The sequence below is a fragment of the Zootoca vivipara genome, chromosome 1, assembly GCF_963506605.1.
Source record: "Zootoca vivipara chromosome 1, rZooViv1.1, whole genome shotgun sequence".
Taxonomy (NCBI): domain Eukaryota; kingdom Metazoa; phylum Chordata; class Lepidosauria; order Squamata; family Lacertidae; genus Zootoca; species Zootoca vivipara.
In genome coordinates this window covers 89,373,536-89,445,624 of record NC_083276.1, presented here as the reverse complement: position 1 = coordinate 89,445,624, position 72,089 = coordinate 89,373,536, and the positions used below count along the sequence as shown (strand labels likewise).

Here is a 72,089-nt window from a genome sequence, read left to right as displayed (position 1 = left end):
GCTCATCTTAACTATTTGCTTATTCATTTACTAAGGCTGCAATCTGAACCTCACTTTCCTGTGTGTAAGCAGCAGCACAGAATTCCATAGGACTTCTGAGTATACATGATTAGGATTCCAGCCTTACATCCTTTCTAATGTATCTGTAGAGAGCCAGTGTGATATAGTGGTTAGGGTCCTCGACTGGGACCTGGGAGACCAGGGTTCAAATGCCCACCCAGCCATGCTGTTCACTGGGTATCCTTGGGACAGTCACCATCTCCCAGCCTAAACTACTTCCCAGCATTGTTGTGAGGATAATATGGAGAGGGAGAGAGCCATGTACACTACCCTGAGCTCCTTGGAGGAAAGGTGCGATATAGACAAAAGGTGGGCTATAACAAAAATAAATAAATAAACTTTACTTATGTGCCTGCCTAATAAAGAAGTTCTCCCGGTGCTTCACAAAACAAACAAACAAACATTAAAGTAGATATACGTCATGTCTCCTCCTCCCCAGTTCCTTCCCAAGCTATTGGAGGATCTTTCATCTTGCCTGCCTTTGCTCCACCCTCTTCGTACCTCTTCAGGTTCTGGAAGACCAGGGGGCAGGGGAGCTGGTCACAGCAGGAGCAGGAGACCCCCTGGCTTCTTCAGCAGCCTGACTCACTGCTGCCTCTCGGCCCTGCTCCTCTCCAGCCTCCACTTCTGCTTCTGGACTGCTCTCTGCCACAGTCTCTTCCTGCTCACTAAACCCTGTTACCTCTTCAGTTTCCAACACCTCCTCCTCCCAGTCTGCTCCCTCTGATCACATATCATTGTCCCACCTCCAATCTCCTGGCTCTGAGCCTTCTTCCCTTGGGATTTCCCTTGGGTATTCCTCAGCTGTTGCCTCCCACCACTCCTCTGTATCCAGCCAGTTTCATGAACTCGGTCATGATAGAAAAGGATGAGCAGCTACTCTGCTCAGCAATGGAGTTTCCTCCTTAAGAAAGGTCTACATATAGACGGATGCACTGAGATTTCAGATGGTACAGATAAATTTGGCTAATTTTTTTGTTTGCTAAATGTAACTACCACCCTTCCTCCCAAAGGAGTTCAGGAAGATATATAGTGGGCAACATAATTGTAGAGAAAGATGATGCACAGGTTTATGTGCTTCTGGCATTGGTAATATCCCGGTATTGAATACATAAATTCTCTTTCAGGTTAAATATTAACATTATGCCAGTAAGCTCGCAGGAGACAAACTATCAACTCAGAGAACAGTTATTAAAGGCTGTTGATTGATTCTTTGAGAAAGAAGTATACACATGGTATATTGACAAGACCATCATAAACTACTAGCAAACTCAATTCTCTGAACGCCAATTCTTAGGTAGCCAAACAGGCTGTAGCATTGATGCTGCAATCACTATCATAATGCAAATTTGCCATTATTAGATCCTCCTTCGGCCCTCCAGATGTTTTGGACTACAATTCCCATCATCCCTGACCACTGGTCCTGTTAGCTAGGGATCATGGGAGTTGTAGGCCAAAACATCTGGAGGGCTGCAGTTTGGGGGTGCCTGGTCCAGCTCAAATCCACTTAAAGCACTCCTATCATTTTAACAGTCATCCCCCCCCAGCGGCGGAGCTTCATGCTCCGCCACCGGGGGCGGAGAGCAGGCGCACTGCCCCCAGGGACATGACGCACGTTCTGGGGGTGGGGCGGGGCACGCATTTTGGGGGCGGAGTGGGCAGCTGTGATGGCGCCCCTGGGATTGCACCACCCGGGGTGCCCCGTCCCCACTACCCCTATCTTCCTACACCCCTGTTTCCCCCCCCCCCCCAAGAATCCAAGTATTTTGTTAAGGCTGCTGAGTGTTGTAGCTTCACAATGCTGCAGCTCCCATCACTCAGGAAGATTGTGGACCTTTGCTGTACAATGTTTTAAAGCACCGAATGCTTAATTCAGTTAAACGTATATTCACCCCTGCCCTCTTTTTTCGAAAAATAAAGGCCTAATTTGTTTTTTGAATGTTGAAAAACTGCCAGTCCTATCCAGTCAGCTTTGCACTGGATACAGCAAGGTTCTCCTCTTAGGGATAGGGGCTTACAATAGCGTTGTACTCAACTAACTTTTACTAAGAATACGCCCATTAAAATGAATGAACCTACATTAGTCATGGTAATTACTTTCAATAGGTCCACCCTGAGTAAAAGTTAAATGAATAAAACTAATATTATACTAGGTGGCACTTGACTTAAGATTCATAGAATTGCAGAGTTGGGAGGGGTCTCAAGGGTCATCGCCCCCCCCCCCCCGCGATGCATCTTTAAAGCACTATACATTTAAAGCACATCCAAAGCACACACACCGCTCACTGAGTTTTGGAAACTGCAGTTTGATAAGGATGTGAATATCTAGAGCCCCCTGAGGGGTAAACTACAGTTCCCATTATTCTTGGGGTGTGTTTGGAAATGTACCTGTGTGAGTTTCATGTTGCTATTCTGTTCTTGAGATAATAAAGTTCCTGTCTAACTTTTTGGCAGAGGTGTCCTCTAAGTCTTGAAAGGACAAAGGGAAGATTTGTCATTTGAACAAAATGGAGGAGGTATGCTTTCCATTGCTGAAATTATGTACATCTGTATGCATAACAAATATGGGCTTTAAACTGCTTCTTTTTCTTCATCTCCTTGCGTTCTCCCACTTGTGTTCTGGCAGCTACTCATGTGCCTAGCAAACTCAGAGAATTTAGAAAAGAGGATGCCTTCTATTCCTCCCTCTCCAGACCCCACCATTTATCTGTTTTCCTTTACTTAAACTCCCTTTTCTGTCAAGCAAAAGAATACTGCTACCTTCCCATCTGCCAACTCTTACTAAAGACGATCGGCTGCTACGCATTCCCTCTATCTGAGCACAGCGTTGTCGCTGCAAATGTGAGCCCAGAAGGCAGTTTCTGAAATGAAAGGAAATATGTATTTAAGGAGGGTGGGGGAAGAGAAAAGCTTTCAAGTTAAGCAATGCTCCCACTTCACAGAGACCCAGGGGCACAGTGGCAGCTGGTACAAACACTCCTGCTTGAAGTGAAATACTACCTGAGGCAGTTTCATGCACTAGATTTTCCTGACTTTCTTTAAAGTAGCCTGAATAAAACTTGGTGTCTTTGGAAAACATGCTTGAGATGCATCTGTGACAACTGAGAGCTTTGCTATTTTTGTTTTTTTTGTTTTGTTTATTCATACATACATATATACATACTTACAGCCTATCCACATCCTTCTACTGTGATATGAAGAGCCCATTTTAGACTCAGTTCTGCTTTTGAACATCTATATGAAAGCAGCGGGAGAGATCATCAGGGGGTTTGGGTTGGGTGTTCGCCAATATGCAGATGATACCCAGCTTTAGCTCTTGTTTAAATCAGATCCAGTGAAGGTGGTGAACGTCCTGTGTCTGGAAGTGGTGGTGGTGGGGAATGGCAGTCAATGGATTGAGGTTGAATCCTGACAAGACAATAGTAGTATTTCTGGGGGACAAGTGGTAGGCAGGTGTGAGGGATTATCTGGTCCTGAATGGGGTAACTGCGCCCCTGAAGGACCAGGTATGCAGCCTGACAGTCATTTTGGACTCACAGCTGACTATGGAGGTGCAGGTCAATTCTGTGTCCAAGGCAGCTGTCTATCTGCTCCATCTGGTACAATGGCTGAGACCCTACGAGCCTGCACATGGTTGCGTCAGGGTGGTACATGCTTTGGTTACCTCCCGCTTAGACTACTGCAATGTGCTCTACATGGGGCTAACTTTAAAGGTGACTTGGAAACTACAACTAATCCAGAATGCAGCTGTCAGACTGGTGACTGGGAGGGGCTGCTGAGATCATATACTGTAACACCGGTCCTAAGAGATCTACATTGGCTCCCAGTACGTTTCTGAGCATAATTCAAAGTGTTGAAGCAGACCTTTAAAAACAAACCATGACATATGTTTTGTCAAAACTGCACGGCTTCCTTAGATCCTGCAACTATCTGTATAAGGGCACCAGTAAACAACCCAAACAGATAGACATATAGATCTCTAACTTGCACATTTCCACATAGATCAACTTTTGTAAATTTAAACTGAACAATGTATTCCTTTAAGAAAAAGACAATGTGTAAGAAGGAGGTGGAGGAGAGTGGGTGGTTAGTTATTACTTTACTGCAGATTGACAGGCTGGCAGATTCAGAAAGAGAAAAAGGGCCTTTGTTCAGTTTCATATATAGTACAATACAGGCAGCTGACATTTTTTTCCCCTCTGACACCCACAACCTAGATAATCACACTGCATATTTTAGTTACTGTATGCAATGCAGCAAGAGAAACTTTAGGAGAAAGCATAAACACATGAGAAAAGCTGTATACTTGATACTGATTAGCCAAGTAGTCAAACTATTAAATGATGAAACCAGCATTCATAAAAGACCAGTGGATCTTCTCTAAGGGTTCCAAAGAAGATACCCATCTAGAATGAGTATGAAAAAGTGCTCCTGTGCATATAACATTACCTTTAATTATTATTGTTATTTTCAAAAATATTATGGCAGCTTAAAAACAGGCAGATTTCTTGTGACATAAACCTCTGTAGGCTAGAGGACACTTTGTCAATACACATCTTGTGTTTTCTTCAGTTGGCAGATGCATATATTAGAACATAAATATATACAGCGCCTGCTGTTGGAATGCCCTACACATTAATATTAGGCAGGTACCTTTACTATACTGTTTTCGGCTTCAGCTAATTTTTTTTTTCGTTATGGCAAGCCTACCCAGGCATGGAATTTTTAGTATATAATTTGATGATGTGGAATTGTTTTGAAATTGCTGGTTTTACTTACATTTAAAAGATTTGCATTAACTTGCTTTTTATGTTTCCCTTTAACAGTAATTTTTAACTTCTGTTTTAGATTGCTCTAAAGAAGGAAATGAAACAAGTTCTTTGTAAAGCAGAGGAAGGCCTTTTGTCAGGTCATTTCAGAGAAGAATCCCTGTTATCTCCTGGTAGGGCTGGGGAAGTCCCTTGTCTGAAACCCTGGACAGCTCCCGTCAGTCAGTGTTGACAACCCTCAGCTTGAAGAGCTAATAATGTCTCAGATTGTTTCTGAGGCTCCTGCAGCACAGCAAACACCATCAAGTTCAAAGATAGGGTCTTATATCGTAGATTAGTATATATCTACCAGTTTTCAGGTGGAAAGTTATAACTTTCCTTTACTGCTGCTCTGTGTTTTATTTGCAGTTTTGCCTTCTGGAATTTCGTGTTTGCTTACATTTTCATTTAAAGAGCAAGGAGTACTCCAGATAGCTCTTTTACATTGCTAATAAGCCATGAACACACTCGAGAAAGAAATGAGAGGGCTTTGTATACTTATTTGGAATACAAGTTGTAATTTAAGGGAATGCCTATTACTGGAAAATAATTAGGCTGGCCCCGTTGAAGCACTAGACACCCCCCTCCAGTGTGTGTTTACACTTCTTTAATGTCAGCTTTAGTCATCACCCTCTTGCTTGGCTGCTGCAGAAAATCAAGCAGAGCAAGGCTGACTCTGGGCCTGCAGATTGTCTGAGTCTCAGCTCTGTGCTTACTTAAAGAACAATTCTCCCTCTCTCCTTGCTTCCATAGGGAGGCCTGGCTTCAATATGATACTCTGCAGATGGATCTTTGGACTCCAGCTCATCACTCATAACCACTGTAAATAGATGTCACTGTGCAGAGCTCATTTATAAAGGCGGATCTATGGCTTTGCTCCTAAAATCTGTACGTCAGGTTTATCCTGAGTAATGCTTTAGTTACTGGGGAATATCTTTAAGAATTACCCAGTGCTGTCAAGGGACCTACTTTTCTTTGGCCCTTATCTTTCTCTCAAAATCAGGGGACCACTTAATCACGATGAGATATACGTTGCCTGTAATGGCCTCTTTGATTTACGTCCCGGTCCCTGCTCTTTATTTTGAACCCTCCAGCATTATTAGCTGGCAGAAGCAGGAAAAGACCCCATGAAATGAGGAGACTTTGTGCTGAATTAGCTCTATAGCGGTGTGAATTATTCATGGCTCTGGGATGGCTCTACAGCTAAAGGACTGGTGAACCCCATGACAATTGACAGTGATCGATCAGGAAGATGGGTAGCCACAATTTATCGGCCAAAGGTAGGTGATGCACCCCTGGCTACTAGAAGTGGGTCCTGGAGGCAATGCAGGGCAGGAAGCTGGTGGAATGATGACTTCTAGGTAAAGGAGATGAATTGGCAAGCAGACATTGAGTGAGAACAAAAACCAGCAACAATCTTGGCGTGTTCATTTAGTAATAAACCAATTAAAACCACTGAGAGGTTCCCCCTCCCTTTTAGTGATTTGTGTACGCTTGGGCATTACACAGATCTTTTTGTGCACATATGCAGATTTGTATTCTATCTTGTTCTGCTCAGCCCAGAGTGGCTAATGGTACTATTGAATGGCATATACAAATCCATGACTCTTACAGAGATGTCTGATGGGATTTACTTGTCCTCCAGGTGTTGTCTTGGTAATTTGAGGCTGCAATTTCCTTGGTCAGTGTGTCCATGCAGCTTGAGAGTACATGACTGAAAGGTGAGGCTGCCAAATCCAATGTTCCAGCAAAAAGATCCAGTTGTACAAAAACGTCTGGCAGGAACAGAAAAACTCCCAGTTTGACCTTATCATTCTAGTTATCTGTAGCTTGACTCTGCCAGAATGCAGTCCACTTTTTTCTCTTTCCATATTTGCACATGGATAACACAAAGTCCTCTTGAGGGTTTTTTTTTGGGTGTGTGTTTGTGTTTATGTATGATACCTTTAATTTCTAAAATGAAAACTGCTGAGTGTGGGTTTTTGTGGGGTGTGTATATAAACAAGGACTGATAAAAAAGACAGCTGTAATTTGCACATTGGTCCAGAAGACTCAAGCCTTCCTGCCTGCTAATAGTCTCGTGTGACTTTAGGGGATTCCCTGCATTACCCTTTACTTAACATGGTTACTTAGTGTCTCATAGAAAGGAATCTCTCTGAATTATAAACCACAGTGAAGTTCCACCTGGAAGTCCTTCTCTGACAGTGGCTCCCACTGTTGGCTGATGGCCACTGGGACTGGGAGGATGGAAGACAAGGAGACAGACAGTAAGCAGAGCCAATGACAGCCAGAGCTAATTCTAGTTTTGCCCTATCCTCTTCCTTGGCAGAGTTCTATGCAAGAGCAGCAGTAAGGAAGCTGCCAGGCAATTCCACCCATTGGACTGGTTGTCAATATGAAAGCAGACACAGAGGCTGGCTAAGGGCAGGTTGATGTTGGTGGGGTCTTAACCAACTATTGCCCAGTGGCAAATATCACTTTTTTTAATGTGCAAGATGCTTGAGAAATTGGTGGCGGACTCGCTTTAGGTACGCTTAGAGGAACTGATTATGTACTTGCATCCATTTCAGTCCAGCTTCAGGTCTGGCCATGACATTGAAAATGCCTTGGTTATTGTCCTGGTTGATAACATTTGCCAGAAGAGATAGGGGGAGCGTGAGCCTGCTCGTTCTCCTTGATACCTCAGCAGCTTTCAATACTGGTGAGAACAATATCATTCTGGAGCATCTCAGAGAGGCGGGAAGCCTGTGCTTCTGTGCTTCCACGTCTATCGCTGGGGCCTTTTCCAGTAAGCAGTTGTGCGAGGCTACGGTTTGGCACCATGGGACTTGTCGCAGGGTTCTGTCTTGTTCCCCTTGCTGTATGAAGCCTCTGGAGCTGTCGATCTGGAGTAAAGTGTCACCAATAGGCAGAGAATACCCAGCTCTGTCCCTCTGTTTCATCGGACCTGGGAGAGGTAATTGAGGTTCGGGTGCTTGGAGGTGGTGAAAAGAAGAGGTGTTATAACACATAACTTGTGTGCCTCAGTCTCACATCCAGGAGGTGGGGAGGTGGCTTCTCAAGGTGGGTTTGCACTCCTCTGGAAGGAGAAGGCTCACAGCTTGGGGGCTGCTTCTGGATCCAGCACCGTCAGGTGGTCTCAGCGGCTAGGAATGCCTTTCTCTAGCTAGAGCTGGTTCACTAGCTATGCCCCTTTTTGGACAGAGATGAGCAGGCTCTGGTAACTTCCAGTTTGGATCATTACAATGTGCCATGCTTAGGGCCAGTGCTTTTTTCCTAGAAAAACAGGTGCCTGTACTCACCAAGAAGTTGTTACAGTAAGTGTAACACCTTCTAACAACAACAAAAAAAGGTGCTGGTACTACGTACCCTGGAAAAAAAAGCTCTACCTTGGGATGCTCTTGAATATGACTCAAAAACATCAGTTGTTCCAAAGTGCAGCAACCAGATTGCTGGTCAGGGTTCCATTTAGCCCCTGTTTTAAAACAGCTGTATTGTCAGTTCATTTCTGGGCCTGATTCAAAGTCTGCACATTAGTGTTTAAATATATACAAGTGACTCAGGCCCCATATATCTGAGACTCCTTCTTGGCAGCCCCCACCAGATATCATGAGACTCTAATTCCCACATGCCCCAGCCAGCATGGCCAGACGTTACGGATGATGGGATTTGTAGTCCAGCAACACCTGAAGGTTCACAGGTTTCCCCATCCTTGCTTCCCATGGAGAAAATGGGGAATAAATGCAGAATGTCCCTGTTGCGTTTCAGCAGGAGGCAAATGGCATATAGGAACCTTCCCCTGCCTCCCCCATGCTTTTAATGACACAAAGTTATCCCACTTGGCCTTTTCATTGCCATTGCAGCCTTTGTTTCCAGTGGAAAAATACGATTACGCCATCACAGGCTGTCATTAGGGCTGAGCATGTGTCAGGTTGCACTTAACCTTGATGCCCTCTTGAGTATACTTTTTTTTTTTAATCACTTTCAAGCATATGCTAATGGAAACGGCTCCTGGAGCTGAGTACAGTGAAGTTCCTCCTGCTCACGAGTTCATAAAACCTAACTGAAATATTATTTGTATATATTTCTTCTGCTAATTTTGCTGCTAATGTCAAGCTGATGCATGCTTAACATTTCATGTACTGTATTGGGTGTTCATGACGAGTTATTTATTTAATGCCAGCAACTAATCCTCTTAAGTACAAATGAATGCACACTTAACTGCATGTGGAGGATGTGCCTGCGTATATAGTGGTTTTATTATGGCATGAGGTCAAGCCGATAATCTTCTGTTTTCCTCCCTGTATTAAAGCAGAACGGAATTTTCTTGTGCCCTTTGGGCAAACTGGGGGTGGGACTGTGCTGTTTCTGGAGTCTTAAAAAGCAGACTAGGGAGGGAAAATAGATGAGCTGGAGGAGGCAGTACAAAGCAGAAGGAAACATTTAGAAAAAAAACAACAGCAGAGGTGGGCTTTTCGTGCATGAAAGCCAAAGCAAGAAGACTCATGCACCTCGGCGCTCTCAATCAACCTACAAGAATGTTAATGTGACCTTTGCAACCTTTCCATTAGGTCATTTTTGCCTTCATGCAACAGCAGCCCAGCACTGCAATAGATAGCCTGCAAAACACGCACGCAGCACAAAGAAAACCATAGATGCTGGCTTTGGTACATGTCATAGCCCTCATTATAGAGCCTTTTCATCTGGGTGGGTGCAGAGGAGAGATGAGAAGGACACCCTCATTGCCTCAGGGACCATCTCTCCCTGTATGAACCAACCCAGACTCTGCATCCATAATCTGAGGCCCTTCCTCATGTGCTTCCTATGCGAGAGGTTCGGAGGGTAGCAACAGGAGAGCGGGCCTTTTATGGCTCCCCATTTGTGGAATGCTCTCTTACCAGGGAGACACTTGGCACCTCCATTACATATCTTTAGGTTCCAAGCAAAAACATTGCTCTTCTCCCAGGCCTTTGGCTAATTAAACAATCTATGGCCTTTTAAACTGGGGGCAGGGGTGGGTTGTTGTCATTTTTGGCTTGCTGCTATGTTATGTATTTCTGTGCTTTTACATTGCAAATTGCCCTGTGCTCTTTGGATGAAGGGTGCTCTAGAAATTTAATTAATTAATAAATAATTGCAGTTGGAGCGGGCGAAGAAGAGCAGGCACAAAGAGAGAGAGAGAGAGAGAGATGGCAAAAAGCTGAAGAGGACTATGTAGGTCAACAATGTGTGCATAATGTTCTTGTAGGAGGCATTTCTTTATGGCTGCAGCAGGATTTGTCACGTGCCACAACCGCTCTTGATAATACACCCACTCTTTCAGCAGGGCTGCTGTGAAAAAGCACATCCAGCAATATTTTCCTCTCCAGACAAAAATTAAAAGAAAATGTTAGCATCTTCTTATTTGAAATTCCAGAGTGTGTCAATGCTTCCTGCATCCAGATCATGTTCAGCGCAGACTGGGGCATGTGATAAAAGGAACTTCATTTTCTGACATGATGTTTGGCTCAAGCAGCCCAAAAGACATTCTCTCTTTCGCTCGCTGTCTCCAATTTATAATTCGAACTCAATTTAGGCAGAAGACAAGTCATTCTTTTGCAGCAGGCTTCTTCAAACTTGGCCGTCAGATGTTTTTGGCCTACAACTCCCACGATCCCTAGGTAGCAGGACCAGTGGGCAGGGATGATGGGAATTGTAGTCTCAAAACATCTGGAGGGCCGAGTTTGAGGAAGCCTGTTTTACAGGGACACGCAGCCCAACTACTTTAGTAACTTTGAGCCAGCACAACTTTGCCCTTGCATTTGTGGAGCTTATGGATCCCAAAGGCTTGTGCCATACCATGCCAGGGCACATTCATGCGGCTCCTAGTGGAGGAATGGATCATGCTGTTAGAGCACTTGTCCATCCGACCACAAAAGGAAACATGGGCATTCCAACATGCTCTGCTGCATATGGGAATGAGAGAGGGACAATCCAGGCATATTAGTGGATACTCACCCAGTTTCACTGTAGACACCACACATGCACTGTTTCAGAGTCCAGTCCTAATCCACTGAGATCCAAACTTCATGCTAGGTGGAGACACAAGGATGCTGCTGACCTGGATTTGCTCTGCCATGAAGTTGTGGAGTTTATGGGCAGGGAGAAGCAGTGGCATAGCGTGGGTTGCCAGTGCCCGGGGCCGTGTGGAGGGGGTGGGAGGGTAATGGGCAGAGCACGCATGCACATTCAACTGCCTAATGGTGTCTGCAGAACAAATCATTCCATTGTTTGGAGAGGTCACCTCCTGGTTTGCATGAAGAAGCCGTTTTAAACAGAGCCCAGCGATGGAAGCACGCAGCACTGGGTGTTGAAATTCTGCACCCAGGACAACTGCCCCGTGGTCTCCCCTTGCTATGCCACTGCGGGGGAAGCAAGATGTGACATCCTCACATTTCCCCAAACTCTGCAAGCGGCAACCAATAAAGTGAAGCAGAGGAATACTCTGGATTGAGACCTGACATCTTTATACAGCTGTTGTGTAGGCCACAGACTCTGGCAGCTGCTCTGTGGCAACCAAGTCCCTAAATGTGCCAACAGATTCTGATTTATTCTGGAATCGGTCAACAATAGGGCTGCTTTTCTGTATTGTCAATATGCATGGACGGTACAATATAAATAATAATACAAGTTTCCCATCCTTAGTGTGCAAACATACTGAGAATCACTTTCCAGCAAGAAAACCTGGGAATGGAGAAATAGCCAGTTCTACCTGGGATGCTGCACAAACTACTTTCCCCATTATAAATGTCAGCAGTAAAAAAATTGCTGCTACAGACACACCCTTTCAGGAACGGGCAACCTGTGGCTCTATACATGCTGTTTGATACAATTTTCATTATCCCTGACTCTGGGCTGGGCTGGCTGGGCTGGGTTTGGTGCCAGCTGAAGTCCAGCCCATCTGAAGGATTACAGGCTCTCTGCCTATTAGGTTATTAAATGCCTGCCTATATTTTATTCTAGAAAGAGTCCAATTGTTACAGATCTATCTATCTCTCAACAAAGCATCTTTGCACAGGACTCAGGATTCTTTTAACTGAACAAGAGGATGGTCAGAAATGAAAATACCCTCCACCAGGAATTTTTGTTGGCATCCGTCTGTCTCAAAAGACAATGGAGTGTGCCTCTAGGGCCAAAGTCAAACCAGGAATTGTGGGTGCATATATATGAGAGCATCAACCTTGAATGCATAGCAGTGAGGAGCATTCAGCTCAGAAACTAGGTCTTGGAAGTCAACAGTGATGGAAGGCAGGAAGTTCAGAAAGGAAAGGGAGGATCCTGCTGGGTGCCCAATTCACACCATTGTGTTTTCTTCCCTCTTCACAATGGTGTGAGCTGGAACAGGGTGCAGTGGCCCTCATTTTGGATTTCCTGCTCTTTTTTTTTTTTTTTTGCTGCTGGTGTTGTGTTGCATCCTTAACGCTGTCTTTGTTTGGAAAAAGTCAGTTTTCAGCCTAAAGTAGGCAAGGAAAGAGTGTGTGCTGTGCCAGAAGCGTATGCCCAGACTCTTTGGCTGGTTCCCACAGCTCAGGCACTGGGGCTACCGAGAGCAGAAAAGGCACTCATGCTATTAAGATGCAAAATGTGCACAGAAGACCCTCACTCTGTCTTAGAAATGCCTTGCCCTAATTGTCAAAGGCCAAAAACGGTGGCTTCCATACAGCCACTGCATGTTAATTGCTCTTTCGGCTGGAGGATTAGCGGTTTTAACTGGGCAGCAAGAAAAGAAAACCCGGAATGGGTAACATCCACACCGTATATTCTGCACACCCTTAAAGCACATGGTTTCCCTCTTGGGAACTGTAGTTTTTTCTCCCACTGAGCTACAATTCCCAGTACCTACCCTGAACAAACAACAGTTCCCAGAATTCTTCGAGTCATGTTAACCCGCTACAATTCCACCTAAGAATGGATCATGGGGGACTTTGTCAAAAGTCTTACTGAAATTAAGATACACTATGTCCACAGCATTCCCCTGATCCACCAAGCATGCTACTCTATAAAATAAGAAATGAGCTTAATCAGGCATGAATTGTTTTTGAGAAACCCATGCTGGGTCTTAGTTATCACAGCATCCTTTTCTAGGTGCTCATTGACTGTTTAATTATCTGTTCTAGGACCTTTCCTAGTACTGATGTCAAGCTGACTAGCTAGTAGCTACTTGGGTCTCTCCCCTCGCCCACCATTTTTGAAGATAGGGACAACATTTGCCCACCTCCAATCCCCAGGGACCTCACCTGTTCTCCAAGAATTCTTAAAGATTATAGACAGAGGTTCTAAGTTCCCTTGGGTGTAGCTCATCAGGCCCTGGAGATTTAAATTTATTTAATGCAGCTACCCTGTTTCTCCGAAAATAAGACGTAGCCATAAAATAAGCCGTAGCAGGATTTTTAAGCATTCAAGGAATATAAGCCATACCCCAAAAATAAGACATAGTGATAGGCGCAGCAGCAATGCCGGCCGTGGCAGGAGGAAAAAAATAAGACATCCTCTGAAAATAAGCCATAGTGTTGTTGTTGTTTTTTGAGGAAAAAGAAATATAAGACGGTGTCTTATTTTTGGAGAAACACGGGGTAGGTACTACATTCCCGTACTATCTCTTTTCCTATATTGGGCAGCAGCTCCCTCCTTGCATCATTTATTTTGTTATCACCAGTTGGACATTGCTTTCCCTTTGGGTGAAGACAGAGGCAAAGTAGGAATTGAGCAGTTTCACCTTTTTTCCTGCCACCCAACAGCATTTCTCTGTCTTCTCCACACGAAGGACCTACCACTTGCTTGTTCCTCCTCTGATCTGTGATCTGAACATAGCCAAACAAACCTATATATTTCTAATCTCTATTGCAAGCCTGAGCACTTTCACTCCTCGCTTGTTCACACGAGCAGGGCTTCATTATTCTCAGATTTGTCCCTGCTCATTTCTGCACTTTGGGGGTTGACAAGACAGGGATGTCTCTATCCTATGCAAAGCCTTGGCTGAAGACAAAATAGGAACTGCTCAAAGGACTCCAGTTGGTGTGAAGTCGGAATGAGAAACAATGCGCAAAACAGCAGTATTTTGTACCAAAATACATCTGCATTTGGGATAGCATTGTGTGATCACAGATTAAAAACCCAGCATTGGAAATGTAGTTAATGGGAGCACAAACAAAGCCACCGTCTCTCAATCTTACCTTACAGGGTTCTTGGGAAGATAAAAATAGGAAGGAGAAGAACCTTGTGTGTTACTTGGACCTCCTTGGAGGAACGCTGGTAGGTAAACATTCATTCATTAATAAAACTCAAAACTATTTGACTTCATAAATGAAAGGCAAGGCAAAGGAATTAATAATCTGAACCGAGCCTCACCCCTCACCTTTCAACACCAAAATGCATAGGCACACAACTGTATTCAATTTGCATCAGTATAAAGTTTCTCTCTTAAAAGCAATCATACTCCTATTATTTTGTAAATAACGTTTTAATTTAAATATTTTCAGGATTAGCAAAACGGCTGCTTCTCTCCTTTCTTCCCTCATGGCAGCTTGCTAACAGAAATACAGTCCCCCCCCTCCCCAAACTGGGATTAACAAGGACAATGACAACAAACAAACAAACCCCTCCACCCCTCTGTCCTCTTTCGCTGGCATTTTGCAGACGGAGAGCTGGCTGACCTCCAGGATCTGACACAATGTCTGGAGTCCCCAGAGCAGCTGGAATTCATTTTCTCCCTTCAAATCTATGCAATTTCATATGAAACTGCAGTTTGGCTGCATAGCCAAGTACTTCTGGGAGTGTACAGTGCAAGAAAACACACACACACACACACACACACACACACACACACACACACACACACCCCTACCCCTGCTGTTTCTTCCTCGATCCACACTTGCTGAGCAAGGAAGTTCGGATTGCCTGTCACCTCCCCCCCCACCCCAAACAACTGTACAAAATGGAATCATTCATGACTGTATAGAAACGGGCTGTGCCCAGAAATGTGTGCAAGTATAACCAAGAACAGTGTGTCTTCATTACAAAACAAAAGACTGCCGAGATGGTGAATGTTCACAAATACTCCCAGTCCCTGCTTTGGGGGCGCTTCCTTTTTTCCCCTTTTCCTTTAAAAAATAAAATAAAACCACCCTGTGCCGTTTGTCAAGCAGCCTTTTGGCCGAGCTTCAAAAATGCCTTTGAGGCTCTGCTCCCTGTCGAGTCCTTCCGTGCAAGGATTGCCGTTCTCGAAACATTACGTTGCAAGTTAGGTGGCACAGGGCTTCAAGGCTGGATTCTTCCCCCCTGCTTCCTCCTTTTGAGTTTCAAATTAGGTTCAAGTTGGAATGGATTGCGAGAAAGATGGGAGAGACAGTCACAAAATCACACACTGCAGTTTGTGGGAAGTGGTTGCTCGGTCCCCACGCCACTTAGTCTTCCTCTTCTTCTTCTGACTTTTCTCTGGGACCTGTTGCCTGAACAGAAAAGAAAAGAAACAGGCTTTCAGGACATAAGGATTTCTTTCACAAAAAGTAACATGTGTTTGGATCTGCGCCATTGGCATAGCAATTGCCTGTGGGTTTTGATCGGTGAATTGTAAGTTTATTTGAGTTTACAGTTCATCAAAAAGACGCATTGGTTCTAATGATGATGATGATTAGAAGAAGTGGTGAATGTAGAAATGTAGAATGTAGAAAAGGATAAACAACTCACACATCCCTCCTGCTTCCCTGATCTCTCTTGAAGGCGGCTACATACAGATCATATATTTAAAGAATATTTCCCCACCCTAAGAATCCTGGGAATGGTAGTTTGCTAAAGATGCTGGACGCTGTAGTTCTGTGAGATGTAAACTACAGCTCCCAGGGATTCTTTGCTGGGGGGGGGGGCAGAATGTGCCTTGAATGACTTTAGATGTATGGTGTGGTCACAGCTGAAGCTTTCCCCCCTCTTTTTAAAAAAGTGGTTGACAGGGTTTCACTACGCATACCTGTATGTGTGTGTACATTGAGTTAGGTCTTGCGCTTTCTGGGCTGAAGTCAATTAACAGGGTTTGCAAGCAGAAGGGCTCCCACTAGTCCAATAGCACTTTTCTCCTCCTCCAAATCCACTCTGGAGGGTCAGGAGTGTGGGTAATTGCAGTCAAACATAACTATGCGTAAGTGCTATTTTGTGCATGAAGCGGTTAACATAGAAGCCTCTTCCTAGACACAACTAGGTAGTGCCCCCTTACCTCCATGAAGGAGGAAGTAAAGCTGCTTCTCTTCCTTTATTCTCTTTCTCTCTCTGTGCCATGTAACCAATCAAAGTTCAGACCTCATGTTTGAAACTATATTGTGTATTTTGCACCCAAGAGCAATCTTCTTGCTGCAGCATGGAATAATGCTTGAACCAGACCTTTAAGTAAGTAAGTAAAACTTTTAAAAGGAAGTAAAACTTTTAAACTTACTTAACAGGGTGTGGTGGGTTCGTTGCTAGAGTGGTAGAGAGAGGGGGCTAGCATTTTAAGGAAGACCAAAATTAATTATGCAAAAGGATTTAACGACCTATATTCCACACTATGCTGCGGGTTAATTCTAATAGTGTTTTTAACTATGCTGGGGCCTCTCTCCCACTGGAGAGTGTGCAAAGCCCTGTGTTTTGAATCTAGATGCTCAGCCGATTCTTTTTGTTAATTACCCACACGTGGGTCAGATCTGTTTTCCACCACCACGAGGAGAACCCCCAGAACTGCACAGCGGGGGAGATCTTTCCATCTGGCAAGCAGAAATGCTGGAGCTGATGGAATGACCATAAGAGTGTGAGGCTGAATTCTTCCCTCTGTCTCCAGCATTCCAAGGCCCTTGGAGCGAAGCAAACTTCCCTCCCTAACAGCTGGTACAGAGTTGTGCCCTGAAGGGAGAGCAGATTTTAATCATTATGCTAAGTACCTTACTAATTAGAGCCTGACCGAACTGGGGACCTTGCTGTGGCTAAATTCGCTCAGTGTAAAGAGTGGGCACGGCTTGCTCTGTGCACTTGGTCTCTTGAAAAATAAAAACTGTCATAGCATCTGCTTAATCCTTTGTATCTGAGCACCACCTTCTGACCCCTGCTATTTCGCTCTCCCTCTCCCAAGGAGCAGAGATGGATTTCCTGGTGTGAAAAAAGAAGAGGATGGTGGATCAATCCCTTCTTCCCCTTCACTGTTTCTCCACTAGATCTCACAACTTTCTGAAGTGGCTTTGGATTTTTTATTTTTTAAAAAAAGTTGGCAGAAAGAGGCACATGACCTGTACGCAATAGTGACTGATGTCCAACGGAGGAGCTACCCTCCCAACAGCTTAGTTGAACAGGAGGCAGAGCAGTGGTTTGGATGGGGCTTCATGGACCTACCAACAGAGCTAATTTGGCACTCGTGCCCTGCAACTCTCCATTCAGGTAAGCTGCAGCTACGCTGGGGTCAGGAGGGTGTCGCCATAGTTATGCTGCACCACCCTTCCTGCTACTCTTTCCAAACCTGTTGTGATCAGAGGTGTAAGAAACATGCAAGAAGCCAAGGAGAAGAGCAGCTCACTCACACTACTTTCATTTCCCTCAAAAACTATTTTCTGTCTCTAGTCTTGGAACTTTGACAGCCGAGAAAATTCATGTCATAGAGAAGACGTCTTCTTATAATAAAGGAGCTGCTGGTTTCATCTAGTGGCTGCAAGCCCACAGCATCTAATGTGGTGAGTTGAGAGATGGGCTCCTCTACACAGCCCTAGTCTCAAGAATAAGAGACTTTGGGCCCAAGGATAGGGAACCTGCGGGCTACTGAAGGTTGCTCCCGTCATCCCTGCACACTGGGCTGGGGCTGGCAGGAGTTCAACAGCCTCTGGAGGGCCACAGGTTTCCCTTCTTTGCCTCACCCATTCCAAGGATGCCCTCTGTCGCTGATCTATAGCCCCCTCCATTTCCAGCTCAAGGTGGACCTTTGCCATTTCCTCCCATGGGACTTGGTACAAATCAGTGAATGCAGAAAGGTGCCAACGTAAGAATTTCCTGTATAGAATTTTGTCGAAAGGGCAGAACAAAATGTCACTATGATGTGGCATGGCTACGGCTCTGGTTCTGAAGTGTGTGTCATGTCGTTTAGGTGCCACCCCAAGAGGAGCAGCATTTCTCAAGCTTTCCCCCTCCACTGAATCCTCCTTCTATCTCACATCCCTTCTCTGCCAGCCAGAAAAAGCCGGAAGAGTCTTGCAACGACTGAAAAGCTTGTATGCTGGAGAAGCAGAGTCTATACTGCCTCCTCTGTGCAAAACTGGGGCTGGCAGGCATACAGAGCCTCCATTCTAGCAGAGCTTCCTAGAGAACACAACTGCAAGGCAAGGTTGGGTTATCTTTCCTGGCTGAATGGGTCAGTGTGGCATAATGGACATATACAAATGCCAGATGTCCCATTCCAGCTAAAGGCCTACAGCTAATGAAGATGGGAAGGCAGCACAGAAATCCATTTTGAGGTGGATTAATCACAGGGATTCCCAACAGGTCGATCAGGATCTACTGGTAGATCCCTGGGAGGTTTGGTGTTGATAGCTGTCGATCGCTGGGTCCCTTTCCTTAGCGTAAAATAGAATCCTGCAGAATGGAAGATTTGTGGGGCCTGCCTGGTGTGCATAGCAATTCGTTCATCCCTTCCCCCCAAATATAGTCTGGCCCCCCACAAGCTTTGAGGGACAGTGGACCAGCCCCCTGCTGAAAAAGTTTGCTGACCCCTAGAAGGCAATTAGCAAATGGAAAACCAGGGCAGCCAGATGCTTTGCCACTGTTATGATGAAGATTCTTTGGGCAGAACCAGCTGTTGCCCAATTTGCCACAGTGTCTTGCGTTCGTCTGTCCTTGACGCAAGATTTAAAAGACGGGGGCTGCACTAGCTCAGCTATGAGGGAGTCTTCTCACTGCCAGCTTCACTAATGAGGAAAATGATTTGAAAACAACATGGCACAATTCCAGCTTGCATCTGTACTCCCCAAGCGACTTCTCACCACCACCCACTCCCCATTTCTACTGCCAAAGGAGATGATCTAGGATGAGTGGGTAGTGCCACCTGCTTTCCCGGGAAACAGGCATAAACCAGCAAAAGATATGACTGCAAGGAAGAAGGAAGCACCATGTTTTCCTCCTTTTCTCTCCACTGCTTGGGAAAATGGCCATGATAATGGTAGCGTTTCTGCAGGCCTATATCCTCAGCTCAATTGAGGCTGGGGGAGGGGAGAGGCATCACACAACATGTTTTCCAACTCTCTTGTACATGAAATCTAGTAAAAGTGACTGTTTCCATTGAAGCACATTTTCCAGGTGGAGTCATTTTTCAGCAGATTCATAGACATGCCAGTTCCGAGGAGCCACTGAGTTCAATGGGGCTTATGCCCGGCTAAGCATTATAGTATTGCAGCTTTAGTAGGCAGGTTGTGTAAAAATTCAGCAAACAACCCCCCCCTGAAGAAAATCTGCAGCCAAACTGGGAATATAATCCCAGTTTAGACAGGACAGATTGATGGTTCATCCATTCCACCACGGTGGGTTCTCAACTTGAACTGGCAGTGCTTTCTCTGCTCGGTAGGCGAGTAAAACAAGTCAGCAGTTAAATCAACGGACAAAGACATCCAGTGCTTTTGGACTTTTGCCAAAATAAGATATAGAGGAAAACCAGGCACTGTGATACAAGTTAGAGTAATGGAAACTGAAGAAGCACCAAGTTAAACTTCCAAGCCAAGTGGCAAAGTTGAGAGGAGAGGCACATTAAGCCCAGATTTTAGACTTTTCTTTACATAAAAGCCAACTGGACTTTCCCTAATTTTGCATGTGGCAGAATATGGGTTAATGCTATACTGGGCCACTGTTGCACATGAGATTCAATGGTTTAAAGCAGGTACTGTATTTCCAGTCCTGAGGAGTCTCTTCTATTCCAGAGAACCTTCTCGGGGGGCTGTACTACCTAGCTGCTTTCTCATTCCCCCAGCTAAGCACCCACACCCAGTCCTTTCATCTTAAATTATGTAGGAGAGCTTTCAGGCTAGATTGGAGCTCAGCACCTCTCATCTTAGAAATGGACAATTACCCTGAGCTAGTGGTTCTAAGCAGGGTTCCGAGAAAACCTGAAGCTTATTTGAAACTTATCTAGGGTTTCAGCATAAGAGAGTCCTCTTCCTTGAAGCCCACCATTACTGATCAGGCTGCAGCTGTAGAAGAATGTTCCAGAAGCACAGTAAGTTTGAATGGAGGGGACAGCAAGGCTTAACACGATACCCAATGAACACGGAGCATGGATCTTAGGATATAAGCCAAAATACCCAGCAGATAATTCTTCCCTCCTAGTTTTCAAAGAGAAGGAAGTTTGAAAGTCACCGCCGTAGACCATCTCAGAAGGCATCAACCTTCAATGATCTGGTGATACAATGGCCTGAGCTGGAAGGGGCATGTTGGGCTGAGATGACATCATGTCATCAGAACTCAAGGCTGACCAAGCTCACATGGGCCATTTGAGTTGATCATGTGGACTATCTGTGATAGAGAAATCAAATGGATAAGTTCCACAACTGATCTGGCATAAGTATTGTGGTACCAAGATGGTCATTTGTGTGCTGAAATATATATGTAAACAGTGCATTATATTAAAAATGGCATTTAGCAGTGAGATATGAACCAAGTTCTTGCTTCTAGCACATGGATGATAGATTCATTAAACCCTTGCAAATTGTGTCAGTATTTGGCTAACTCACTGGATGATGGCTCACCTGATTACTCGAACAAGATCATGGAAGGCTTTGTCAACATTCAGTGGGGGATCCTTTGCACTGGTTTCTATATATGGAATCTGGAAAATAAAGGCCCAGTAACTCTTCAATATGTATATTATTGGGGAAATGGTTTTATGTAATGATTCACGGGAAAGAAAACATTTGATTGCACAGTAGGGATGCCCTTATAACAAAGAAGGAAGGTGTCTTGTACCGAATGTACAGTTTCATTTTTATTTCCCCAATCTGCCTGAAGACAGTTTGAATAACTAAAAGTTCAGAAAGATTAAAGAGCTGTTCACAGATAGAACTTGTCACACTGATACTTGATAATGAGGACAAGAAGAGGATAGGTTACATTTTGTACACTATTCCATGGTAGAAAATGACTTGATGAAGGTGCTCTCTAGTAGCATAGTTGCACTATAACCTTGCAGCAGTTTTATACTAGTTTAACTGACATAGTCTCATGTAAAGAAACTTGGGAATGGGTAGTTTGGAGAGAGCTTTGCCGCCACCCTCAAAATTACAGTTCCCAGAGTTTCCTGGGGAGAAGGAATGGCTGTCTGCAAAATATATATGTACTTACAAGGAAATCCATATTATTATTATTACTTCATTTTTAAAACACACTTCATCCTGTTACATTCCAAGTGTGGGTTACAACATAATCAAATAAAATACAGTAGCTCACAACAGAACAGCAGACCATGGAAAAGGAAATTCAAAAGCATTCATATGAAATATAGAAATTTGCTGCTGATGTAGCCCAAACAATGACAGTATATTTTTAGAATACATACAATGTCTTTATAGTACCTTATTTTTTTTAAGCCACCTTGTGATCAATTTTGGTGAAGGCACCATAGATATTTATGAAATAAATATATTCAAATAGTCAACTTAGTCATACAAAATATAGTGGGGTTTTTTTTTTTGCTGATGGAAGAACAGACCTAGCATCCTATGAACTTCCAATAGGCCATAGGCTCTTACAGGCCATTGAATGGTCAAAGAAAACATCATGGAAAGAAACCAAAATACTTACATTGTGCTTTGCTGCCATTTCCTTTCCTTGCTCCCGGGTGATTTTTCGCAGATGCATTAAGTCTACTTTGTTGGCCACCAGGATCATTGGAAAAGATTCCCTGGAAGAAGAGGATAAAGAGAGAACATCAGTACAAAAACTCCCTGCTTCTTGGGTGTCACATTATTTCTAGTATTTGAAGAAAACAGAAACCACAAACCAAAGGACTTGCTGTTTAATTGAAGAACAGAGCGTGATCAAATCATGAATGAATTCCGTGGAGAAAAGGTGATCTACCAAGGTTTTTCTTATCTTTTGTTTGTGCATTAAACAGCAAATGTTAATAGCAAATGTACTTGCAGTGGACACCTAAAACCAGTCTAGAAATTTGAGCTTTGGCCTGGTTCACACATGCAAAGACACTGCTTAATTTCTCTTCTTGGTTATTGTTGGGAGCTGAATGCATGGACTGACTTCTCCGCTGAAAAGCATTTTGCTTGACATGATATGATCTGTGGTGGTGATATCCAGGATGGCTCATTTGTTTATTTATGACATTTATATACCACTTATTCAAATTTCTAAACGGTACGCATAAACACAATCCACAGAAAATAGGACAACAAGTCAGTGGATTGGATGCGGGGACAGCAATATACATTCAAGGAGGAAACAGTTTCCATTCTTCCTCCCTGCATTTGCAGTCACCTGTAACCCCCTCCCAAAAAAAAGCTTATCTGGAGGTTGAGTAGGCACTCCTGAACAATGTGGGATGAGGCATGTGCCTGCTGGAAGACTGGGGAATTTGGATTCAAAGGCAACTTAAGGAAACTCACTGAAGGGAACTTTTCTCTCCCCTGCTCCCTCCAGCAGCTCCACGCACCCCCCCTCAAAATGTACCAGTGTTCAATGTAACAAGTAAACAAGCATACTTTACACACAGGCTAGCGGCATAAAACTGAGGATGTCACTTTCAAAGATTTTATAACGGGGTATGACATCATATTGTTACAAGAGACCCAGGCTATAGAGAATCTGGCTTTGAATGGCCACATCAGAAACACCAAAGCTGTTCATTTAAAAAATCACGTATAGTAAGTTCTGGCAACGTGCAGATATTTTAAATATAACTAACGGGGTAAAGGATGGGTCAGAAAAATATAAAGTCATAAAAAATGTAGGAGGTACAATTGATTCAATGTTCTCTCAGTCAAGAGCCATACAAAAAAGCTACATCTTTCGAGGGAAGGCTCCAACATATTTATTCCCTAAAACAGGGGTGGCCAACTCCCAAGAGACTGCGATCTACTTTCAGAATTAAAAACTGGTAGTGATCTAACCCTGTTTTTGGGGGGTTCAGCTCAAAGTTGTTGACCCTTTTTTAGGAAGGAGAAAAGCCCTGATTTTGAGGGGTTAGAGAAAAAGCTTGGGGGGGAGTTCCATTTTTGGGGGACAAAAGGGTAAAGATCAATATGGATGAAAACAGCAGCACAGAGAAAGCTCCGTCTTCCCTTTCGGAGATGAAACAACAATGGAAAGCGGGGTGAGGGGCAGGGCGGGAGTCAGTTTTACCAATGCTAAGGAAAGGGAGCCAGAGATCAACTGCGATCTACCAAAACCTCGCAGGGATCTACCTGCAGAATCCATGGGAGAGTACTCACAGCTGAAAGGCACTCACCTGTCTTTGACTCGGAGGATGAGCTGGTGGAACCTGTCTACGTGCTCAAAGCTGGCTTTATCTGTGACTGAGAAGACTATGAGGAATCCGTCCCCCGTCCTCATGTACTGCTCCCTCATTGCGCTGAATTCTTCTTGGCCTGCCGTGTCCAGAACTAGGGATGGCAAGGGGAAAGAGAAAGTAGAAGATGCTCAGTTGGCCTGCACCCAAATTGTGTGCCCATACTGACTCTCCCGCCCTAAACATATCTGCTTGAGAGCTAAGCCTCCTTTGTACACATTTCCAGGGCTATGCTGGAGGAAGGTGGGGCTGTGCATGACTAACCCTGCCCCACTTCCAGCCCTCCCTACATCTGCACACTGACCAAGAAAGATAAACAGAGTTTATAGGTGTCACGACTGCATGCATGTACGGCTATGCCCAGCTCAACATTTGAATGTTGGGAGGGTGCAGCCAGGGCAGCGGGGTCCAGCTCTCCCCTACATGTGTTCAGTGCATGTGTGAAGTCACATGCAAAAAGGGTGGCAGATGTGCTGAGGATGGCAGCCAAAGTCTCCCAGATTATTAGTTTTAGCAATGACGAACACCCCATTGTAACCCAAGAACTAGACTGAAAGCAGGCTTGAGCCTTGCAACAGTAAGATTCCCCTCTGACAATCTTCTCCCTTTGCATTACGGATGTACAGCCGTACCTTGGAAGTTGAACAGAATCTGTTCTGGAAGTCCGTTCTACTTCCAAAACATTCGAAAACCAAATTGCAGCTTCTGATCGGCTGCAGGAAGCTCCTGCAGCCAATCAGAAGCCGTGGAAGCCCCGTCAGACGTTTGGGTTCCAAAAGAACATTTGCAAACCGAAACAATCTCTGACGGGTTTGTGGCGTTCGGGAGCCAAAACGTTGGAGTTCTAGGGTGTTCAACAACCAAGATATGACTGTATATATTGAAACTCAGACCCCAGCATTTGAGGACCAAGCTAGACAGGGCATTTTCTCACATCGTATTTTGTTTAACTGCATTTTGTTAAACATATAGGCAGCAAAGGAGTCCCTGGACCATGGAATAATCCATAGAGTCCAACCCCAGGGCTTCCGGTTCAGCGCCAGTGCCGATCGGCGGGGTTTGTCTCGAGCTGCGAGACACCCGTCTTTGCGAGGGGGGGGTAAGCAGCGAGAGCGACGCTGCGCCCCAAAAGAGCCCTGGGAAGAGCGTCCCGGGGACGAATTTGCTCAGCAGAGCCCCATTTCGGACTCCCCAACTCTCTGGTAAGCTCTAATAAGAGCCCCGGAGCGAGAAGGGTTGAAGTCGCGGGGGCCATCTTTGAGCGCCATCATTGCCCTCGCAAGGAGAAGCTCCGTGCCGGAGGCGGAGAGCGCTGAATACTTCCAAAGAAAGATTCGAAATTTAAGAGACCGTGAGTAAAAAGACTTAATTTTTAATTGGATTGAAAGAATTGGAACGGGATTGAGGTTTAAAGAACGGAAGCCAACCTCTCTCTCTTGATTGAAGGAGGAAGCAGTTAAAGGATTTACCCGACGCCAAGATAATTTTGGATTTGATGTGCTATGCAACTACAAGAGCTGTATTGATCCCCTTTAGTGGCAGGGCTAAGGGGAGACTGTGATATATATTAAAACCCCTGCAAATTTGGATAAGAAAGGAGAACCTATTCCTGCCGCTGGAACCAGCAGCCCTGACAGTTTTAGCAAGACTCGTGAATGGAGGGAGAGTTGAAGTGATGCGGACAATTTAAAGATTCACTTACGAAAATCCCCTCTGGATAATTATAAATTGGAAATAAGTATCTGTTTTTTCGTGTTTAATGGGTGGACATACTGTAACCAGCCTGGGAAAAATGGCGATGGAATGAAGAAATGTAACCACTTCCTGTGCTTTGGAATAACACTGTGTCCTTGAGAGGAGTACAAAATGTCAACATGCGATTATTCAGCTGAATTCAAAGAAAAAACTCTGAAACTCTTATGGGAACTTACAATCGAAATGCATAAGGACAATCTGCAATTAAGAGAGATGAAGCAACTTCACCAAGGGGACAAAGGACAAAAAATATCGGATGAAGGCAATAAAGAAGAACAGGAGGAAGTTGTCAATGAGGAAAAAGTTTCTGAGCAAGGGTACCAGAGAAATAGCCCCCCTATGGAAAGGGGAACACAAACTATGTTTGGATTTCTGAATTCCCATAAGGAACAAAGAAGAGGGGAGGAGATTAAATTTACTGAGTGGAACTTTCAAATGAGAAGAGGGCAACAGGGAGGGAATGGAAAATCGGGACATGTAAAATATTGCAGAAAGGGAGTGGGGTAAATGGAAGGATTTAAGTTTAGGTGGGCTAAAATGGTGTTTGAAACTGGTTACGGATTTTGGAATCTGCTGAACTGAGAAGGGATGTGCTGTGAACAGGGGGGGGGAATAGTTTAAATTAGAAAGAAAAGATATAAAATGGAGTAAGAGAATAAGATATAGAAATTATAAAATTATGAAAGCTCTTGCAGGAAAATTCAGGCAAGGGATGGAAAGTAGATTAGTGAAGTGCAGTGGTTTTTTAGATTAGAAATGAGATTATTAGTATAGCTGGTAAAAAGTGAATTGGAGGATAGCTGGATGTTCTAGCCCTCCCCTGTGGTCGTCTCCGTTCTGGGGTTCCCTGGTGGCAGGGGGGGACTGTTGGAGTGGGGAAGGACAGGGGGAGGGGGAGATCCAGCTGGAAAAGAACCATCCCCTGCTTGTCCTTTGCGCCCTGGAAGCTCTCGGTGGCAGGGAGAGCTCTGGGGTGGGGGGGGAAGGGGGGAATGGAAAGAGATATAGAAATATAAAAATTTATAGGTAATTTGAGTAAATAGCTAATTAGATAAGTATAAGTAAATGAGATTAAAATGATGTGTAAAAAATGAGAACTGTTAAGGTGGATTTGGCAAATGAAAATCAATAAAGGGAGGGGTTTGGAGAAGCCCAAAGGACAATGTCTAGGAAAATAGATAAGGTTTAAATTTTTGATGTTAAATGTCTTGTTTTTGTTTTTATTTTTATTGTTCTTCCTTGGTGTTATTTTTCCTTTTTTCTTTTTTCTTTTTTTGCTGTTGTTACCAGCCTGACCCTCTCCTCGCTTCCCTGGAGTCTCTCAGTGGCAGGGGGAGACACTGGGGGGAAGGGGGGAGAGATTTAATTATAAAAGGAACCATCTTCGACTGCCTACCTCTCAGGGGATTCTCTTGTGGGAGGAGAGGACTCCTGGGAGAGCAGGGGAAGATGGGAAATATGATATGTATCTGTATGTGTTTTTTTTTTCTATCTTTTTTGTATTATGTAAAACCAATAAAATATTTTTTTTAAAAAAAACATAGAGTCCAACCCCAGGGCAGTTTCACATGGTATACTTTTGGCAGATGCACTAGTATATTTCTGAAAAATAAACTACAGGTATGCTCAAACACCTGTAGTGAAGAGCAGAGCAAAGGCCACTCCTACCTATCTCCATCCTGGGAACCAACAGAAGTTTGGCTCTTTCACGTTCTTATAGAAGATCGTTCTTAGCTATTCACTGTTAGAAACAGGATATTGGTCTAGAGAACCCAACAGGGCTGTGGTTGTTGTCGTTGCTTTTTTAAAAAAGCAGTATGTTTGGTGTATGCTTGGTGAAATAAATATTGCTGTTACGATTATGTCTTTATATTCTTTACCCTATCCCTTCTGAAACATTCACTTCTCTCCTTGGCTAGGAGGAAGGAAGGCGAACCCTGCTCCATATATTTGCAGTCTGCGTGGGTCCAATTCTGAGGCACGCTTTGGGGGGGGGGGATGGTTGAGAACATTCTTTCCTTCTTATAAAAGTTATTTTCCATAACTCTTTGTTGCCAGACGGAGAAAGGCATGACCTCAAGGCTGCTCCTGAATGACTGTTCTAAAGCCATTAAGCAAAAGCAAAGCAAAAGCCCAGGAAGGGGGAAAAAAGAGAAGGAATTATGCTATAATTGCTTTCTTTTAATATCGTGCCCTTGTTTCTCCGGCAGACCTTGTGAGTGGATTTCAGTGCCGAGGGATGGCACGTGGTACAGTCTTCTCATGGAACAATGACAATCTCGGAATGCATACAAGTGGAGTTGTTTGAAACTGCCTCATGTCAAGCCAGCGGGCTGCTTGGAAAGCTAGCACACCAGAGAAGGCACCAAGCTTGGCCTTTATCCTGAAGTGCTTTTCATATGCAGGGAGATTTTGACACGGAACCACTTGACCAGCCCCCTGAAGCTTCAGATGGAACAGCTAGAATCACATGACAGTGGACGCTCGGGTTGCGAACGTGATCCGTGCGGGAGGCACGCTCGCAACCTGCGTCTGCACACGTGCGGGTCGCGATTTGGTGCATCTGCGCATGTGTGCACACCGAAACCCGGAAGTAACCCATTCCGGTATTTCCAGGTTCGGCGCAGAGCGCAACCTGAAAGGACACAACCTGAAGCAGCTGTAACCCGAGGTATGACTGTACTGCAGAGCTGGAAGGGGTTCTGAGGGTCATCTAGTCTAACCCCCTGCAATGCAGGAATCTCAACACTTAACCTTTTCTCCTTAATATCTAAAGTGGTTCTAATGCCTCAGAGCATGTGCAGAATGCATTTTCCCTCACCACAAACTATGGAGCCACAGCCAGCCTCTGCATATTTGGGATTAGGGAACACAGAGGCTCCAGGTCAAAGTTAAGCCTTCTGCTCACTTGATATACAGTTCACCAATCATGTTGCTCTATTGTTCTGTCAGTGGAAGCATTTCTGCTTGCCAGACAGAATGACCTCCCTTCTCCTCCCACTGTACACTGTTCTGGGAGTTTTCCCAATTCTCCCAATAGGATTTGGGGAGGATGAGGGGAAGAGCGGGAAAATTCCTGATGTGCTAGTTGAATCCATTGCACTTGCTTCTGCTAGGGCAACTACTTAGCTGAATCTGGTCCATTGTATTCATTGCTTGGTGAAAGGTAAAGGCAGATTCAGGCCGCTAGATATTAGCTCCCCCCCCCCATTAAAAATTAGATAAGCAATATGTAAGGTACATGCTTACACTATCTATTTAGAGCCCCTCAGATATGATTTTTATTGTGCATTCATGATGATTTGTGCTCGTGATGGTATTGGGGTGGTTATACAGCACATGTTCTTGCTTTCAATACTGTCTTGCTTTCAATCCCACATTTTTTTTGTACCACAAATGTCTTGGTTTACTTTTCATCCCTCAAGACAGCAATAATGACACAGCGTTGGGGAAGCATCTTAGAACAAATAATAGAGCAAAATGATGTGTGGAAGGTCCAGTGTAAATCCCTCACTAATGCACTATTATTGTGTCAATGACATGTTATGGAATACACTCTCACACACACAAAAACCAATTTGGAAGGGTTTGCAATTTCTTTATTTATGGAAGAATTCCGTACCGCTGTATCATAAAACATCAGAGCAGCGTACAACACTACTGAATTGCTGCTCTGCTAATTTGTGATCTGTTGCTCTAATCCTGCATTTGCCATGATGTGATGGCATACCACACAATACGAGAAATCCTTAGATTTACAACCAATGTGAGTGGGGGTGAAACAGACTATGCTTTTCCCCCTTCAAAGACAGAGAGAAAGGGTGGAGGGAGTGATTCTAATACAAAAAGCAAACATCAGGATTCAAAACTATCCCTACTCCTTCAGTGTATCTGAAGAAGTGTGCATGCACATGAAAGCTCATACCTATGACAAACTTAGTTGGTCCCTAAGGTGCTACTGGAAGGATTTTTTTTTTAATTTTGTTTTATCCCTCTCCTCTGTAAGGGAAGAAATAATTTCACTTCTGATGAAGCATGGATTTGGAGTGCTAAGAAGAGTTGGCAGAAGCAGGAACCTGTTCACTGACCCTGGTGCAGAATAAAGGCAAAACCTCAACTGTTTAGCTTATTTAGAAGCCAGATTTAAAAACAAAACAAGAAACCCAGGCACCAGCTCCTCAGTGACAGCGTCTATGCAAGCATGAATGCTTTCGGAATGATCGCCGGCCCTTTAACCTTCTGGTTAGATTATTCCCAAGCTGTTTGTATGATCTGTGCAGAAGCGAGGCAGACGAACCAGCGTGATCTTGGTGTGAAGCAAGAGCACATCTGGAGGTGGGCCAAGCCAAACACAGCAAGAAACGCTGACAGAACTTATGGGAAGAATTTAGGCAACCAGCTTACACGTACTTGTTTAGGATGAGGCTAAATTGACCCAAGTGGAATTCACTTCTGAGCCAACAGAGGCATACATACTTGTGCAGTTAGTACCAGAGCATAAATCCATAGGATTGTAATTCTAAATATCCCGGGTGACTTTGGTGTTGTGGGCATAGCGCCACGTCTTAACCAGATTTGCTCAAGTCTCGTGGATTTTGATGGAATTTGTTTCCAATCAAGTAGGCTTACAATGCCAGCCAGAAATCAGAAGACTGTGAAGGTACCTCCCAAGCATAAAAACCACACCTCTTCCTTCCCATTTTTTTTTACCTACCAGTACCAAGGTGCTGACACTTGGTCGGTAGTTTGAAGGAGGGATGCAAGTACAGGCTGCAACTTTAGATTTGCACAGTTGAAGTTGATAAAATGGATTTGTCACTCTGGTGCAAAAAATCCTACCCTGCAGCCCTTTTAAAAAAACCAAAACCAAAACACAAAACAAAACAAAACTCAAAACTTTTTTGCAGTTAGGAAAGTGAAAAGTGTGGAACAAATGAAGGATTAATGGGAAGACATATAGAACACCTTGCAAGCAAGTCAGGATGAATGCTCATTGTCATCTAACATCCTTGCACACAAATCAGAATGAATGCTCAATAAAGACTGGGAGGAGCCTAACCTCTGTTTAAGCTTTGTGTAAGCAAATCAGGATGGAAGCTCAATGGACAGGTTGCCTGCAGGGGGCCGGCGCTCAGGTTCTTGTGAGTCAATATGCTCAGGAGACTTCTGTTCGCCTGCCTTGTTAAAGCATTTTTCTTTGGCTTCAGATTTGGAGCACCAGCACCAGACTGGCCTCTAGCAAAATTAATAATAATAATAATAATAATAAGTAAGCATCAGATTCAGCAAATAGGCAGAAGATGTTGGGTGGTTGCAGCAGTGGTGGGAGAAAACCGGAGACTAAAACAAGTTGCTTGATCCAAACTGCTCAATACAAAGGTGGAATTAATTTAGTGTAGGCAAGATTAATTTTTGGATTCCAGCCGTGTGTGCATAAACATTGCATGTATACAAATGCACTGAGTTCGTGAGCAACTGGGCAAGCAGCCCCAGCAGAGAAATAATGAAAATAGCTACGTGCAGAGAAAGTGGTAGTGGTTATCAAAAAACATCCCTTGCATAATAATTCACAAGTTTATGAATAGCGCCTGCCTTGGTTACCTTTATTTTCCTACATTGTTCTCTGGTAAAAGTAAAAGTTCAAGCGGTGTTCTGATTTCTTTTCAGACCCATAAGAGAGCACTCTTTCAAGTGCACATGTCATCTGAAGCCAAAACAGCAATGACAACAACAATGCAAAATGTGAATCTGTAGCTGAGTCTGTAGCTGGTGCAATGGATTGATAGAGAGGGTGTTTGAGGAGATGTGGGTTCAAATCTTCACTTAGCCACAAAGCTCATGGGAGTAACCTAGAACAAGCCACATTCTCTCTTTCTCTCTTCGCCTCACCTGTTCCATAGCATAGTTGTGAGAATGGAAAGGAATCCCATATATGCCCCTCTCAGGTCCTTGAAGAAAAACCAGGAACTCAGCATGTCAAACAAATAAATACCATCACTCTCACCTTCATACCACTGCTCAGTCCTGGAGCCAGGACTGAGAGAAATACAGTACAGTGCTAATGTACTGAAATTCGCTCCTGGAACAACAGGTAGGAGAGAACTTCTGAGTTTCTTTATTTGAACTAGGGGAGGGTGTAGCACAGAAGTTTCACTGCCTCCAGCCGGGGAGGCAGAGCACAGCCATCATGCCTAGCAGCCATTGATAGCTTTCTCCTCCATGAATTTGTCCAATCCTTATTTAAAGTCATCGAAGTTGGTGGCCACCACTGTGCCCTGCACCAGCGAGTTCCACAGTTTTAACTATGCATTAGACTTTTCTCTAGCAAAATCTACTTCTATCCAAGTGTTTCATTCTTCTTGTGTGTGTTCTTGGCTTGACTTCTGTCAGATGCCTTTTTGTCTGTTGTATTGTTTTTTTCTCTCTCTCTCAGTGGTTTTTATATTTTCTTTGTAGCACACCGCCTAGCAAGATAAACATATTTTTGAATACCTGGGCAAAGCACTCCATTAAAGCACCAAACGCCTGTGTGTTCTGGCCATAATCCCCCAACCAAAACTTCAGCGATTTAAATCATTAGCATTAAAATAACTTTAATTTGGAGAAGAAATACCAAGGCAGGTTGATAAATATACTCTGCATGGAATAAAGGGCAAATTGGAATAGCTCCACTTGATTCTTGCATCTTATTTATCCGCACTGAGATATAACATATGCAATCAATAAGATACATGGAATTTATGCACACACAAAAGTTGAGCAGCATCAGATGAAAGCCCATCAATTCAAAATAGGTGGCTCACCATCTAGAATGGCCCACTGCCCATCTATCTCCGTATGCTTCAGGTAAGAGTCTTCAATAGTTGGATCATAGTCTGGCACAAAGATCTTCTGGAAAAACTGAATGGTGAGCGCACTCTTCCCCACACCCCCATCTCCGACTACCACCAACTTGTACGTGGGGAGGTTTTCACTTGGAACAGCACTTGTAGCCATGGCACCGATAGGTTAGAACTGGAAAAGAGAGAGAATTCTTGTGTCACAACAAAACAGCACGCAAGCTTTCGAGTTCTCCAAAACTCTTCGACAAGAAGATGGTAAACAAAGAAACTTGGGGGTGGGTATTGAAAAAAGGTAGCTGGTAGTAAAGCTATGGACCTGGCTCTCATAAGAGCCTAATATGAAACATAGAAGGAGGTAGCAGTCATGCAGATGAGACTCTGCAGGTACTATGAAGGAATCAAGGAAGCCATATGTTTCCCTAAGGATGGTGTAAAAGTCAGAGATGAGAAAAGGGCCACTGCATGTTTCTCCTTCCCAAAAGGCCATGGTGAAACTCACTACCACAGCCTCATTTACATGTCTGCTACCTCCTCCCATGTCTTAAGACTCTGGCAAGATGATCTTCAGGTCCGAGTAGGTACATGTTGTAGTAAAAGGACCCCTGATAGTTAAGTCCAGTTGCAGACGACTCTGGGGTTGCGGCGCTCATCTTGCTTTACAGGCCAAGGGAGCCAACGTTTGTGCGCAGACAGTTTTTCAGGGTCATGTGGCCAGCGTGACTAAGCCGCTTCTGGCGCAACGGAACACCGAAACCAGAGCAGCGCACGGAAACGCTGTTTACCTTCCTGCCGGAGCGGTCCCTATTTATCTACTTGCACTTTTTGGCATGCTTTCGAACTGCTAGGTTGGCAGGAGCTGGGACCGAGCAACGGGAGCTCACCCCGTCACGGGAATTCAAACTGCTGACGTTCTGATCGGCAAGCCCAAGTGGTTTAGACCACAGCGCCACCCGTGTCCAAACTACATGTTGTAGTAACCTGCCTGATAAAGCACTGGTGTTAATAGGGCTGTATTGTATCATCCAGTCCCAGTTAGGGATCTCACAGCCTTATTCTAGGGCCGGGAGTAGCCCATGTGGTTCCCTCCAGAAGTTCTTAGACCACAACTCCCATAATCCCTGGCCACTGGGCATGTTGACTTCACCTGACTGGAGTTGTCGTCCAAGGACATCTAGAAGAAGGACATTCTAGGCAAACTGATGTTCCCAGATCCTTTTCAAAGCAGCATCATGTACTGTTGTAATCCAACTTGGAGGTACCAGGACTTGGATACACAACTGAAGCCAGGAAAGGTCATAGTTGGCATCCCATCCTAAACTGCTAAGAGAGTTCCCCATTCCAGAGAGGTCACATGTGTCTCATTGTCATCTGCAAACTACAAACCTGGTCCTTATAAGGGAAGTACAACCGCACAATCTCCTTCAGAACAGCTAGGTAGAACCCCACTCACTCGGGGCAGGATGAACCTCCCACAAAAATCTCTGTCTTCTCTGACTTGGACGTCAGCTTACTTGCCTTCACCCATTACCACATCCAGGATTTAGCACTACCCCTAAATTTTCAGCGTCTAACCCAGGTTTGGATTAGCCTGGCTTCATTTGCAAGACAAGCCTGATTCAAGGTCTGTAAGTGGGGGAGACAGGAGACAAAAGATGGCGGGAGACCTCAATTCTCCTTTTCCCTTCTGGTCAAAGTCAACACATAGTCCACGCCATTTAGAAGAGAGCATGAAACTCAGAACCAAAACATCTCATCTTGCCAAAAAAAAGAAAGAAAGAGAAAAAGTTATCTGGAAATAAACTCCTCGGCTGAGAAACTGCTCATAACAATGATTTACAGTAACCATGGCAACGTGTGTGACGTTGAAATTGCCTAATCCTGTTATGAAACCTGCAAAGGGGGGGGGGACACACTTAGATACAACAACAGCAGCTGGAGCTGCCTCGGTGTTCCTCCTTCTCCCTTCCAGATGGTTCTCTCAAAATCTGTAGCTTTCACATTTCACAACAGCTACAGGACGCTATTGCTGTTTAACTGTGGCCATGAAGCTGATAATAAAAAGAGAGAGAAACGTCCAGTGTTACAGACTGGGCACCCAATACCTCAACAATACCACAGTGGCCGGTCTGCATGTGGACATGGAGCTCACCCAATGATTGTGAACCTGTATCGCCCAACCTGCTCTCTGTCCCAGCCCAACTGCACAGCAGATGGAGATGATAAATTACCACCAGTCAGCCATTTAGAGAAACCTTGTTTGTTCATGACGCATGTCCCCAGCTATACTAAGCCTATGAACATTGGGGTTAAACCAATCAGGAGAAGCCATCACCTTCCTGTCCCTGTTTCGGAATTGCCAGGGCCCCTGGGGCTGGTCTCCTTCCTAAATCAGACCTATGTTCGTCTAGTCCGCAATTCTGTCGTCTCCAGCGTATTCTGGTTGGTTCTCACATACCAACCATTGCCTTAGCTCAAGGCAGCTTCGCTTGGAGCCCTAGGAAATCTTGTTGCTTCAGCTCAGGCTGGGAGCTTATACAGGAGCAGGAAGCTCCAGTGGAGATCAGGAGAACTCAGGGATGGAAGTAAAACTGGTGAGGGTCAGTCATGACTTGAGGCCCAGATGGCTGAACAGGTGTTTCTCCCCATAACAGCCTACCCCTTATATAAAGCTAGTATGGAAGAGGGAGGCCTTTCCTGTTATCACACCAACCATTGAGGGAGATTCGCCTGGTGGTGACACAGGGTAGGGTCTTCTCTGTGGTGGTGCCCCATTGTGGATTGTTCTCCTGGAAGCAGTTCTGGTGTCAGAGCTTACAGCATATTGAAACCAGGCAAAGACCTGCCTGTTTGCCTAGGCTTTTATGGGACATTAGTTGCAGCTGCCACTGAGAGCTGTAGGAGCATTTTTATTAGTTGCTGGGCTGAAATCTGCCCTCCAGTTTATCAGAAGATTTATTTCAGTTCAAAAGTGGCTTCTGTTTTTTGGTCTCGTTCTAATGGTACTTTAGAATTCACTGGCTATGAGGATTTTTATTATGCCTTGTTGCACAGTGGCCATAGGTGTGCATGCTCTCCACTTGAGGTTTTTTTATATTTTTGTACTTCAGCAGCCTTCTTGATCTCAAAAATCACCATGGGAGGGGTTACTTTGAGGCATCTTCTCCTGAGCTTTAATGGAAGTGTGGAAAACCAAGGAAGATGGCTACCAAACGCCTAAGATTGGTGCACTCACTAATACTTTTAACGGAAGTCTTTCTTTTTGCATTTTACGTACCAAAAAAATAAATAAAAAAATTTGTTCCACGTGCATTTCTTTAAAAGTAAAAAAAACCCCAACAACTTCATTTTAAAACAACCAACAAAAAGCTGTCAGGTTTACCATCCAGCTGAGCTCTTGGGGGAAGGCAAGCACTTAAGAATGCTGCAGAGTACAGACCCCTGGAGAGATTATTTGCAGAACAAAACAACACTCACAGACCTCCCTCTGCCACCTTGAAAGTAGGGTCAGCTCAGCACAGCTCTGCATCCCACCCATGAGAATGTCACTGGCATTTTCTCTCCACCCTTTGAGAATTTTCATAAAAACACCGCAAGTTTTTATGAATGTTAGTGGTTTTTTTTATATATATAAAAAATATGTTCTTAATTGTTTAGAATGGATTTTTTTTAAAAAAAATGCATTGAAACTCTCCCTGGGATCATGCGACAAAAGTCAGGCTAAACTATACATTTAATAAATAAATAACAACAAATAAAGGAGAGGAGCAAGTTTCCTTGAAAGACTGAGCTTGCTCTCTCTCTCATTGTCAATCTGCCCTTGCAATGTGCATCTGCAACAGACTGGTGGGCAAAGGGGAGGCCAAGTGAAGGACTATCAATATTGGTTTCTGCTTCCCTGGATGTTTCAGCCTTATTAATGGTGGGTTTCAGACCCAGGGATGAATGCTGGAGTGAATGAGAAAGCTGTTCATTAGACCTAGAGGCACAGTCTCTATCTACTTCTATAGTTATTGCCAGCAGTTCAACACATGTCTAGGATAAAGCAATCAGTGTACCGGTAACTACAGGGATAGTATCAGTGATAAATGGGAAATAAGAAAATGGGCACTTTAGAGTTGCCTTTCAGAATAAGAATGGACAATAACACCCGTTTGTTAACTAAGAATGTGTCCTAGAATCTATGGCCAGATGCACCCCAGAACTTGCTGTGTAATCCATAGTGGTTTCAAGGTAAGTACGTAAAGGTACTCATGGTGGACAGATCTATGTGGAAAATGTAGCTGGAGGACAAAAGTTTTGAAAACCATTGCTAAGTATAGTGGAAAACTTTGTTCAGGCTGCATTTAAACGAACCAACCAAATTCAAATGTTTCAGACTAATACATTGGTGGAACGCAACAATCCTTTCGATTCCTTTGAATTTTGAGATGCAGATCTTGGCTCAAAGAGGTGGCAAAGTGCATTAAAACACATATTTTAGGATTACATCTGTTTTGAATTGTTTACATTGAGGGAAAAATAGGTTTTTAAGATTGTGATGAATATACATTTAACTGTAAGCTTTCACATTTTTTTAAAAAAATTAATCACAAATTACTGCAAAAATGGGACAGAATAGACATATGAACATGTGTAAAACTGACATGGTCTATTCAAGTTCGGCTGGTTTATCTTTTTTAAACCTATGGCTTATATCTGAAGCAGTGGCAAGTCTCCCATTCCATTAGTACAAGAATGTACACTTGTGCGCCCAAACTTCCTCCCTCTCCTCTCCCTAAATCTGTTCTTTTGTTTTCCCCAAAGCTCTGGGTGCATATGAGGGAAAGGGGGGGCGACCTCTAATGAGCATGTGTTTATCCTTCCACTTTCGAAAAAAAGGCCAATGACTCCTGCCCCCACTCTCTCACTGCCGCCATTTCTAAAATTCTTACAAGTCAACTTGGTGGCTGAAATGAGAACACTTCTGTACATTTTCCTGTGAAGAGTGAATGACCCTTCAAGGCTGATTCATACGATGCTGGCAATTCTTAACCTCATTTTACGGTTGCCAGCTGTTCTGCGGCCCCCCCCCTCCAAAAAAATCTCACATAAGGGAACCAGAGCTCCTCACCTGATGCCCTTCCCATCTCTGCTGAAAGAGCATCTATGTGGAGTGTGTTTAAGAAGAAACACAGCCCTGCAATTGCACAAAGGAACAGCCAAAGGCCTTTTGCTCCTTGATGAACATTTAACAGTTATTTCGGGAAACACAAAATTATAGCTTCGGCGATAAAACCCACGTCAACGTAAATTACTGTGTAGACAGGATCAGAGTGTCACCATGCTGCAAACTTTCCAAGGAGACAGGCAGCTAAAGGGGCTGAGTGGAGAGTGCAATTTCACACATCCCTCCTGCTTATTGGCTAATTAGCCAAACAAAAGATGTCTTTAGATTTCTCAGGAGACCTGCAGTGTGAGGACAGAAGATGCTCCTGGGAGTGCACTTGCAAAAGCTTGTGGGGTGGCTAGGTGCCATTTTCATGCTCTTTTTTGCCCTTTTCCATGCCATTTCTGGGTTAGCGGTGATGTGTGCAGTCGCATGTTGCTGTTGTTTAGTCGTTTAGTCATGTCCGACTCTTCGTGACCCCATGGACCAGAGCACGCCAGGCACTCCTGTCTTGCACTGCCTCCCGCAGTTCGGTCAAACTCATGTTGGTAGCTTCGAGAACACTGTCCAACCATCTCATCCTCTGTCATCCCCTTCTCCTAGTGCCCTCAATCTTTCCCAACATCAGGGTCTTTTCCAGGGAGTCTTCCAGTCGCATGTACATATGAATAAATGGGTAATTAACTGTAGGCTCCTAAACTTTCCCTCCACACTGCCACCGCGTTTAGATGGCAACCTTCAAAAGCCAGCCCTGCTTTGTTTCAGGGCCCACCTGCTGAGTATGGCCCTAGACCTAAGCCCCAAAGTCCTTTCCTAAGGGCCCCACTGCTCCCTGGGTGCATGTCCAGAACTCAGGCCATTGCAGCACATTGCTTTTCTCATTAAGCGCTTTTAAAAATCTCCTTCCATCTCAATGAGAGGGTGAAATTTGCACTTAGACCTCCCCCAGCAGAAATAAATGACACATAAAAGGGCTTAACTTTGGCTGCACTGTGCCCTATTCTTTCTTCCTTTATTATTATTATTTAAAAAAACATTATTCTCCATTTTGCTCCCGGAGAAAATTATTATTGTTCCTTTTTTAAACAATAAAAAATACCGCCTTCAATGAAAGTGTTTAATGCAAAGGAAGAGATTCTCATTTCAGTAGTAATCACCGACACAGTGGATTTGAATTAACTAGGCAGGAGGAAGAAATCAGATACTCAAAAAGTCCATATGCCTGCCTATGCAGACGCAACAGAAAGAAAGCTAATCCACACAAGGAGGAAATTGCTTGGAATTCCAAAATACCCCTGCCCTTCCTTTTAGCACAATCCCTGGAAATGGGCAAGTTCCCTCTTGGAAATCACAGCTTTCTAATAAATGAATACTGTACTAATCCCTCCTATTCACCACCCTTGGCTGTTCCAGATCAAACTTCCTCAAAACACCAGGAAATCAAGGGGAAACGTCTTAATTGCCTTTGATCACTGTTACAACTGTCACTATTTGGGATATTTCTTTTAGACGCTGCACAAAAAAGAAGAAGTCTCGATACGTGCAGTATTGGACTATTGGACTTTACGTTATAAGGGTGTAAAGCTGCAATATTTTAAAAAGAGCTGGTGTCACAACCCAAATGACAGGCATGCAAAGCAGCAAACTGAGCAGTGGCTAAGCGCTTCTCCCATATAATTCAGGCATCTATTCTTTCATATATATTTTAATGCCACACAAAGGCTTCTCAATTAACTTTCCATGTATTCACCGAATAACACAACTTCCCTTCCCTCATGCAAACTTCTTCCAGGATGGGGAAATTTCTTAATGATGTCACAGACACCAGCCAACCAGTGCCACGCACAGACAACGTATTATTTCACTTTGCTGAACTCATCCTCCGCCCCCCCCCCCAGCTGTACCTGCGAAGGGAAAATGTATTTTTGAATTTATTTTATTTTATTTATTATTGCTGAGTACAGGCCTTTCCCTGGTGTGCTAGCTTTACTGCATGCAGGAAGTTTCTGATGTGAAGGGGTGGGGGAGGTGATTCAGAAATGTAACCCCCCCCCCACCTCCTCCAAGCTACCCTTTCATTCTACAGGAATGGCTCCAGGATCCCAGGGCTAGACTGGTAATTGAACTCAGGCTCTCAAATGTGCCTCTATTAACACTTTCATTAGCCCTTTGTGGTTTGGCAGGGGATCTGCATTATGGATTTTAACATAGTGGGTGAGCACATTTAGACACTACTTTGGGACCAGGCATAATCAAGCTCCTTATGCGCATACACCTAAAGCTCTGAAATTCTGTACTCTGCTTGGAAGGTTTCAAAGCCTAGCAACAGCTCCGGGCTCGATCACTTACATACACTGTTGCTGAGAAAGAGCTTCGAGAGCAGTAATTCTTATTTAAGCTCAAGACTCCCTGCTTCCATCTGTTCTCAGACTCTCAAGGGCATCTCACACTTGTTGCAGAGGAAGTTTCAATCCATTAAGTTTTAGTCGACTACAAGCAAACAAAAACAGCAAATCGCCAAGTTGTCAGAAAGGCCTGTATGGACTTGTCAATATAGTTTTGGAACTATGCAGAAAAGGCCAGTATAGGGTCACAAATCCTGTTGGAAGCTTGTTGGTACATGCTTTAGTGCCACACGGGTGCAAGGCAAGAGTTCTCCATCTCCAAGGTGCAGGTGGAGGAAAAGCAGCTGGAGCTGACAATTTGAGGGCAGGAAAATGGCTGGGGGTGAACGTGTTTCACCGCCACCATTGCCATCTTCCTATGAAATTGCAATCTCAGCAGCTGCATTTCGTAAAACAAAAGGCACCTGTAAACACAGATAGCAGAACTACAGATTGCTTATTGTTCTATCATTAGGTTGTTGGAGCAGTAGCATCTTAAGCTCATCAGGCTCTCTGGTGCAGGGATCCCTCGGCGCCCCCCTCTCTTAAAAAAACCCACCGGGGACGGGCCCGCCATCGCCTCTACGCTGCGTTTCATTGGTAGAGCTGCTGCCATGTGGCGTCACCTCTATCAATGAAACGCAGCGCCGGGGTGAGGGATGACCCCAGCACTGCAGAGCAGAACAGGGTCCTAGTGCCCCTGCTCCACTCGTTTACCTCTCTCCCCCGAGCGGCGCGGCTGGCGGGCGTCCAGGAGGAGGGAAAGGGTGGCCGCCACGCAGCTCCCCCACTTGCTGGGGCGCCCCTCAGCGCCCTGCGCCACTAGGGCCAATGGGCGAGCCGCCCCTGTGTTGGAGCACAGGGCTGCACACACACAACATTATTGTAAGAGAGAGGGCTTGCAGAGAGCAGCCCACTCTGCTTACTTCCATCAGATGGGAGAGCAGCAGCAAGTCTGGGAGTTCAAATCAGGAACAGGAAGGGTTAAGACGGGTCCAGGGCTCTGCAGAGTCCTGGTGGCTCAGCTCCAGGTTGGTAGCAGGGAAGCAGGGGAGGAGCTAGCTTCAGCAGGGGCTGGAAAGGAGGGAGGAGAGGGAACGGCACCTCAGGAGCCTGGTTTGGGACCACGGAGGACCCATAGAGCAAGGAGGAGGGGCGTTTGGAGTCTTAAAAGGGGGGTCAGAGCCCACGAGACGCCATTGTGGGCTTCTGCCCCATGCAGAGCAGACATGATTTGAGACATCTCACCGCTGTATATAGCATGCACAATAAAGCTATGAAAATCCTGAGGATGTGTGGAGTGCTTACTCGGGAGTAGCCAACACCCCATCTGTGACAATTATATTCAACATTCAATGTACACTGCCATCTTGATTTTGCTGCTTTGTGCACACATACAATCTAGACCTACTGCATAGGCCTACTTTAAGTCCCCCATAAAGAGCTTTTTCACAAATTAGTTTCAATCCAGAAATAAAATATCAATGTAGGTTGATTCTACCTTACAATCCATTGTGTCTGAAGGGATGGATATACTTCCAGCAATTGGGGGGGGGGGGTGCACCCCCACACCCATGTTGTGGGGGTGGGTGCAAATACCAAGGGAGAAATTAAACATCATGCTGTTGATTGTTCTGTCTGGGCAAGCATGTTAGCTCGCCAGATCCCCAACTCTAGCAGTTTTCCAGACTCCCAGATAGCCAATTTCAGATGGGCATGGAGGAGGAAAGGTGAAATCGCACCTTGGAGGGCTTCCACTGATGGGACTCATGAGCTGAATCCTGCCTCAAGATCACAATTATCTTCCTCCTTCATTCACCTGGGGGATGTGTAGGGACAAAAAAGCATGGCTAACCTAATTACCATATTTTTTCATGTATAAGACGCCCCCATGAATAAGACCCCCCCCTATTTTGGGGGACTCCAAATTAAGAAAACATCCCTCAGCACTACCTAGGAATAAGATGAACCCCAATTTTAAACCTACGGTATTATTTTGGTTAAAAAAATATCTAATCTTATTCATGGAAAAATATGGTATGTGGCGGGTTTTCAAATAAGTGTCATGTAGCCGCAGCCACCACAGTGGTAGAAAGGATCTAGACTTAATCTAGGCTGAAAGCAGCATGTTGAGGATGAGCATGGAAGATTCTGTATAGAGGAAAAGCTTATTTGCATCACAAGTTCATGCACACTGCCAGTGGATACACTTTGTAACCGTAAGTTGTTATTGTTATGAATACAAGGTGCCTCTGCCAATTGGCAAGAGGGGTTGGTTCACAAAAGAAAAGTGGCTTCAGGCCGCTTACATGCCCTAAAGAGAGTCACATTAAATATTAAAAACCATCATTTAAAGGGAAAGCAGAAACTGCTGTACTAAAGGCAGCAGCCCTCTGCAACTTGTGACCCACAAGAGCTCAATAAACCTTTGCTTTCTGTTTTGCTGTCGATCTGGGGCTGCAAAATGTGTGTGTGTGTGTGTGTGTGTGTCTGTGTGTGTGTGTTTGTGTGTGTTCCTGAGCAGACAAGCAACAGCAGCTTCTGGGGCTAAAAGAGGACTGGGCCACCATTCGGCAGAGAGACGAGGGGCAGCAGCAAGACGTTGATTCTTTGCGTGCCACACAGACTGCCCTAAATCCCTCCAAAGCTGGATGACAGCCAGGTCACCCCCTTGAAAGCCAGGATGACAGCCAGAGCACCTGTCTTGCACACAGAAAATCCCAGGTTCAGTCCCCTACATCTGGGCTGGGAATGTCCCCTGTCTGAAACCCTGGGGAGTTGTTTGCCAGTCAGTGTGGACAGTACTGAGTCCAGATGGACCAGCCTACTATCCTCAGGTGTGCTACTTGCTGATCCTACCAGTGTGGAAGACAAACTCAACTCCTAGTCCAGTCAGCTTCTAAACTTGGAATGGGTGTGTTCATCCACCTCAGGTGGCCAAATGTTTTGGGCCAACCAAAACAATACATTTCACATCAAAAGGCCTTAATCTTTGGTTCCCTTAGGACCAGCATGTGGAACTGTGTCAAGAATTGCACACACATGAAGGCGTATAAAGGACATCCATTTCTCCTCCCACTCTAAAACTGCATATATTCCATTTTTTGTGTGCTTCAACGGACTTCTAAACTTCAAGAACACAGCTAAGAGCTGCCTCCAGAGGTTTATTTTCTCCCAGCCTTAATGGATGTTGACGGTGTACAGTGGTACCTCAGGTTACAGACGCTTCAGGTTACAGACTCCGCTAACCCAGAAATAGTACCTCGGGTTAAGAACTTTGCTTCAGGATGAGAACAGAAATCGTGCTCCAGCGGTGTGGCGGCAGCAGGAGGCCCCATTAGCTAAAGTGGTACCTCAGGTTAAGAACAGTTTCAGGACCTCCAGAACGAATTAGGTTCTTAACCCGAGATACCACTGTAATGTATTTTACCTTGACCACCAACCCAAGAAGGCCCGCTGTTGACCTTTTCTTGACAAGCTCCTGGGTAGAAAATCCTCTCTGCTGAAAAAAAAGCACAAAAGGAAACAGAGGCGCGTGGCACTGCTTTTAAAACAGAGTTCCTTTAAAACAAACACATGATATTATACAAAACCTCCTTGGGGGATGATTAAGAAAGGAATTGCTCTTGGCCTACCACAACATGTTTTCATTTAGCCACTAGTCACATTCAGCAGTTTTTGTACCTCCAAACTGTCAAACCAAGTGAACAACATTATCTACACATTTATTTTAACCAATGGAAATAAAAAACACAATTATATATATGTAGAAGGACTCCATTCCCTGGAGGCTGATTGTGAAAATTATATAGTAAAACAAGGGAAGGAAAAGAAGAGGATCCAAAGCACTAGGGATGGAGGAGAAATTCAAAAAGTTTAACTTTCCAACACAATAAGCAAACTGAAACAGCCATCCCTTCTCCAAAGTTTCCATTGCAGTTCTCCAGTTGAGTAATGTGTACAAAACTGTGTATATGAGGGTAGAGCATGCATAAACACACACATATTGGTTGAAAGAATATACAGAAATGAATTGTATTAGTGCAAATTGTTTTGTAAAATTGTGTATATTAGGTAAATCTGCATACAAAAATGTGTATGTCATGAATGAATTCTCAACAAAATGCTGATGAATTTTCATTTGCACTATTTTTAACAACCACAAACTGATTTGGAAATGTGGAGAACTGAACTTAAGATTGGAAAAACTGGCAGAAATGGAAATTGACATCTATGCCCATCCCTAACTTAAACCCAAGGTAAAAGGCATTCCATAGCACAACATGGGCCTTTAGTGACTATGGGGGAAACTGCATCTCTCTGTGATAAAAGATGCAGCATTTATGTATATACTTTGAAGACAAAAGTGTGAAAAGGGAAATTGCTTGTGCATCTACTTTTCAACCCTTCTTGTAACATGACAGTTACAAGAGGTGTAATGACAGGGTAGTGTAGCGATTACAGCAAAGAGACTTGGGACACCAGGGTTGAAGTCCCCACTCTGTCACAAGGTGACACTGGGCCAGATGCTATCCCAAGTTTATTCTACCTCACAGGTTGTTGTATGGATTAAATCAGGCATCCCCAAACTGCGGCCCTCCAGATGTTTTGGCCTACAACTCCCACGATCCCTAGCTAAGAGGACCAGTGGTCAGGGATGAAGGGAATTGTAGTCCAAAACATCTGGAGGGCCGAAGTTTGGGGATGCCTGGATTAAATGGATGGGTGCTGGAGGAAGAACCATGGATGATGATGATGGTATAAATATCACCCTAAGCTCCTTGGAGGAAGGTTGGCTCTAAGTGTAGTAACCCAATTAAAAACAGCTCAGTTTTATTTAATTCAATCTTATTAGTTCATTTAATTCCTTTCATCTTTATTGGATTGGATTGGAAGTTAAGCTGTTATTTTGCTGGCATGTAAAAGACACATTTGGCACACAGGAACTACCCGTAGGAAGCGGTATGCACTGTGTATACATCTTACAAATATGGACTCATCAATATGAGGGAAATGACACACAAAACAAAGAGAACCCATGAACATGACCACTCTGTGAGTGGTAAGTGTTTGGCAAAGCCACAAGAGCTGATAGAACAACTTGGAAAAACGGAGGCAAACGTGTGATTTTTCTCAAAGCTATGCACTATAGAAGATTTAGCTTGCTTTTGATCTGCAGGAAAGCCCCAAAAAATTCAATGCTGAAGGGTGCAGCTATCACACAGGTTCTAGCGTTCAACTCCATCTCAACCATTTTAAGACATTATTCCCACATTAAGCTTTGCCATGATAAAATTCGCACCAAACAAGTTGATGTGGTTAAAATGCATGGGGTCTGATTACACACACACACACACACACACACACACACACACACAGACAGACAGACAGACAGACAGACAGACAGACACACAGCATGTGAAATTGATATAGTAATATCTCATGGGGATCTTAACCCACATAAGAAGTGAACACCTGAACGTTCTAAAGCATGGGTGTCAAACACAAGGCCCGGGGGCCAAATCCAGCCCGCCAGACCTCGTCATGTGGCCCGCCAAGCGCCCCAGCCAGCAGGACCCAGCAGCGGGACCTTGCTGCTGAAGCGCCGCGCCGACAAAGCACCGACAAACAGCTGGGGCTGGGGGGGTCCCTTCGCGCTCTTTTCTGGCCCTGAATCAAGGCGGCGACCCCCCCCTTCCCTTTCTTTCTTCCTCTCTCTCGTTCTTATTCTTTCTTTCCCTCTCCTTCCTTCCTTCTTTATCTCTGTCTTCTCTCCCTCTTTCTTTTTCTTTCCTTCTTTATTCCTTCTTTCCTACTCTTCTTTCTCTCACCTCTTTCCTTCCTCTCTCCCTCCTGCTCCCTCTTTTCTATCTTTCTATCTTTCTATCTTTCTATCTTCCTTCCTTCCTTCCTTCCTTCCTTCCTTCCTTCCTTCCTTCCTTCCTTCCTTCCTTCCGTCCTTCCCATCTTTCTTCCTCTCCCTCATTCTTATTCTTTCTTTCCCTCTACTTCCTTCCTTCTTTCTCCCTTTCCCTCTTCTCTCCCTCTTTCTTTTTCTTTCCTTCTTTATTCCCTTCCTTATTTCCTACTCTTCTTTCTCTCCCCTCTTTCCTTCCTTCCTCCCTCCCTCCCACTCCCTCTTTTCTTCCTTCCTCCCTCCCTTCCTCCCTCCCCTCCCTCTCCCTCTCCTCAGAAACATAGGATGCTGCTTTATACTTCTGGCCCTTTAACCCTGGAACCAGGAGAGCAGCTCCAGTGAGTCAACCTCAGCCAGTCCCTTTGGTGAAGGGTGGTGGCTCACTGGCAGAACATCTGTCCTGCATGCAGAAGGACCCCAGCATCTCCAGATACTAGTAGCTCTGCAAAGGTCCTGCATGAAACCCTAGCGAGCCTCCACCACCCAGTGCAGTTACCAAAAATCATTTTTCAATAAATTGTACAATAATTGTACATTTGAATATCTACTTGCCATTATTCTGACTATGTTTCTGCTTTCAGAGCTAGTTATTACTTACATTATTACAAAAAACAGTAATAATTGAATGCAGTGACAATAATTTATGATAATAAAGAGTGGACACATAGTCCTACAGATACAACCGGCCCTTTGAGGGTGACCAAACTGCTGATGCGGCCCCCGATGAATTTGAGTTTGACACCCCTGTTCTAAAGTAACATCCTAGCGAATTCCTAAAGAAAACAGGGGTTTAAATATTCCTCAGAAATTTGGGACAATAGCTTGTTGATAATCATGGCAAAAGATTTTAGCAACCTGTCCCTTGAGTAGTGTGCAATTTATATCCCTGCTGAAATTGAGACGGAGTGGGGAGGTCTGACCCAAACAACCGGCACATACAGTATTTTAAAATATGGAATAGGATAGGGTTGCTCTACCACATGTTTGTAAAACATCCCCATTTTGCTTTCATTATCCAATCTCTTAAAAAAATAGGTCAATAATGGTCTGGCAGTCGCATTAGCTAGGGAACAAAAGCAGACAGAAACTGTTCTGTGTTATTTAATAATTCAAATCCCAAATGCTTAATTAAAAACAGTTTTGCTAGATGGGGGAAAAAAGTAAGAAACCATATCGTCCTTCATCAAAGAGTTGCCTCCCTCTTTTTACAACACAAGACAGAGCATGATTTGGGGAGAGGGAATGTGGGGGGGGGGGCTCTCAGGGAAAATAAGAGTGTAATAAAATACTCCTCACTTGGTATTCTTGTGGCACCTTTCTGCAGCCTTAGTTTATACTTCGGACAACACAGTGCCAAGTTAAATTCACAGCCAGAATAGCATAAGCTGTAAAGACCCTTCAGTAGAATAATTCTAGGATGATGATTAATGTAAATTGCTTCTCCACCAGCCCACGTCCTATTTTTTTTCCTGTGGAGAATATAAATTTGAACAGGATTACTGCTGCTTTGTTGCCTATTTGCACCATTCTTTCAGGTAGCTTGGGAAACGGCCAATGTCTAGGGTCTGCCATGCTGCCTTCTACGCAATATGCTGCCCATTAATAAGCTTGGCTTATTGACAATAGACAACAGCACCTAAAATTATATACTATATAGACATTCATGGAACAGTCTCTCAAGAGTGAACAGAGTACACATTTCACAGAAGAGTTGTGCGACCAATAGCACATAAGGGGTTCCCTGGGGGGGAATCAGATGGAAAGGTCTATGCAGCCCAGATGTCTCTGGGAAGACCACAGATGAGAAATGAGAGCAATAGCACTCTCTTTCTTTCCAGCAATTGCTCTTGACTGTTTATGAGTTGTGTTCTACTGCATTGTTTTCTTACTCTGTAGCCTACTCTGGGAAGTTCTGGTGAAGGGCATGATTTGGGGGTTGGTAAAAAAAGAAGAAGGTGCTGGTACTCCTAGCTTGATAAAAGTCCCTTGAATGCTAGAACTAAATGGCTACCACAGGCAGCAAACACACACTCATGAGGAACATCAACAAAAAGAAAGCGCTGAGTTTGGAAAGATGAGTTTGGGAAGACAACAGGCTGGCCACTGTGAGAAGGATCCAGTAGGGCTGTTCTAATATGCCATGTTAGATTACTGAAATGTGTTATATGTAGGGCTGCTTCTGAAGATGGTCCAGAAACTTCAACTAGTGCAGAATTCGGCAGCCAGGATGCTCACCGGGTCAAGACAGTTTGAGCATATTACATCAATCCTGGCCCGACTGCAGTGGCTGCCAATTAGTTTCCATGCCCAATTCAAAGTGCTGGTTTTGACCTATAAATCCTTAAATGGCTCAGGACCGCAATACCTCCAGGACCACCTCTTCCCATATGAACCTACTCAGACCCAGAGATCATCCTCGGAGGCCCTTCTTTGTGTGCCTCCTCCATGTGAAGTCCAGAGGGTGGCAGTGGCTCTCCAGTTGTGGAATGCTCTCCTCAGGGAGGTTGAGCTATAGATTATAGATCTTTAGGCCCCAGGAAAAAATGTTCCTCTTCAACCAGACGGATGACTGGCATCCAATGCCCTCTTAAATATGTTGTAGGGGAGGGGGATTATTGGTTTGTTGTTGCTTTTTTGTGGGTTTTATATTGCAATTTTATGTTGTGAACCGCCCTGAGATCTGTGGATGAAGGGCAGTACACAAATTTAATGAATAATAATAATGCATTTTCATTACTGGGAGGAGACAATGCTTGGGGAACACACCAAGTCAAAGTTCCTTCCTCCTGGCATATAAAGCTTAGAAGATGCTCCACTTGGGAAGACAGACCAAAATGTTATTGTGTCTCCTAAACAATAACAGCAGGAAGAAACTCCTGAGTCCATCTAGTGACTAACTTACCGGTAGCAGCACCTTCAACACCCCTCCCCATTGTAGCATCCATGGGTGCACTTGGACCTCTTTAAAGAAGCATGAAAATGTTTTTGAACTGGCCTTTCGCCAGGTACCATTTCTGAGCTGAATCTAGCAGTGACATTATAACAGAGCCTTTCGGAATAGCTATAGTATAGATTAGAGCTAAGTATTGCAAGAAATGAAAGAGGATGGTTGTTTTAATTGGAATGGGGGTGGGGTGGGGGAAGAGAAGAGGCATTTTAAAGTAAGATCTATTTTCCACAGAGAAAAAAATCTCCACTTTTTTCAATTTCTTTTTTTAAAAACAGCCTGGAACATGAACATATTTGAAATGCAGACTCCCACATAAGTATGCCATCTGTGAAGAATTTGCAGCAAATCCCACCCCCATCCTGCCACAGTTTGATGGGGAGGGCAGGGAGAAATTGTATTACAATGTTGTATTGAGTTACACCGCAACTATTAGGATTTTTTAAAATTTATTTTTAAAAACAGACCTCTCAGGAAATGTTGAACAGTTCAGCTGCAGCTGAACTCTCTGGGCTTCCCAAGGCAGGAAAAGGAAAGGAGGCTGCAGATTCATGCTGTGTGTTGCTGCATACGGAGCACCTTGCTCAAATCTGGGAGCCACATCCTTACGGACACGGGAGCATGTCCAGAGGAAGATTAGGGCAGTGTTCTGGAAACAGCTGAATGACAAATGGTTGAAAGAGTTGGGTGTGCTTAGCCGGAAGATGTGACAAAAGTCTTCAAATATCTGATCTGCTGTAACGGAGAAGATGGAACAGACTTAAGATGTTATAGAGAGCAAGAGTGGACTGGCTACCAATTAGTTTCTGGGCCCAATTCAAGTGCTGCTTTTGACCTATGAAATCTTAAATGGCTCAAGGACTGCCTCTTTCCATATGAACCTACTTGGACCCTGAGATCATCTTCTGAGGCCCTCCTCCTTGAGAGGTCTGGAGGGTGGCAACACAAGTACGGGCCTTCTCTGCAGTGGCTCTACGTCTGTGGAATGCTCTCCCCAGGGAAGTTCACCTGGCGCCTTCATTATACACCTTTAGGCACCAGGCAAAAACATTCCTTTTTAACTAGGCCTTTGGTTGATCCGATTGACATCCTATTCCTTTTTAAAATGTGCTTTTTTGGGAGGGGGTGTTATTGGGTTGCTGTTTTTATTTTGTTTATATATATTGTGGTTTTTATGTTGATCTTTTCTGTGAACTGCCCTGAGACCTCCGGGTGTAGGGCGGTATATAAATAAAATAATAATAATAATAATAATAATAATAATAATAATAATAATAATACCAGGTAAACAGACTTCATCAAAACATTAGGAGAAATTATCTAATGGTAAAAACTGTTGGAGAGTGGGACAGACTGCTCAGTGAGTGGTAGGCTCCATGTTATGGGACTACGAAACCAAAGGCAGACAAAGGCTAGGGGAGCTCTGATTCCATCCTGCAATGCAGATCCTGCATTGTGAGAGGGGTGGATTTGGACTAGATGATCACTGAGGTCCCTTCCAACTCAATGATTCCAAGGAGCTAAATAGGGAAAAACAGAGTTTGCTGGAAGAGGCCAATGGCCCATCAAGTCCAGCATCCTGTTCTTACAGTGGCTGATGAGATGTCTATGAGAAGCCTGCAATCTGCACAACAGCACCCTGCCCACCTGAGATTCCCAGCAACTGGTGTTCAGAGACATAATGCCTCTGACAGTGCAGGTAAAATATAACTATCATGGCCAGTAGCTGCTGGGAATATCAGAAGTAGGAACCCTGACAGTCGTATTTAGGAACGCATTGCAGCCAGCTTAGCATAGCTGCCAACTCTCCTGTTTTCCCCGGGAAACCCCCATTTTTAAAGCCATTTCCCGCTGTCATCCCGAATGGCGAAATATCCCGTAATTTCCCTGGATTTCTTTCAGTGCTGCTCTGCCCACGTCTGGGCACCGGAAATCAGACAGCTGCGGCACCAGAAGTTGGGCACCGGAAATCAGGCAGCGGCGGAAATCAGACAGCGCCAGAAATCGGACAGCGCCATGTCTGGGCACCAGAAATTGGACAGCGCCAGCACCGGAAGTCGATTCTACGCATGTCTGGACATGCGTAGAAGCGACTTCTGGTGCCGGCACTGCTGATCCCATATTTTTCTAACCGGGACTTGGCAGCTATGCTTAGAAGGCCTCAGCTGTTATTGCTGCCTTCCACAAAACAGGCATGGGTTGCCATACGTCTGGGAATTCCTGGACATGTCCTCTTTTGGGGGTCCTACATGCCCATTTGGGGGAAATATTACATTTTAAAGCAAATGCCCTGGACTTTGGGTTTTCCATTTTGTGTGTGTGTGTGTGTGTTCAGGCTCTGGCAACCCAGGCTCTGGCAGTGATTGCCCTAAAAAAGCTCAACAACTTTTGTGTCCTTGAAATTTGGTCCTGGATAAGAAGGTCTTTCTACAAGAGTCAGTAGCATATACTCCGGAAGGAAGAGGCAGTACATGTTTTGTGTGACTGATCTTTTCCTCTCCCATTTCCTGCCAGATTTCCACAGCAAGTCTAAACTGCCACAACAAATGCCATCCCAAAACCCACCCCGCTTTTGCCCGCTCTCTTATCTCCTGCTTTTGCACAAGTTCTGTTTCAAATTGAGACTCAGTCCCTCATGTTCATTACTTTCTCAGCATTTCACAGGAGTCCGGCCTCTTTGATCTTTAAAGCAATAGTTCCTAGTGGTGTTTCCTTAACCTTTAAAGTTACTTTTCAAGCTTGTGGATAATATGATCCCCTTGTAGCCTTGAAAGTGAATTCCTTATCAGATTTGACACACACACACACACACATGTGTTATTATGGCACAGACTAGAAAAACACTTTCTCTACCCTTCCACCCTTATTATTTCCAGAGCTCATACCAATCTTCAGAAATCAAGCACAAATACAATGGATTCCAAAACTGTGCCCAAGGAAAACTCAGCTGCTCTTTTTTTCTTTTCCTTTTTTCACATTTAGATTTCCACAGAGTTGTGTCACACCGAAATGTCACAAATGACTGTTTAAGTAACTGAAAGGGCATTCACGCTAAGGCAGCTAGCCATTTTTACACAGCTTTGGAAGAGCAGAAATCATTTACCCTTCTCAAGTGCCTTCAGTCTGCAAACCTGTGTAAGCCCCAATGAACACCATTGTGGAGCTGATCCTGCACTTTGCTGGCATGACATATTACTATCAGTGTTGCTGCAGGGATCTCAGATAACAGGGATGGGAAATATCTGTGTCTGAAATGTTGGAAAGCTGGATTTGTTATACTGGACTGTGGGAGGTATGTGTCTGGCTGGTATGTGGAGTCTCCTGCCTTGGGATGGAGAGTCGGCCAGGTCACATCTTGGGTTTCTTCTAGCTCTGCAATATACCTATGGTCCATCCAGCCTATGACCAACTCAGAGGAAGACTCTACAGTCTAAGAAGTTGCTTTATATATGTGAAAGACAAACAGGATGGTGCTGGACCAGGTTGGGATTTGGGTCTGATCCAGCAGGGATCTCCTCAAGTACAGACAGAATTTGAATTTTGAAAAATGAATCAATCATAAATAAGGAGAAGGGCTTTATTGTATTTGGTGATATGGTATGGTATTTTAAGATGCAGTAGTCTCGAATTAAAATCTGAGTAAGGATATACACAGATGGAATGATAAGAACACAAGAGTCTGCTGGTCCATCATCGTGCCCCTTCCTGTTTTCACAGATGCCCCCAAATAGAAAACAGCAAGCAGCACCTGAGAACAGGAGCATGGTTTCCAGCAACTGGTGTTCAGAAGGATTTCACCTCCAGCCGCGGAGGCAGAACCACAGTCTCCAGAATGGCTAGCAGCCATTGATAGACTTATCCTCCACGATTTCGTCTCACCTTCTTTTATAAAACTATCCAAGCTGGAGGTCATCACTGCCTCCTGTGGAAGGGAATTCCATATTTTAACTACAATACCAGGGCACTCAGAATAATGGGTTGATCGTATTATTAATTGATGCCCCCTTTGATATATGGTGTGTGGTGGTTGCTTTTAACGGTATTCTTCTTCTTGCATTACATATATAGATGGAAAACAATTATGCTCATACATACATACATGCTTGCCTGCCTCAATTGTATTTGCAAGGACTCAGGTAGGGGGTGATCACATAGCTGAGCGTCTCATTCCCCGCCCCCCATTCAGCCATCAACACACCCAAGAATGACTTATTTGTTCCACACGGAATAGCACAAAGTTTCTGAGGCACACTCAGAGCAGTTCTTGCTCCATACCGTCCTAGCCTCCTGTTGCTGCATCTTCTGCTAGGAAGCACACACGAGGCACTGTGCCAGTTACGAGCGTGATTCATCATCTCCATGCTCTCCACTTACATCACGATGCACTGCTACCAATTAAAAGCACAAGCCTGCGTATGGCTGGGGCTGGCGTCCAGCTGCTTGGGCAGACGGAACCCATCAGGTTTGATTTTTTTAAAAATGTCTCTCTGGTGTCTCTTTGGCAGCTCCACCCTCACACTGTTAACATTTCTCAGTCCGATAAAGGCAGAAAAAGCAAAAAGCAAATCCCCTTTGCTGTTTCAGATTGCGGATCAGTTGTTCATCCATCCCCTTTTACTTTTCTGGGATGTTCCACCCAGTTTAAGAATCTCTCTCTCTCATAAGGAAAAAAAGGGGAAAGGCATTTTATTTTATGCAATGTTCACTTCCTCTGTAAAACTGTGAGTAAGTCTGCTAGTAAACAGAAATTGGGTTTCACATCCTTCCTGGACAAATACAGTCGTGTGCGTGTGCGTGTGTGTAGTCACCAAAGCTATTCTTGATATGATAAGAATGACAAGATCTCACTCTACAACAGATTACAGTACACGGAAGTTCAGTCAGAGTCAATATTACTTAAGCTCAAACTACATGTAGCTTACCTTTGCATCGTTTATAGCCTGCACACAGAGCAGATTGGGATGCATGGCACTGGGGTAGGGGGCTTTAACTTTGTTCCAGCTAAGCACACATAGGGTTGCTTTGTGAACCTAGTAATACAAGACTCCCATCTTCTTTCTACAGGCTGCATGATAAACTCTGACCTTGCTGTTAAGAGTATGAGTCAGTGGGTCGGAACCCAGATCTGAAGGAGTGCACTTCCTTCTGTTCCTCTCCATTTTTACGGTTATAATAAATGCAGCTCCACCAGCAAAAGTCACACCATGCTGCCAAAGCTGAAGACACAACCCTCTTTGTCTAGACATAGCAAAACCGACAACTCTCGTGTGCTTTAGCAGAATTGAAAAATAAAATACCCAAATCTAGGAGACAGTCAAATTAGGAATATCTAAAGAATTTGAGGGCAAGATTCACCTAACCAGCCCCATCAGCAGAAGCCCTGTGCAAGGACCAACACTTGCATCATGGGGCTTTCCTCCCCCCTGCAATTGGCCCTGGGGGCAGCGGTTGGGAGAAGCCCAGAACAGCACATGGGGGCGGGGGCGGGGAGGGAGCATTGTTCTGTCTGGCAAGCTGGAATACTTGTGCAGGCAGAATGATTGGAACAGCATGAAGCTGAATTCTACCTTCAGTATTTAGAACACCCACAAAGTATATATTTCACAAGCTCCTGTTTGTATTAGCCAAAATTAAAGAATAGCTGGCAGGCCACCCCTTCTGCAGGCAGAGTGTTCTGGGGGCCAAATTCTGATGAGATGTTCTTTCTCCGTAGGTCAGCAGGCAGGAAAAAAGAGGCATGAATCTGACAGGAAGATGGAGGCATCATTCCTATTCTAACATACCTGCAGCAGCTGCTGAATCATTTTCAAGGGGAGCCCCATGTACAATGCATTGCAGTAATCTAACCAAGAGATTATCAGAGTGTGGATTACTATAGCCAGGCTCTGTCCAAGAATGGCCATAGCTGGCAAACCACTGGGCCCCCCAGGGTCAAAGCAGGATCTAAAGTGCTCCTGAACTACATATGGTGTGGGTGGGTGTAACCATGTTCAGAGCAGGGCTACCTAAATTCCCAGACCAGAGAAGCACCTACCCACAGCATCTCCATCTTGTTGAGATTCAGCTTCAGTTTATAGGTCCTCATCCACTCCATTACAATGGCCTGGCACCTCCGGGCTGATGGATATGAGCCCCTATAATAGGGGGCGGCAACTTTTTGTGCATGTACCCATGGTAACTATTCTAACCTGACTCATTAGTCCCAAGCAGAAGCTGCAGTTGTAGAGCACACCTTATTCCATACTGAGAGTTCTGGCAGCCTGAAGTATTTCACTGCTGTGGGCAAATTGGACTTCTTTGCCAATTAACTTTTCCCTTGCTAATTTCTCTTAATTGCATCCATCCTAGAACCCAGCCCCACACAAATGGATTTTTGCAGCCATTTAAAATGTCCATCGATTTCCAGCAAATGTTATGGGAAGATTCAGTTTCAGGGTCAGGACCTTTCATGTTGTATTGAATATATCTAGGGTATAAATGCTTCTTTTTGATGCTGACAGAGTCCCCCTAACACTACACATGCATTTATTATTATTATTATTATTATTATCATCAAGGGACTGATTCCTAATAGGGAAATACTTCTGTACCACTTTCACAGCAATTCAGAGTTGTTTATAGTGAATGTCTTAAAAAAAACAAAACCAACCCAATTAAAGCTAAAAACACAACAACATACCGGTAAGTACAGAATTTCTTGAAGAACTACAGAAAACAGTTTTAAAAAATAAAATAAAAATCCAGAGCTAAATGGATGAGGTGGGTATTTCACCACCTCTAAACAGATGGGGACCCAGGTGGCGCTGTGGTTAAACCACTGAGCCTAGGGCTTGCTGATCAGAAGGTTGGCAGTTCGAATCCCTGTGACGGGGTGAGCTCCCATTGCTTGGTCCCAGCTCCTGCCAACCTAGCAGTTCGAAAGCACGCAAAATGCAAGTAGATAAATAGGAACCGCTACAGCGGGAAGGTAAACGGCGTTTCCATGTGCTGCTCTGGTTTGCCAGAAGCGGCTTTGAAATGCTGGCCACATGACCTGGAAGCTGTACGCCGGCTCCCTTGGCCAATAATGCGAGATGAGCGCGCAACCCCTGAGTCGGTCACGACTGGACCTAATGGTCAGGGAAGAATTCACAGAAAGGCAGGATGGAAATATTTAGAGCAAAGAGTTTTCCTAACTTCAGGGAAGAAGACCCACAGTTTGTAAGCATTCAACAAGATCTGGAGGTTCACAGGGTCCCCACCCCTGTGGCAGCAGATCAGGAGACCTCATTTGGCAAGTGGGCTCATATCTAAATCTGAAACATTTTGTCCAACTGTGCAAAAGATCTTAGAAGATTACAAACCTGATTACAGCTTTTGGCATAGCACAATGAACAATAAAAGGTGGCAACGTGCAGAATACAAGCTGCCAAAAAGGAAACCATAAGCACACATCATACAATACTACGAAGGCATAAATGCCCGTGAAAACAAGAAAGCCAATAGCCATATAAGTCATGAAGCTCACTAGGAGGTCTTGCTTAAGAATAACCTACCATGCAAGAATGTTCCAATGATAAAGGTGTGTGTGGGGGGGGGGGTAATAGGAACACAGGAAGCTTAGAACAGAAAGACTCATGTGAGGCATACGGTCCTATTTAACCTTTAGGGAGATCCATGGAGCCCATGGAAGGTTGTCCCAGTTCGTCCTCCCAGTAACCCAGTGAGTTGGTTAGGCTAGGACACAGTAAATGGACCAAGGAGTTTAGTGCAGCCTTTTGCGGCCACCAGATATTTTGGACTACAACTCCCATCAGTCCCAGGAAGCATTGCCAATGGTTAAGGACGATGGGAGTTGTAGTCCAAAATATTGGGAGGACACCAGGTTAATGAAATACGGTACTGTATTTAGTGGCTGAATCAGCAGTTGAACCCTATCAAGCACCCTATCCACTACAGCACTCTTGAATTGATTGTCATACACTGCATTCACAAAGGATTCCTTTATACAGTACTACTTTTGTCTTTGGGGAAAACGAACCATCTATTTTAGTTGTATCAATCGACTCTTCACCAAGACTTATCGCAGAGCAGGTTAAACAATCCGGACTGAATGCTCAGAGCAAGCAAATAGTATGTCTTAAAACCTTGGACTAAATCAGTGTTGGCTCAAGTTGCTCCACTTAGTTGAGGGCATTCCACATCACTGCAGAGAAATCTCTCCCTACCACAAAATAATACTTTTACTTTCTTGTGAAAGTGATGTAGACTTTTAGACAAAAAACAAAACAAAACCCACACACAAAAACAAAACATAACACAACCAACCCCAGCCACAAACAGGCAATGCATTTAAAATTATGAATAAGCCTTGGTTTAAAAGTTCAGTTACTTATACTATGCCATTCTTCCAAATCTATTACTTCACCTTACAATAGCCGCGTGAGAAAGATTAATCTAAAACAAGGGTAAGCAACATGGTGCCCTCCAGATGTTGCCGACGACAACTTCTATCATTCCCGACTACTGTATTGGCCATGCTGGCTGATGGGAGTGGAGCTCACATCTGGAGGGTACCAGTGGCTACTGCCGAACTTGGGATAGTGACTGGTCCAAGAACGGTCTGCAAATTGGATGAGGTGATTGTAACTCCTCCCATCCATCTCCTCTCTAGGGTTTTCACCAGCCCTCCTCCCCTGTCTGCACAAAAGGAAACATGCTTGCAAACATTCCATGTATCTTCTACATTCCACCATGCAGAGACATTCATGCAAGGCACAAATAGGAGTTTCAAAAGTGCCTTTTAGTCCTGTGACAAAAAGCGCTGGCAACAATCCGTGCAGAAACATGGCATGTGGAGCATGGGCATAGCCAAGGGGGTGCAGGGAGGGCAGCTGCCCGCCTAACATGTAAATAAATAAAAAATTGTGTCGCAGATAACTTGGTTCTGCCCCCCTCCATAAATCCTGGCTATGCCCGTGATGTGGCGTATGTTTCCCCTCTTACAGACTCAAGTTGTGGCTGAAGTGTTGTTGTGACAAAGGGGCGACAGTTTCCATGCACGCCACTGCAGGAGACGCAAATGCATAGAATAGGCATAACACATTGTGCTAATTCCCCCCGCCGCCCCCCAACGTACAAGTCATATTTGTGCAGGAAAATCACGTGTAAAGAAGCCCTAAATGTTGCAAGCTGGATGTGTGGCAATAATGTCACATGGCTACATGCCAAAGAGTCAAGTCACATGCAACTTTTTGAGAGAAGCAGTTCATCACAAGGTTATTTTACCTCATCCATTTCACATTTCGACCCTCAGAGGGATAACCATATTAGTCTATTACTTTGTGCGTGACACAAAAGAAGTAGCTCCTTAAAAAGGCTGAAAAGTTTACTGTAACAAAAGCTTCCGAGGATGAGAGTCCATTCCATTTCATGCACTGAAAAACTAGTCTTTTCCTGTTTTGACATTGTCAAGCACAGATACACCCTCTGAACTCTTAATAATGACCAGTATCAGTTACTTTCTCAGTCCTGTGCATACTTTCCTGAAAATAAGACTGACAGGGGCTTGCTTTAAGAGCAGAAGAACAGAGGCTTCTGCTGTAAACTCCTACAAGAAATTGGGCAAAGATGGGGTAATCCACTTTCCAACTATTCATATTTTCACTTAGCCAAGTCCACAGTGCCAGATTCTGGACAAACCCAACACTATGCAACACAAAACAGTATCAATCTGGTATATCAGCCCTACGTTGCTTGTATGAATTGGCTTAACTACTGACTGGGTTTTTCCTCATGAAATCTGTTTCATACCTAGCTAGAGACCAGATTTTCAGTCAGGACATAAGATTCTATATATGCTACCGGTAGTTGTACTTTGTGTTAAAAATAAATAAATCATTAAGGCTGCAACCCTAGAACCACTTACTTGGGAGCAGGTCCCATTGAACAAAGTGAGACTTATTTCTGTGGCATGCTCCTGTGGTATAAGCTTGCTATTCATTCATTTTATTCATCTCCCCCTGCTGTGAAGCAGCTTTTTGTTTTTGTTTCCAGCTCTTTATTATGTACCTTTCAGGCCAATAGCTTCCGTTCTGATACTTTCGTTTTTGAGCCACTGATCTGTAAGAAAGGAGAAATGTACAGTATGCATTTTTCCTTTCAAAAAAAGTATATTCTTGAAAGGAATCTCCAAAAGCAGCCAGAGAAGAATCCAAGCATAAATGTCAGACATGTGACATATACTGAAATAAACTGAGGCTGCAGTTCTGTCTGTATAAATTTAACTTGGAAGCAAACCGCACTTAGTACAATTGGACTTGCTTCTGAGTAAACACAGAACCGACCGGGGGGGGGAACATTCCTAAGTATGCTGCCTAAATTATTATTTCTCACGAACAACTGTACTGCTAAACAGTTAAAAAAAAGAGGTTTCTCCCTATATCGCCCAACAAATTAGGTCATCCGAACAGAACTATATTTAGTCATTTAAAGAGCAGAAAATAGTTTGCGAACTACACAGGCAAAGTTCTTCACTGGCACACTGCGACCCCTCTTCCAACTCTTTCAAGGGGTGGAACTATAACTCTGGCCAGGCTAGTTAATACGAAGAGAGATCTACATTTCTGGAAAGGAGAGATCTGCAACTTACAGGGTTTGACAATCACAAGCTTTGATAGCAGAACTCTGCTCAAGGTTCACATGCATCGCCTCTCGGTGGGCGAAAACAAAACAAAAAAGATTGCGCTTGATTCAGCACAGAGGTCACTCACCGCCAGCATCCAAGCCTCGCCCGTCCCAGGACAAGCCGCTCTCTAGCTCCAGTTGGCGCTTCTTTCTCTTCAAAGTAAATCCATCCCTTTGGAAAAGCACTCCGAGGAAAAGATGGTCATGAAACCGCCCCCTCCCCGTCAGTCACGCCTTCTCCTGCCCCCTCCCCGTTCGCGTCCAATCAGCCCAGCTCTTCCCCACTTAAAGCTACAGCGACCTCTCTGTGGGGTTCTTTAAAGGCCGACCGGGACGATTATAAATAGAATCGGCCGAAATGCGCGCGGGGAGGCGGCGGGGAGGGAAGAAACCGATTGGCAGGCTTTATTTTTCTGGACGGGTTTGTTTAAGACTGAAAGAGACGGGGGCAGTCTTTCTGGCATCGGGGTCAGCGAGAGCGGACCCACCTCCTTCAGGAAAATGGTCCGGTCCTGCCCAAGTTCCCTGCATGAAGTGGCTTTTAAGGTGGACTTACAAGGTTTGGGCGGCGGCACCTTAAAGGGCCAGTAGACTCGCTGCTCCTTCGGTCGTTTGGGATCCCTGGCCGTTTGCACGTGGGCTTGCTGGAGGGATCGTCCAGCAACGATTGAGAACGGAGGGGCGGCGGTTTTATTCCTTAAATAAAGCCAAGCTAGCGCTTCCCTAGCCATCATCGGTGCCAAAGAACGACACGCGCCGCTCCCAACTCGGCGCATTCCAGATCCCTGCTGTGTACGCGCTGGTATTTGATCCTGGTGACCTGGTCACCCTTCGCTCCATCTTTTTTTTCTCCTTAATGGGAGGAAAATATCCATTCCGTCCACTTACGCTTCTTGCCTTTAGTGCATCGTTGTTGCGAGCTAGCATTGCGCGTTGGGACTCCAGAAGAGCCGTGCCGGGTCGGGCCGATGGCCCACCTAGTCAGTGCAGCATCCTGTTCTCACACCTGGCCGGCCAGATGCCGCTGGGAAGCCCACGATCTGAGCGCAGCATCCCATGCCACACTTGGCAGGGCCCACCACCTGGTACCATAGCTGTCAAGTTATCCCTTTTTTAAGGGAAATTCCCTTATGCTGAATAGGCTTCCTCGCGAGAAAAGGGAAAACTTGACAGCTACGGTATGCCTGGTACTCAGAAGTATTCTGCCTCTGAGAGTGGGGGGGGGGGGACATAGTAGCACTAAAAAGCAAGACATCCAGAGATACTGCAGTGCCCGATTTACATATTAGCTAAACAAGCTATAGCTTAGAGCCCCACTCTCTTGTGGCTCCTAAAAAAAATGAAGGAAAAAAACACCTGGATGTACATTTCCAAAATATAAGATAAAAAAAACAAATAAAACCTACATACAGCAACAGTGTTTTTTGTTGTGTAGGCTCCTATGGTGTACATATTTTGTAACATGCAAATGGCCTATTATGTCCATAAATTATCATATAGCATATATTCAACACAAGAAACGGTGACAATTTGTTGTTGACAAAGAACAGCTGGACTAAGGGGCCCCATTACCTTAGGGCCTCATCAAACCTAATTCTGGTCCTGGCTGAAAGCAACTGAAATGGGAGCTCACAGGGATTCGAACCGCCGACCTTCTGATCGGCAAGCCCTAGGCTCTGTGGTTTTACCCACGGCACCACCTGGTTTAAATACTGTTTCTGCCACATTATCATTAGGTGGCCTAACTAGGCCAGGAATTCTCAGCCTCAGCACCTCCCCTCCCCTTAAAGCATTAATACTACTAGATCTACGGTATCACAGAGGCCAGCTCATTAGTGGCTTCTAGTTATGATGACTATGTAGTATCTCCAGAACCATTATCAGTTGCTGGCGGTCACAAGATGGACAAGCCAGTTGTGCTCATGTTCTCCTTGTTGGCTAGTTGAAACCAGGGTTAGGATTGCATCATTCATCTGGATTTATGATTTCTAGTTATTGGGTTTTATATGTGACGGGTATAGGGCTCCGTTGAGTTGTTTATGACTCAATTAGGAGCCTCTGATTATCGCCCGGCGCGCTTCCTCTCCGCTTCTCTGCTTCCGTAGAACCGGGCTGGCAGTAAAACACACACACAGCAGAGTTCTTCTTCTCACACAGCGAAAGCTTGTATAGCCGTTGGATAAAAAGCCTCTTAAGAACACACAGAGTCCAAAGTGTTCTAATAACTACTTAAGTTTATTCTAGAGAGAAAATAACAAACAACCTGGTGAGAGCGCAGACATCTTGCGACCGTCTCCCAGGCAGAAACGAAACCAACTGCAACATACAGAAACACTTCTGGTACATTCTGTAACATGATCTTCCTCAGTGGTCAGGTGCTACAGTACACAGTTAACTCTTTAGTTACTTGTTACTCATCACACCCCCTCTCACCTGAACACTGGGGATAGCGGGTATCCAAACTTACCCCAAAACCAACCCTTCACAGAATTCCCCATGCCGTTGGAAACTCAAGGGTTTTGTGAACCCATCTGCTAGGTTCTCTTGGCTTGGACAATACCTCAATTTCACCAAGCCTACCTGTATGCTCTGACATACGTTTCGGAAGCGGATGTCTAAGTGTTTGGTTCTGGCCTTGAACTGTCCAGACTCCGCCAGTCTCAAAGATGGTTGATTGTCGCCCCAAACAGTGATGGGCTGGCTACAATCACCCCAGATTTCCTGGACCAAACATCTGTAGTACTCCAATTCAGTGCATGTCGCAGACAACGCACAGAATTCGGCTTCCGTGGAAGACATTGCTATTAGGCTTTGCCTGCGCGACCGCCAACCAATCAGGGCATTTCCAAACTTGACTACCAAACCAGTCACTGACTTCCTGTCCTCCTGATTGGCCCAATCAGCATCTGCAAAACAAGTGAGTTGTGGCTCACCTTGCGCTGACATCTCCAAACAATACTCTTTGGTCTCCTGCAAATACCTAAGCACTCTCTTAATGCCATTCCAAGCATGCATGCTAGGTTTCGATGCTTCTCTACTGAGCAAATTGACTGCAAAAGCAATATCTGGTCTGCTCCATTGTGACAAATACAACAGACTCCCTAGCGCTGACTGAAACACTTCAGGACTCTCAAACGCTACTTTGTCCTTCACTTGTGAATCTTTCACAAAGTTTGTCTCCATGGGTGTTCTGACCCCTTTACAATCAGACATTCTGAACTTCTCAAGCAAATGTTCAATCTTGCCTTTCTGACTGAGCAAAAAACTTCCATCCTCAGTTCTGTCTATCTGCACACCTAGATAAACATTCACTGCACCTAGATTCTTGAGTTTGAACCTCTTGCCTAGCTCTTTTTCAAACTTCTGCACTTGCATCTGGCTCTTTGCTAAGCAGATCAAGTCATCAACATAGACAAGCAACAGTTCTTGCTGTTCTCCTTCACCTCTGAGATACAGACAACTGTCAGCTAGACTCTTCCTGAAACCTAGGCTCTTCAAAACAGAATCAAGACATGAATTCCAATTTTTAGCGGATTGTTTCAGACCGTAGATCGACTTGTGCAGCTTCCATACCTGACCTGGCACGTCACTCTCAAACCCTGGAGGAGGCAACATGTACAACTCCTCCTGGAGGTCAGAGTTCAAATAAGCGGTGTCCACGTCAAAGTGGTTGACCACTAGGCCTCTCTGCGCTGCAGTCGCTAAAAGCATCCTGAAAGATTCCGCTCTCGAAGTCGGACTAAAGACATCTGTGTAGTGGATTCCTTTCTTCTGAGTAAAACCTCTAGCCACTAATCTAGCCTTGTACTGAGGCTCTCCAGTCACTGTGGGTTTCAGCCTGTAGACCCACCTACAACTGACTGCTTTCTTGCCTTCTGGCAACTGTGTTAGGCTATACACACCAAGAGATTGCATGGAGTTCAACTCTTTCTCCATTGCAACTTTCCACTTCCTAGCTTCCTCTACTGACAACTGTTGCACCTCTTCAAAGCTTTCAGGCTCACACACTGCTAGGTTCGCCCATACACTGACAGCTGTAAACCTTTCAGGTGGTTTACCTTTCGTGGTGCGTTTTGAACGCCTTGGTCCCACATCCTCCCCCTCTAAATCCGAACTGCTTGTCTCTGACTGTGGCTCTCTTGGACTAGCAGCACTGTCAAGAGACCTACTACGCTTTGCAGCCCCCTCTGGGCATTCTTTGGGTGAAGTGGGTGACCTACCACGTTTGCTGTACTTCCCAGGCTTGACCTGGGGTGAAGTCGGTGCGCTTCTGACTACTTGCTTCACTTCCCTAGGAGCTACACCACTTGGACCAGCTGCCTGACCTGGATCTGGTCCTGCAGCACCTGGAACTCCAGCATCAGCTACCTGAGTTTCCTCTTCCTGGTCAAAACCTGAAGACCAGTCAAGAAGAACTTCGGGGTTAGCATGAATGCGTCTCCAGCCCTCTTGTTCACAGAACGTAGCACTCCTGCTAATGTGAACGCGGGTTTGGTCCCCCTCTGCTGGTACAAACCTCCAAGCCTTTGAGTTTGGTTCGTAACCACAGAAGATCATTTTTCTGGATCTTGATCCTCCCTTTCTGCGCTTCTGCTTTGGAATTAGAACCCAAGCCTCACACCCAAAAGTTCTGAAATAGTGCACCTTCGGAACTTTGCCATACAACATGTAGTAGGGTGTGTTGTCCACAACTGAATTAAAAGCGCGATTTGAACAATAATTCACAAATTTATAGCATTCCCCCCAAAACTTCTGGGGTAGTCCTGCATCAAACAACGTTGCCTCCACCAGTTCAGACAGCGTTCTAAATTTCCTTTCAGCTAAACCATTCTCCTGTGGACTAAAAGGAGCGGTTTTTCTGTGTCTAATTCCCTTGCTGCGGAAAAACCCTTGTAGTTCTGCACTCAAAAACTCTCCCGCCCTGTCACTCTGGAAACACTGGACAGTGACGGAGAACTGTAGTTCTACCTCGGCTACCCACTCCTGTATCACTCTGGCAGCCTCCCCCTTCTCTTTCAGTGTTATGACCCAGGAAAAATGGCTGAAATCATCCAGAAGACACAAAACATATTTTGAACCACCTAAACTTAACGTTGACATAGGCCCAGAAATATCCAAATGCACTAACTGAAATGGCTTTGTGCTCTTCCTCTCAGACCTAGGATAAGAGCATCTCTTCGTCTTCGCTTTCGCACATGCTCGGCATTGCAGGTGTTTTTGACATGGCTTGAACCTGCAACCTTTGACAAAATCAGGGGCTTTTTTCACATAAGGAAAAGACATGTGACAATATTTTCTGTGCCAAGCATGAATACAATCCTTATGGATAGCACCCTCTGTGCCCTTTGGGGTATTGGCACTTTTAGCCTGAGCATCACCAGTGTTACTTCCACCTGCTTGCCCCCTCCCATCTAGGACAAACAGACCATCAGACCCAACAGTAACACTTACCAGCTCAGCCCCATCTCTGGCAATTTTGCAAACACCATTGGCAAAACTTATTTCAAAGCCCTCACGCAATAAGCAAGACACACTTAAAAGACCATTTTCCATGCCTGGTACAACATAAACATCAAGGTTAGTGTCTAAGCATTGCATATAAAAAACACCCTTGCTTTTAATTGTTCCAGAAGAACCATCAGCAAGATGCAGGCTCTTTTCATCTTCAAGTGGCCTGCAGTTCAGGATCTGTCCTGAAGGAGGTACAAGATGATGGGTGCTGCCTGAGTCGATAATAAAAGTGAAACTGTCCTGTCCTCTGTTTCGAATTCTGTTGCTAAGGCAGCAGAAAGATGACGGCTGACAGGGTTATCTGGAGTTTTCCCACGTCCTCTGCCTCGGCGCTGCTGGCTGGTCCCACGACCACGTCCGCTGGGTTGCCTGGCACCTGGCTGAGTGACCTTGGCTGCTTCCGGAGCTGGGCAGAATCTCGCTACGTGCCCAGGCTGCTGGCACCGATAGCAAAGCCTTGTTGCGCACACACTCACAGTGGATTCCTCAGTGCTTTTTACTGCACCCCCACTGGCTTCTCTGCGCCCACGGCCCCCCTTCTCAGCCGATTCTTTCTGGCGTCTCAGTTCCTCATCCGCCAAACGCCCAGAAACGTAAGCAATCGTGAGTTCAGATTCAGGCATTGACTCAAATGTTAAACACAAATGTTCATAGGCGTTTCCCAAACTAGACAGCAAAATATAAACTTTTTCCTTCTCTTTGAACACAATCTCATGCCGCTGCAGCTTATGGAATGCATCAATCACATTGGCAATGTGCTCCTTAATGGGTTGCCCTGGTCTCAGTCTCAACTCAAAGAGATGCCTCATAGCATGCAGCTTAGCTCCAGCTGTTTTTCTCTGATGGACCCTTTCCAAACTGTCCCAGGCTTCCTTGGCATTTTCAGCATTTTGCACATAGGGCAGTTGTGTAGCATCGCAGCTCATGGCAATGGCACATAGAGCCTTATTGTCTTTCCTGGTTTCTGCTGCAAACCTCTGTGCTTCAGCTGCTGAATTATCAGCGACAGGGGTTGGAGGATTTAACACACAAGTCCACAAATCCTTTCCCAGCAACCACATTCTGGCCCTTTCTCTCCACTCTGCATAGTTGTCGCCATTCAACCTCTGGAACGGCACGACAAATGACTCCTGTAGCTGCTCCGCCATCTTGTCCACCCCCGGGCTCCGTGTCTGTGTACTCACTCAGAATAGCTCACGTTGCTCCTCCGGGTAGACTGCGGATCCCAGCCTTCTGGTACAGGGTCTTTCTGCTAGCGAGTGCATCTATTGATTGCCGACTGCAAAACAACAGGTTTCTCCCAGCTAGCTCTTTACACCGGCTTTCTCCACGGCTTTTACAGCTGCAATCACCTTTTATTGCTTTGGTGATTGATTAGGTTCAGGACCTCTTATCTCCCATAACCTGTGACGGGTATAGGGCTCCGTTGAGTTGTTTATGACTCAATTAGGAGCCTCTGATTATCGCCCGGCGCGCTTCCTCTCCGCTTCTCTGCTTCCGTAGAACCGGGCTGGCAGTAAAACACACACACAGCAGAGTTCTTCTTCTCACACAGCGAAAGCTTGTATAGCCGTTGGATAAAAAGCCTCTTAAGAACACACAGAGTCCAAAGTGTTCTAATAACTACTTAAGTTTATTCTAGAGAGAAAATAACAAACAACCTGGTGAGAGCGCAGACATCTTGCGACCGTCTCCCAGGCAGAAACGAAACCAACTGCAACATACAGAAACACTTCTGGTACATTCTGTAACATGATCTTCCTCAGTGGTCAGGTGCTACAGTACACAGTTAACTCTTTAGTTACTTGTTACTCATCACATTATATACCGTGTGTGTGTGTGTGTGTGTGTGTGTGTGTGTGTACCAGATTTTCCATGGAAAAAGTAAACCCAGCTTTAAATGAGAAAATATTGTCATAGGATTGAGGAACTGATGAACTGGTTAAGCTAGTTTCTTTGTCAAATTGATGGCCAGTAAAATATCCCTATCTCTGTAACTGGAGGGATGGCCATGTTGTGATAGAGATTAACAGGAGATGCTTTCAGGAGGAGTGGGGTGGGCCCTTTCCTACCTCACCTGGCTGGATGCCTTACCACCCTAGGAAGGAGAGCCATAACCAAGGGGGGGGGTAGCGTATGTAGGTGAGTTTTCTTGATGCTGGGAGCTCAAAGGTGACAGAGGGAGGCCTGACTTTCTTTGTGGGCTGAATCCAAGGCTATGGTTTGTGGGGCACCCCTGGGAACTTAATGGAGAGGCGAGATCTGTTGGAGTGTTAATAATAACGCAGTCATATAGAATCATAGAATCATAGAGTTGGAAGAGACCACAAGGGCCATCCAGGCTAAGCAGGAAACACCATCAAAGCATTCCTGACATATGGCCGTCAAGCCTCCGCTTAAAGACCCCCAAAGAAGGAGACTCCACCACACTCCTTGGCAGCAAATTCCACTGCCGAACAGCTCTTACTGTCAGGAAGTTCTTCCTAATGTTTAGGTGGAATCTTCTTTCTTGTAGTTTGAATCCATTGCTCCGTGTCCGCTTCTCTGGAGCAGCAGAAAACAACTTATTTATTTTATATCTATATATAAAATAAATAAATAAAATTTTATTCAAGTTTTTGGGGTTACAAAAGTACATGCATTGTCTATTTTCATGTCATAGTATCTTTTCTACAAAACAGTTATGTCTTTTGTGATACATTGATGTTGTATACAGTATAAGGTTGGGGGAGAAGAGAGGTGGGTGGCAAACTTGCATTCTTGTACATAGTGTATGTGTGAGGTTTTTGTGTCAGCATCACTTGGGTAGATTCTCTTTCTGTTCATTCATTATATTTCCTTGGCAGTGAGAGAACATGGTTGGTTGTCTTTAGATGGCTGCAGTGAGATTTGTTTGCAAGGAGGGGGGAGGGAGAAATTGTTGGGTCAAGTTAGTCTTTGGAACTTGAGACGTCATGTGCTAACAGAGTTGTACTTACTGTAAAAGATAAAGGTAAAGGGACCCCTGACCATTAGGTCCAGTCTTGACCGACTCTGGGGTTGCGCGCTCATCTCGCATTATTGGCCGAGGGAGCCGGCATACAGCTTCCAGGTCATGTGGCCAGCATGACAAAGCCGCTTCTGGCAAACCAGAGCAGCACATGGAAACGCCGTTTACCTTCCCACTATAGCGGTTCCTATTTATCTACCGGTACTTGCATTTTGATGTGCTTTCGAACTGCTAGGTTGGCAGGATGTACTTACTGTATTTACCGGTAAATGCAAAAATTCTGTGCTTGTTCTATCCAAAAGTAAATTTCCAAAACATGTTGTGCACCACAAAACAGGAAGCTCCCAACTGGATGCTTTTCATTGGCTGCGTAACTTGTGCCTTTGGCATCAGGATGACTAGACGTTGCACCAACTCACTTTCCTGCCACTTGGCATATCTGCACAGCAGGAAATATCTGGGAACTTGTAGTTCTCTGCAGGTGTGCAGGAGAGATGGTGACAGAGAATTCTCAACACCATAATTGAGGAACACAATCTTGGAATTGTTTGAGGGAAACCATGACAATTACGATGGCACAATATGATGTGCATTTGCAGTGTAAATATGCCTTCAGGGCACCAGTGCTTGTATCCATCGTTGACTTATACACCAGCTTGCAGCCATAGCAAAGGTGCTTTCACATACAAAAACCAAAAACTGTGTCCTTCTCGGCATGTCATGAATGTAGCCTGGGTTTGGAAGGGGACCCAGGCAATGGTACCAGTTTTCCATAATTTATTAGTTCTATCGTTCAAGAGTTCTCATCCATGCACACATGTTTGGCAGGGATAGCAAAAAAAACCAACAAAACAATAACCCAAACAAAACATTCGCTCTGAGCCTCTTTCTCTGCTTACTCTGCCCAGACAAGTTGGCATCATGATTACAGGGCTCTCTGGCCTTATCAGGAATCCTTTTGTTAGACTACTGCCTTGATTGGCGATGCCTATCAGCCAATTCATGGCTTGCTGATTCGTAACTTGCAAGGAAAGTAGCTCATCTTCTCAAAGGCAAAGTTCTGTTTATTTGAGATAGCTAAACTGCTGAAAGCTATTGATGGCTAACATCCATTTAAACATTCACTCACTCATTCAGTTCATCATTGATTACATTAAAAATAGTAAGAAGAACAGAAGGACAAGTATTAAGAAAACGTACCAGAACTTTGGTGCAAAATCTGATTTATCATGATGTGTGACAGGCAGCTGGTTGCCCATGTCCATGACAATCCCTATTTTGGAAAACTTCAGTCTAGCCATGTCAGAAGTGGCAATTCTTCATTATTGGTGGAATAATGCAACATCCCATGTTTGCCCTTGCAACAACCCTGTGAGGAGGTAGGTTAGGCTAACAGATTGTGACTGGCCCAAGTGAACTTCACAGCTAAGTGGGGATTGGAACCCGGGGTTTCCTACTCCAAGTCTGACCCTCTAACCCAGGCATGTCAAACCTGCGGCCCTCCAGATGTTTTGGCCTACAACTCTCATGATCCCTAGCTAGCAGGACCAGTGGTTGGGGAAGATGGGAATTGTAGTCCAAAACAACTGGAGGGCCGCAGGTTTGACATGCCTGATGGCTTGGCAAACTAAGGCCCAGGGCCTGGATCCAGCCCAATCGCCTTCTAAATCCGGCCCGCGGACGGTCGGGGAATCAGCGTGTTTTTCATGAGTAGAATGTGTCCTTTTATTTAAAATGCATCTCTGGGTTATTTCTGGGGCATAGGAATTCATTATCCCCCCCTCAAAATATAGTCTGGCCCCCCCACAAGCTCTGAGGGACTTTTCTAAATGTCCTGCCCCGTTGATTGGATTTCTTTCAGCTTTGCGTATAATCTGTCTGGGAGCATTTCTAGAGGAGTCAACACAAGGCTCACTTGGTGTCCTCTTCTTCCTGTTCACCTTGATGTGTGCAGCATTTCAGCCCATGATTTTGCTGGAGGAGGAATGGGAGCTTCTGCTAACACCCCCCCCCCCACATCACTTATTCTATACATGCCCCTCTGTACTTGCATGGGGAGGGATCAGATCTGCACAGATCTGGTGGTTGTCTTAGGATTAACACCAATGTAACTCTACATTACAGTCACGATTTTTATGCAGTGCTTGTCTTTGGATGGTTCTGCACAAATACTTCTGGTTTTATTTTCTCTGCATCACGTTAGCAGTCACACACACACAGAGATGCCCATGTGAAAAGGGGGTGTCGTGATTCATTTTAGAAAAAAATGCCTCCGCAAAAAATCCCAGGGGGAAACGAACAGCGAACCTGCTTTTTTTGCCTTTACGATTGAGCCTGGCACATTGCTGAACAACCAGATGTGGCATTTGCCTGTGGCCTACGCAGTGTCATACATGGAATAGAAATATTAAGGCGAGCATGAGTGCTCCTTTTGTGTTGCCACCGAGAGTCGTGAAAGCTAGCAGAGAAGAAGCCAGCGGCACCTAGTGGCCCTCAGATGTAACAGGAAATGCCTTGTACTGTACAAGGAGCAGCGGTATGAAGAATAAAACAGAGTTCAAGCAATGCTGTTGTCTTTGTCCATAGAGTTTTCTTGGCAGGGATACTGGAGTGGCTTGCCAATTCCTTCTCCAGGTGGATCACGTTTGGTCAAAACATAACTTCTCTAAGTTATTTAAGCCCCTTCGCCACGACAAGGCAGTGATCCATGAAGCTGGACCATAAAGAAGGCTGATCGCCGAAGAATTGATGCTTTTGAATTATGGTGCTGGAGGAGACTCTTGAGAGTCCCATGGAGTGCAAGAAGATCAAACCTATCCATTCTTAAGGAAATCAGCCCTGAGTGCTCCCTGGAAGGACAGATCGTGAAGCTGAGGCTCCAATACTTTGGCCACCTCATGAGAAGAGAAGAATCTTTGGAAAAGACCTTGATGTTGGGAAAGATGGAGGGCACTAGGAGAAGGGGACGACAGAGGACGAGATGGTTGGACAGTGTTCTCGAAGCTACGAACATGAGTTTGACCAAACTGCGGGAGGCAGTGGAAGACAGGAGTGCCTGGCGTGCTATGGTCCATGGGGTCACGAAGAGTAGGACACGACTAAACGACTAAACAACAACAAGCAATGCTGGAACATTGTGGGCAGCACATGCCTTTAATGTAGATTATGGGGTGGGCAGGAGCACCAGCAGCCCTTGGTGTGGCAACAGGGGAGTTCTAAGCACAGAAAGGGATGCAGGTGGCGCTGTGGTCTAAAACCACAGAGCCTAGGGCTTGCCGATCCGAAGGTCGGCGGTTCGAATCCCCGCGACGGGGGGAGCTCCCGTTGTTTGGTCCCAGCTCCTGCCCACCCAGCAGTTCGAAAGCACGTCAAAGTGCAAGTAGATAAATAGGTACCACTCCGGCGGGAAGGCAAACGGCGTTTCCGTGTGCTGCTCTGGTTTCGCCAGAAGCGGCTTTGTCATGCTGGCCACATGACCCAGAAGCTGTATGCCTGCTCCCTAGGCCAGTAAAGCGAGATGCGCACCGCAACCCCAGAGTTGTCCGCTACTAGACCTAATGGTCAGTGGCCATTACTCTTTACCTTTAAGCACAGAAAAGTGTTTTCAAGTGAAATGGTGGATGATAGACAAACAGGCTCATTTTCTTCTGCCTGAAACACATGACATGGATGATGAAGGGGCTATTGGGAAGACACAGATTTCATCACTCTGTTAGGCACCTGAGCATGAGTTTCTTGCATACTAAACATGATGGCTGCGTTCTGTCTCCATTGTTAGAAGCAGCCATGCTTCTGAACACCAGCTGCTGGGGACCACAAGAGGGGAGAGGGCTCTTGTGCTCAGATCCTGCTTGCTGGTTTCCCACACAGGTTGGCCGCTGTGAGAACAGGATTCTGGACTAGATGGGCCCTTAGCCTGATCCAGCAGGTTCTTCTTGGGTCCATACAGAGTCTGTCGGTCACCTAGATAGGCTCCTTGTAGAAGAGGAGAACCAACTGTCTTGTGGCAGCATAAACGCTGACAAATTAATAATAATAATAATAATAATAATAATAATAATAATAATAATTTATTATTATTTATACCCCGCCCATCTGGCCGGGTTCCCCCAGCCACTCTGGTCGGCTTCCAACAAAATATTAAAATACAGAAATCCATCAAACATTAAAAGCTTCCCTAAACAGTGGCAAAAGCCTTCGAGGTCTGGAGCCGGTGCATGACGATGCATTTTTCAGAATGCACGGGTGTAAGGGACAACAAGTATAGAGGCCGGAGTTAAATGACAATGAAACACACAAAGAACAGTACGTGACAATTCAATTAGAACTTGAATGTATGCAAAACAAACTTAAAATACCATAGTATTCTCCTGGACAGCAGCTGTCCAATTTACAGTGGTTCCAGTCCTACTTTGTATGGCTGTCTCCCGGGGGCGGGGGGCGGCGTGTTGATTTGGTGATGCTGTTTGGTCCTGTAGATCCCCTAATGTGGGATGCCACATAAATCAGTTCTATCCCCCATGC

The 72,089-nt window shown here is 44.8% G+C and overlaps 1 protein-coding gene across 5 annotated transcripts; it reads right to left on the bottom strand.

Moving 5' to 3' along the window:
* Window positions 1-15,015: 15,015 nt before the first annotated feature.
* On the bottom strand, window positions 15,016-59,250 carry MRAS (muscle RAS oncogene homolog). Of its 5 annotated transcripts, none has more exons than XM_060278630.1 (7): window positions 59,152-59,250; window positions 58,308-58,501; window positions 31,968-32,178; window positions 23,350-23,503; window positions 21,693-21,792; window positions 20,642-20,721; window positions 15,016-15,355 (listed from the first exon to the last, which is right to left on the bottom strand). In XM_060278630.1, the coding sequence occupies exons 3-7, from the start codon at window positions 32,158-32,160 to the stop codon at window positions 15,256-15,258; spliced, it is 627 nt and encodes a 208-aa protein (XP_060134613.1). In that variant the 5' UTR covers window positions 32,161-32,178; window positions 58,308-58,501; window positions 59,152-59,250; the 3' UTR covers window positions 15,016-15,255. The 5 variants fall into 5 exon arrangements, with proteins under 5 accessions (XP_060134613.1, XP_034984485.1, XP_034984464.1 ...); XM_035128594.2 differs by having other exon boundaries at window positions 58,451-58,501; XM_035128573.2 differs by lacking the exon at window positions 58,308-58,501.
* Window positions 59,251-72,089: the final 12,839 nt, after the last annotated feature.

Coding starts and splice junctions, on each gene's coding strand:
- MRAS (XM_060278630.1), bottom strand. CDS start 32,160: ATGGCTACAAGTGCTGTTCCAAGTGAAAACCTCCCCACGTACAAGTTG. Junction 20,722..21,692: donor AAATGGCAGCAAAGCACAAT/GTAAGTATTTTG, acceptor TTTATTTTCCAG/ATTCCATATATAGAAACCAG. Junction 15,356..20,641: donor GATCTTGTTCGAGTAATCAG/GTGAGCCATCAT, acceptor TTTTCTGTTCAG/GCAACAGGTCCCAGAGAAAA.